Genomic DNA, 69,113 nt, shown 5'->3' with positions numbered 1-69,113 from the left:
CGGGTCCATAGTTATTAGCTAGATGGCTTCTTCTCTCTTTTTGGATCTCAATACAATGTTCTCCCCCTCTCTTGTGGAGATCTATTCGATGTAATCTTCTTTTGCGGTGTGTTTGTTGAGACCGATGAATTGTGGGTTTATGATCAAGTTTGTCTATGAACAATATTTGAATCTTCTCTGAATTCTTTTATGTATGATTGGTTATCTTTGCAAGTCTCTTCGAATTATCAGTTTGGTTTGGCCTACTAGATTGATCTTTCTTGCAATGGGAGAAGTGCTTAGCTTCGGGTTCAATCTTGCGGTGTCCTTTCCCAGTGATAGTAGGGGCAGCAAGGCACGTATTGTATTGTTGCCATCGAGGATAACAAGATGGGGTTTATATCATATTGCATGAATTTATCCCTCCACATCATGTCATCTTGCTTAAAGTGTTACTCTGTTCTTATGAACTTAATACTCTAGATGCATGCTGGATAGCGGTCGATGTGTGGAGTAATAGTAGTAGATGCAGGCAGGAGTCGGTCTACTTGTCTCGGACGTGATGCCTATATACATGATCATACCTATATATTCTCACAACTATGCTCAATTCTATCAATTGCTCAACAGTAATTTGTTCACCCACCGTAATACTTATGCTCTCGAGAGAAGCCACTAGTGAAACCTATGGCCCCTGGGTCTATTTTCCATCATATTTAATCTCCAGACAACAAGCTATTTCTAGCGCCGTCTTTATTTTGCTTTCTTTACTTTGCATCTTTATCATAAAAATACCAAAAATATTATCTTATCATATCTATCAGATCTCACTCTCGTAAGTGACCGTGAAGGGATTGACAACCCCTTTATTGCGTTGGTTGCGAGGATTTCTTTGTTTGTGTAGGTGTGAGGGACTCGTGCGTGGCCTCCTACTGGATTGATATCTTGGTTCTCAAAAACTGAGGGAAATACTTACGCTACTTTGCTGCATCACCCTTTCCTCTTCAAGGGAAAACCAACGCAGTGCTCAAGAGGTAGCATGTCACTAGTATGCCTCTACTTGACTAGCTCGTTGAATCAAAGATGGTTAAGTTTCCTAGCCATAGACATGAGTTCTCATTTGATTAACGGTATCACATCATTAGAGAATGATGTGATTGACTTGACCCATTCCGTTAGCTTAGCACTTGATCGTTTAGTATATTGCTATTGATTTCTTCATGACTTATACATGTTCCTATGACTATGAGATTATGCAACTCCCGAATACAGGAGGAACACTTTGTGTGCTACCAAACGTCACAACGTAACTGGGTGATTATAAAGGTGCTCTACAGGTGTCTCCGATGGTACTTGTTGAGTTGGCATAGATCGAGACTAGGATTTGCCACTCCGATCGTCGGATAGGTGTCTCTGGGCCCTCTCGGTAATGCACATCACTATAAGCCTTGCAAGCAATGTGACTAATGAGTTAGTTGCGGGATGATGCATTACGGAACGAGTAAAGAGACTTGCCGGTAACGAGATTGAGCTAGGTATTGAGATACCGACGATCGAATCTCGCGCAAGTAACATACCGATGACAAAGGGAACAACGTATGTAGTTATGCGGTTTGACCGATAAAGATCTTCGTAGAATATGTAGGGACCAATATGAGCATCCAGGTTCCGCCATTGGTTATTGACCAGAGACGTGTCTCGATCATGTCTACATAGTTCTCGAACCCGTAGGGTCCGCACGCTTAATGTTCGGTGACGATCAGTATTATGAGTTTATGTGTTTTGATGTACCGAAGGTAGTTCGGAGTCCCGGATATTGGAACCATTCCGATGTCCAAATATAGTCGTCCAATATATCGATCTTTATGTCTCGACCATTTCGAGACTCCTCGTCATGTCCGTGATCATATCCGGGACTCCGAACTACCTTCGGTACATCTAAACACATAAATTCATAATACCGATCATCACTGAACGTTAAGCGTGCGGACCCTATGGGTTCGAGAACTATGTAGACATGACCGAGACACGTCTCCGGTCAATAACCAATAGCGGAACCTGGATGCTCATATCAGTCCCTACATATTCTACGAAGATCTTTATCGGTCAAACCGCATAACTACATACGGTGTTCCCTTTGTCATCGGTATGTTACTTGCCCGAGATTCGATCGTCGGTATCACCATACCTAGTTCAATCTCGTTACCGGCAAGTCTCTTTACTCGTTCCGTAATGCATCGTCCCGCAACTAACTCATTAGTCACATTGCTTGCAAGGCTTATAGTGATGTGCATTACCGAGAGGGCCCAGAGACACCTCTCCGACAATAGGAGTGACAAATCCTAGTCTCGATCTATGCCAACTCAACAAGTACCATCGGAGACACCTGTAGAGCACCTTTATAATCACCCAGTTACATTGTGATGTTTGGTAGCACACAAAGTGTTCCTCCGGTAATAGTGAGTTGCATAATCTCATAGTCATAGGAACATGTATAAGTCATGGAGAAAGCAATAGCAGTAAACTAAAACGATCAAGTGCTAAGCTAACGGAATGGGTCAAGTCAATCACATCATTCTCCTAATGATGTGATCCCGTTTATCAAATGACAACTCATGTCTATGGTTAGGAAACTTGACCATCTTTGATCAACGAGCTAGTCAAGTAGAGGCATACTAGTGACACTCTGTTTGTCTATGTATTCACACATGTATTATGTTTCCGGTTAATACAATTCTAGCATGAATAATAACCATTTATCATGAAATAAGGAAATAAATAATAACTTTATTATTGCCTCTAGGGCATATTTCCTTCACCACGATCATCCTGAGCAAGGTAGTTGAGAATGCTTTCTAATGATAATTGGGCTGGGATTTTAGCTAAATGCTTACAGAGACTAGATGACCAGGTTTCACGGCGAGCAAGCAGGGTCCTTGATGGGATTGCTGCAGAGAACATTGGCTTGCCGGCAGTTGCGGTGTTCTGTGCTCCTGTCATGTTGTGATTCACACGTCACGTTCTCTTATATGAACGAGCATTTGGCTCTCCCATGTCCGAACTGATCAAAAGGTAAATAAGCTTTTTGCTAGCATCATGGTATATGATCCACTTTTTGGGCTAATCTCATTATGTTTTGTTGTGTCAGATTTGACATATAGGATGTGCGCATGGGGATTGTGGATGCTAGAATCAAGTATGAAGTGATATGAAGATGTGCTCATGTCTTGAAGGATGTCATGCAAAATGTCCTTCTTCTGTATGAAGAAACGGTCCACATCATTGACAGCAGCTATATAAGAGCATTGATTTTCTTCTTCTTCTTCCTCTTTAGAGGCTCGGTAGGAAGTTCGGATTTTTTTATTGACCATTTTACATAAACATATAATTGTGTACTTCCATTATAGATTCATACAATCTATATGCAGGTCGCAATCCTTTTGAGCGATTTAATCCCTTGCTAAATATTTTGACAAATCAATTGTTGCTTCATTTTAAGGTACCGGAGACAATGTTGGGATAAGTTTGACTAGATTATTCAATTGAATGGAGAATTGATTCCATTAAATTAGCAGCTTCAACATGTGAGCTGCTAAATAGATATCTGTATGTTATTTTGATATTTTTTAGATTTTGAAAAGTTTGCTCTTTGTTAAATCCACTTAGAATTATTATCAGGTAAGCGTAGTTTGTGACATGGATTATTTTGGTGCAAGTCATTTTACAGAAGTCTTCCTTGCAGCTGCATCACCAAGATTTTCAAACTTACAACAACGCTGCACTATTTTGGAGTCATTCTTAAAATGTAGTTTCCCGTGCTTCATGCAACATGCGATACTCATAGAGGTAATAAACTAATAATTGGGTATAGTATAGAAAATCTTTTAATGAAGGCATGGTATATTATGTTGTAAGTGGAGCAGTACTGTAGCTGACAATTTTACCCTTTGTAACTTTTGTAGTCCATTAATTTTTACAACTCACTGACCTGTTCCTATAATGGTATGTAAGAGTAATATAGTCTCTAAACTCCAGAGCATTGAATTGTACAGATTTAATAGTACAATTTTACATGAAATGGCTTTTTAACTACCATATTCTACTCATAAAGTCATAATGACGACTTAAAAAATCTGAATAATCGTTTCTTCTGTTTTGGGTATGTAAGATGTGGACTAAAAGTGTTGCCCTTTGATACAGATGTGGATGTTGCAATATCATCACTATTATGCTTGGTTTTGGAAGAGTGTACCCAACAGGATGCGCCTGACTGTAAATTTGGCCCTCCTTGCCCGCTCCCCCGCTCCCTCTGCCTAGGTGTTAAGGCATATCTCTCTAGATGTAGTTTTGGTGATTGATGACAACATGCTTGCGGACTAATCGTGTGCTTTGAGCATTTCAGAGATTCATCATTTGGCACGAGACGATTTCTTTCCCCTCGGAGTGTCATTCAAGACGGTATAGCTCTTTCGTTTCTTTTGGTGGATTAGTTTCGTAGGAGTCACCGTACTATCAAGAGGGGGTCCGCTTTGGTAAGGCTAGGGTGAATCAACACGTACACATCCTCTTTACACCCTCTGAGCCTTTCCGCTTCATTGGAGTTTTCTTTCCTCTCTCTTTGGGTTGAGTCTGGTCCCAGCGGTAGTACCGCGGTACCCAGCGGTAGTACCGCTTAGGGGTCACAAGCGGCAGTACCGCTCCGCAGCGGTAGTACCGCTGGTGGGTCCTCAGCAGTAGTACCACTACGGTACCAGGCCCCTACCGCGTCGACTCGAGGGGTCTTTTTTCGTGTCGGATTGTGCGGTACTTCGCAGCGGCAGTAGGGCGGCAGTACCGCTCTTAAGCGGTAGTACCGCCCTACCACCGCGGCAGTACCGCCCATGTCCGTATCTCCCTTGCCCTCCAATCTCCACGGTAGTACTGCCGTGGGTGCGGTAGTACCGCTGGTCTCAGCGGTAGTACCGCTGCCTTATGCGGTAGTACCGCCCTCTGCGGGGCTGTTGTGGGGGGTAACGATTGGATTGTTCCCCCCACTATATAAAGAGGTCTTCTTCCCCATAGTTGACCCACCTCTTCCCCCAAAAGCTCCATTGTTGCTCCAATCTCCATTTTCGCCCGATCTCTCTCCCTAGCCAATCAAACTTGTTGATTTGCTCGGGATTGGTTGAGAAGGCCCCGATCTACACTTCCACCAAGAGAAATTTGATTCCCCCCACTTATCCCTAGCGGATCTTGTTACTCTTGGGTGTTTGAGCACCCTAGACGGTTGAGGTCACCGCGGAGCCATAGTCCATTGTGGTGAAGCTTTGTGGTGTCGTTGGGAGCCTCCAATTAAGTTGTGGAGATTGCCCCAACCTTGTTTGTAAAGGTCCGGTCGCCGCCTTCAAGGGCACCAATAGTGGAATCACGGCATCTCGCATTGTGCGAGGGCATGAGGAGAATACGGTGGCCCTAGTGGCTTCTTGGGGAGCATTGTGCCTCCACACCGCTCCAACAGAGACGTACTTCCCCTCAAAAGGAAGGAACTTCGGTAACACATCCTCGTCTTCACCGACTCCACTCTTGGTTATCTCGTTCCTTTACTCTCGCAAGCTTGTGTTAAATCCCTTGCTTGCTTGTGTGCTTGTTGTCATTGCATCATATAGGTTGCTCACTTAGTTGCATATCTAGACAACCTACTTTGATGCAAAGTTTAAATTGGTAAAGAAAAGCTAAAAATTGTTAGTTGCCTATTCAACCCCCCCCCCCTCCTGTCAACTATATCGATCCTTTCAATTGGTATCAGAGCCTCGTCTCTTTATTAAGGACTTTACCGTCCGAAGAGTATGGTTGACGTCATAGACGGTGTGGAGGAGCACTCCGGTGTGAATCCGGTCTCGTCTACGGGAGATGGGGGAACCGCGGTCTCTCGTGAGGAATTAAATGTGGCATTGGACACATTGAAACCCTCCATGACTACCGAGGTCGAAAGCATGTTTAATAAATACTTAGAAGGGCTTAAAATTTCCACCGCACCGTTGAAAGTGGGTGATCCCGCCAATAAGGTGACGGATGCTACCTCCGACAAAGGGGAAGCTACTAGCGAGAAAGCTCCTTCTTCTAGTGGTAAAAATGGCACCGGCATCTTTGCCCATGTGGAACCTCCACCTGTCTATGGTGGACCGCTCCCTTCCACTCATTTGAATCATGCCGGCCCGGCTCCTAAGATTGAGAAGAATGTAGATTTTGATTCTTGGGTATATCGTTTTAAGCGTCATTTAAATCATGTGAACACTAACCTTTGGAGAATCATTGAAGAAGGTTTTTATCCGCATGACCGAAGTAACTTCACTCCTAGAGAAGATGTGGATCATCAATTCAATGAGAATGCTCTCTTCATCATCCAAGAAGAAATCCCACCCGAAGACCTTCCTCATCTCCGGCCCTACACTGTGGCCAAAGATGCTTGGCTCCAAGTTGTTTCCCTCTATCGGGGAAGCGCAAGCATTCAACACTCCAACTATGAAGTGGTGCAAGATGAAGCCGATGAGTTTGCCATGAAAGAAGATGAAGAACCTCGTGAGCTTTTTCGGAGAGTAACCAAACTCGCGGTCTCTCTCCAAGATCATGGAAGTAAGGACACGGATGACAATTGGATCAAGCGCAAATTCCTCAAGGCAATGATGCCCTACCACAAAGCCATGTCCTCCGTCATTCGTCAAAGGCCGGACTTCCACACCTTGTCCTCAAGTGAAGTGTTGGATGAGTTCGTTGCTATGAGCATCTTGGACAAGACCGCCGACAATGCGGTTCTTCGCTCTCAAAGAGTAAAGAGGCCCAACCTTGCTCTAAAGGCCAAGGTTAGTATGGAGGAAGAGGATGAAGAGGAAGAAGAGGAGGGCAACCTCGAAGATACGAAGTATGCCTATCATGAACACATGGCTCTTGCTTCAAGGCAATTTTGGAGCAAGAAGAACACAAGGCCAAACTTCAACAAGAACAATTCAAGTGGCGCAAAGGGCAAGCAACGAGTGAGGACTTGCTTCAATTGTGGCAATGTGAGCCACTTTGTTGCGGAGTGCCCTTACGAGAAGAGGGAAGACAATGGTGGCAAGCTCATCCGAAAGGACAAGGCCAAGTCGTTCCCCCACAAGAGCAACTTCACCAAGAAGACTCCTCCCAAGGCATTAGTCGTACAAGAAGAGTACAACGAGGATGATGACGATGATGAAGATGGTGAGTCGGTTGCCATGGCCTCCGTTGCCATTGCGATGACTCCACGGATGTCTCTCTTCGACTCACCCAATGAGAACATCACCGCCAAGTGCCTCATGGCTAAAGCCACCAACAAGGTAACCCCCAACATCAAAACTACCATCATTAATCATCCTTCTTCGACGGATAGCATTGATGAACATGAGGGGACAAATGTGGAGGAAAATGAGTTTGAGACCTTTATGGGTAAATCCAAGAAGCACTTCGTTGCTCTCTTGGAACAACTTGGTCAAGCCAATGACATGATCGAGGCTCACGAAGATACCATCTCTAAGATGGAGGGGCATAGTCATGACTATGCCGATGAGATTTCGGATCTTTCCAATGCTCTTGACGAAGAGCGTGGTCTTCGTTTGGATCTTGAGGAGTCATACAACGATGATCATGCTAAGTTAAAGAAAGATCTTGATCATGCTCTTGTTGTGTCTCGTGTGCTAAACTCCGAGAAGGCAAAACTTGGGGTTGATCTTGCTAGACTCAAAGAGGAGTTTGACATTCTCTACAAGGCTCACAAAGTCTTGAAGGGTGTTGCTAGCCTCAAGGAGTCTCATGATCAACTCCAAGTAAAGCTATCTAAGGAGAAAGCCACCTTTCCTCATATGGTATTAATTGATAATGCAAATGCTACTAACCCTTGTTGTGAGCATGTGCATCTTGTTGAGGAGAATGCTAAGAAAGGAACGACTTGAGAAAGGCCTTGTGTCATGCATACAAGGTGAGAAGAACCTCAACGACCTTTTGAGCAACCAAAAGGAAGTTGTGGCCAAGGAGGGGATTGGGTTCGCACCCAAGCCCAAGAACAAGAAGAAGAATGACAAGACCAAACGACCTCCTCCTCTCAAGCAAACTTTTGTGAAGGAGGGAGAGGGTGCTTCCAAGGAGAAGAAGAACAATGCGAAGGGTGGCGGTGTCAAGAAGCGCAATGCCACCCCATCCAACAAAGCCGACGACTTTAATCCTTCTTATGTGTTATGCCGTGCTAGTGATGGGCATGTTTATGCCAAATTTGTTGGTACTCCTCATGAGTACATTGAATGGTCTATTTGGGTTCCTAAGATCCTTGTTAATAACATCAAAGGACCCATTACAAAATGGGTACCTAAAACCAAGCATTGATCTCTTGTAGGTGTTTGCTTCCGGTGGGGGGTCATGGTTGCTCGATAGTGGAGCTACAAATCATATGACCGGAAGCAAGGACTTGGTGGTGGACATGCACAATATTCCATCTATGCCCACCAATGTCGAGTGGGGTGATGCCTCGTCCTCTAAGGTATTGGGACTCGGCAAAGTAGTCATTTCTCATGATCTCACGATCGAGAAAGTCATGCTTGTTGAGTCCCTTGCATACAATTTACTTTCCGTTTGTCAACTTGCTATCATGGGCTTTGCCACCTTCTTTGATATTGATACCGTGGCCCTCTTGTGGAGCAAGACTCTTAAAGTAGCCTTTGTTGGGCATGTCGAGAACGATCTCTATGTGATTAACTTTTTGGAGCGACCCACTAAGACCGCGACATGCCTAAAGGCTAAAGTTGACGTGGGATGGCTTTGGCATCGCCGTTTAGCCCATGTCAATATGAGATCTTTGCAAAGTCTTCTCAAGGGGGACCATGTCCGTGGACTAACGAACGTTAGTTTTGCTAAAGATCGTGCTTGCAGTGCTTGTATCGAAGGAAAGCTTCATGAGAAGGCTCACCCTCCCACGACTCTCATTTACTCGAAGAGGCCTTTGGAGCTCCTTCATTTGGATCTCTTTGGGCCTCCATCCTTTGATAGTCTTGGGGGTAGAAAGTATTGCTTGGTAATTGTGGATGACTATTCAAGATACACTTGGGTGTATTTCTTCAAGAGGAAGAGTGAGACCCAACAAACCGTCATTGACTTTGCAAATGAAGCCCAACGTCAACACAATGCAAAGATCTTGACAATAAGAAGTGACAACGGCACCGAGTTCAAGAACTACACCTTGGATGAGTTTCTTAGTGATGAGGGGATCAAGCATCAATATGCCGCACCTTACACCCCTCAACAAAACGGTGTTGCGGAGAGGAAGAACCGGACATTGATGGATGCCGCAAGGACCATGATGGCGGAGTTCAAGTCTCCATACAACTTTTGGGCCGAAGCCATCAACACCGCGTGTCATGCATCCAATCGGCTCTACCTCCGCAAGGGCTTGAACAAGACTCCATATGAGATACTCACCGGTAACAAGCCCAACCTCAAGTACTTTCGGGTGTTCGGGTGTAAGTGTTTCATTCTCAAGAAAGGTGTTCGGTTGTCTAAATTTGAGGCTAAAGCATATGAGGGCATATTTGTTGGTTATGCTACAAACTCTCATGCTTACTGTGTCCTCAATAAATCCACGGGACTTATTGAGACGTGTAACGTGGAGTTTGATGAGAATAACGGCTCCCAAGTGGAGCAAAGTGGCACTTGTGATGTAGGTGATGAAATTCCTCCTCAAGCCATAAGAAGAATGGGTGTTGGTTTTATCCTACCCATTGAGGAAACCCTTGTGGCCGAAGGAGAAGGACAATGCTCTACTCAGGTGGAGCCATCACCAACCCAAGGCCCGCACGCTTCCGAAGAACAAAGTGAAGGCCCTCAACCTCATGAACAAGACCAAGGGCAAGATCAAGCTCAAGACGATGGTGACACACCTAGTGATGCCCAAGGTCAAGTTCTTTCCTCCGAGCAAGTTCAAGATCAAGAACAAGCTCAAGATGGCGCTCAAGATGATCAAGTGACCGCTCCTCAACTCACCACCGAGGAGGAATTGGAGCGTCGTGCCGCCAAGATTGCTTCCAAGCTCTCCACCAAGGGCCATCTCATGAAGAATGTGCTTGGAAGCATTCAAAAGGGGGTAAGCACTCGTAGACAATTGGCAAACTATTGTGAACATCACGCGTTTGTCTCTTGTGTGGAACCCCATAAGGTATATGAAGCTCTCGAAGATCCGGATTGGCTCAATGCCATGCATGAAGAACTCAACAACTTCAAGTACAACAAGGTGTGGAGATTAGTGCCAAGGCCAACGGAGAACCACAATGTCATTGGAACCAAGTGGATATTCAAGAACAAGCAAGATGCTCATGGGACCATCATCGGCAACAAGGCACGATTGGTGGCACAAGGCTACTCCCAAGTCGAGGGTATCGACTATGGTGAAACCTTTGCTCCCGTTGCTCGCCTTGAATCTATTCGTTTGTTGATTGCTTATGCTTCTCATCACAACTTTAAGTTGCAACAAATGGATGTGAAGAGTGCTTTTCTTAATGGTCCTATTAATGAGTTGGTTTATGTCAAGCAACCCCCCGGGTTCGAGGATCCCTACTTTCCCGATCATGTGTATCAACTCGATAAGGCACTCTATGGCCTTAAACAAGCCCCTCGTGCATGGTATGACCACCTTACCGAGTTGTTACAAGATCGTGGGTTTGAAGTTGGGCTAATCGACCCCACTCTTTTTACTAAGAAGGTCAAAGGGGAGTTGTTTGTGTGCCAACTATATGTCGATGACATTATCTTTGGTTCCCCTAACAAAGCTTTCAATGAGGAATTTGCCGCACTCATGACCTCAAAGTTCAAGATGTCTTCCATGGGAGAGTTGAAGTTCTTTCTCGGTTTCGAAGTAAAGCAAAGAAGAGAAGGAACCTTCATCAACCAAGCCAAATACACTCAAGACATGCTCAAGAGATTCAAGCTAAGTGATGTTAAGCCGGCGTCCACTCCAATGCCCACCAAGTGCCAACTTGACATCGATCCCAATGGTAAAGCGGTGGATCAAAAGGTATATCGCTCCATGATTGGTTCATTACTTTACCTTTGTGCATCTAGACCGGATATCATGTTGAGTGTGGGAATTTGTGCATGTTTTCAAGCCGCACCTAAGGAAAGCCACTTTGTGGCGGTCAAGCGAATCTTTCGATATTTGGCTCATACCCCAAACTTTGGCTTATGGTACCCAAGAGGAGCAAACTTCAAGCTTGTAGGGTATTCGGACTCCGATTGGGCGGGAGACAAAGTGGATAGGAAGTCCACTTCCGGAGGGTGCCAATTCCTTGGTTGCTCTTTGGTAAGTTGGTCTTCTAAAAAGCGAAGTTATGTGTCTCTCTCGTCCACCGAAGCGGAGTATGTGGCGGCCGGGAGTTGTTGTGCACAACTCTTATGGATGAGGCAAACTTTAAAGGATCACGGTGTCATTTGTGACAAAGTGCCTCTTTGGTGTGACAATGAAAGTGCCATCAAAATTTCTCTCAACTCGGTGCAACACTTCAAGACGAAGCATATTGAGATTCGGTATCACTTCATCCGGGATCATATTAGGCGAGGGGAGATCGAGCTCAACTATGTCAACACTCATGATAACCTTGCAGATATTTTCACGAAGCCGTTGGATGAAGCAAGATTTCGCGAGTTAAGGCATGAGCTAAATATCATTGATTCGAGCAATGTTGCTTGAACACTTGCACTCCCCACCATACTCGACTTGTTATCTTGTTTAGGTGTAGGCATGGACATAGGGGGAGTGTTGTTATCTTAATGAACTCTCCCTCCCCTTATTATGCATAAATTGATCAACTCTTTCACATTATCCATTTTTTATGGTACTTGTGCTTCAAAGACGAGTTTTGGTCATGGGCCCAAGGATAATTCTTCGCGGTGCCATACCAATTGACTCAAACATAGGTGGCCTCGGCCACCTCCCTCTCTTGTAGAGGTGTGTGGTTCTTGTCCTCTTGTTGGTGCTTTTGTTGCTTTGTGTTTGCTCTCTCTTCTTGCCGTTTGTTTTTCTTTTTCTTTTGAGCTAAGCCTTTGTGTCTAGTCTTTGGAGTATTGGCTGGGCGGTACTACCGCTGGTGGTGCGCGGTACTACCGCTTATGTTGACAAGCGGTACTACCGCCCACCCGAGCGGTACTATCGCTGGGGGCGGGATCAGCGGGTTATGTCGGGGCAGGGGGAGGTTTCTCCTCCCCCATACCCATTCGCACCGCCCCTTCGTCCCTCTCCCTCTCTCCAGTGACTCCTCGCCGCGGGAGGGCTCCGGCGGGCCGCCGTCTCCGGGCCATCCCTCTCCATTCCCTTCGGTGGAGTCGATCCCCACCTCGTCCTCTTGCCATGGATGCCGGTATTGCCCTCGTTCCTTCTCTCTTTTTGTCTAGTTCTTAGATCTAGCGTTTTTGGGGCAATAGTGGTTGCATCCCTAAATTTTTGGCTAAATCTCGGCTTGAGTAGTTTGGAGAAGGCGTCTAGACTGTGTGGATTAAGTTTTGGTAGGATTATTTTTTAATTTGGCAGTCCGGTAGTGCCGGATCTGACCACGGCAGTAGGAACCGCCGGTTCCCAGTCTTGCGCGGTACTACCGCTCCCGCTGGGGCGACTACCGCTTGGGCGGTACTGCCGCCTATGGCCAGCGGTACTACCACTGCCTGCCAGATTCCATCATTCCCCTACCTCTGTTTGATCCATGTTGTTTTGTTTGGAGGCTTACGCTTTTTCTTTCGTGTTGGTTTTTCTATTCGTGTGTTTGGTTCCAGGTGGTGAACGTCCTGAGGAGCAAGTCCGTCGTGTCAACCCCGGTCGTGCAACATCAAAGCGCTACCGCACCTCTGAGTCAGTAGGTGCTTCCTCAAGTGCGGCTCCTCCGCCTCAACATCAGAAGAAACTTGCCAACAGGCCCAAGCCAAGGGGCAATACTGTGACTGAGTTGTCTGCTAAGGAGTTCTGGGAAAGGCGTCGCCGCAACCCCTATGAGGAAGACCAAGAACCCAATTTTGTCAACCGCCCGTTCTGGAACCGCTTTCAGTTTGCCATCTACTTTGATGTGATCAAGGCCAAGAAGAATCTCTATGTTGATGTTCGCTCCATCGACACGGATGCCATGGAAAAGGATCCTGAATACTTTGGTGAAGCTCTTCAGATGTGTACTCAGCTCAACATTCTCAGAATCATGCGGTTCAACAAGGACTTTGATGCAGATTTGGTGGCTCAATTCTATGCTACTATCCATCTTGGAACTGATGAAGAAAGGACTCTGACCTGGATGACAAATGGCAAGTTACTGTCTGTCAAGTGGAAGGCCTTCATGGAGTTACTTCATGTGGAAGATCACGGGCTTGAGACTCCTGTCGGCTTTTGCCCTCACCGCAACATCAACTCCACTCACAAGCAAGCCCTCTGGCCCTACTGCACTGTGAAGGTTCACCCTGTGACTAAGAAGGAAACCTATGAGTTGTCTACCTACCTGGACATCCTTCATCGTGTCTTTCGGGAGACCCTCTTTCCTCGCATCGGGAATCTGGATATGGTCCACTCCTATATCGTGGATATGCTTCTCTTCTGCCAGCATGAGAAGGAAGCAAACACTAGCGAGTCCCTGGACATGTCTCATGTTATGTGGTCTGAACTTCTCACTGCCATTTCTGAGCGCAAGTGCCCGATCTATGGTCCGTTTATCATGCTGCTCATTGAGAAGGCCTGGGCACGTGTCCATCCCCAGGTGATGCTGGAAACTGGAGAATTGGTCTCTCATGAGATCAAGCGTCTGAGGAAGAAGGACAGTTGGGGCGTCCCAGCCCCTAAATCCGGGGGTCCATCTACTGCTGCTGACATGGAGACCGAGGATGGGACTGAGGCCGATGATGACGATGAGGATTATGAGCCTTCTGGGACAGAGCCCTCTTGAGCAAAGAAGATCAAGCGCAAGATGAAGAAGCTCTTCTGCATGGAGTCTCGTGGTCAGTACATGACTCATGTGGCTGAGAAGAAGGCCAGGGGGCGTCACAAGGAGCTCATGCGTCAGCTAGGTGCGACCGTTGTCAGTGGGTCTGAGGGCCAGATCACTAAGGAAGAGGAGTGGATTCAGCAGCACTGTCCGTGGACCGATTCCGACACCGAGCAGTTTCCGACTGAGGATGGCAGTGCAAATGACCCTGCTGGGATGTGATGAGAGAGCTCCTCAGTTTGCCTTCACCTGGAGCCGTAGCGTCGCTCTATGCCCTTTTGGTGTCTCGATGCCAAAGGGGGAGAGAGCTTAGGGATTTGCTTTATGGTGTCGACGTTTTCTGTGTTGTGTCGTTGTGTTTTCTCGCGATTTGCCTTGTTTGGTTGTGTGCCAGTGAGACCTAAGTTCCAGATATATGGTGTAAGACATATGCTACCTTATCTTTATCTATGTCTTTCTAGTACTTTCGTATCTTATGAGTTGCTTGTCTATCATGTTATATTACCTGCTCTCATGTATCCTATGCTTAGGTTGTTGGACTATAAAATATAGGGGGTGTTGATCCTAATGTGTGTGTCCTACATTCCAAAGGCACTACCAACTAGGTGCACACATTCAGGGGGAGCCCGTCTATATTTTGTAGTTCTAAGTTTCTTTACTTTCATGATATATCCTTGTGCAAATCCCTGGTTGTCATCAATCCACCAAAAAGGGGGAGATTGTTAAGGCATATCTCTCTAGATGTAGTTTTGGTGATTGATGACAACATGCTTGCGGACTAATCGTGTGCTTTGAGCATTTCAGAGATTCATCATTTGGCACGAGACGATTTCTTTCCCCTCGGAGTGTCATTCAAGACGGTGTAGCTCTTTCGTTTCTTTTGGTGGATTAGTTTCGTAGGAGTCACCGTACTATCAAGAGGAGGTCCGCTTTGGTAAGGCTAGGGTGGAATCAACACGTACACATCCTCTTTACACCCTCTGAGCCTTTCCGCTTCATTGGAGTTTTCTTTCCTCTCTCTTTGGGCTGAGTCTGGTCCCAGCAGTAGTACCGCGGTACCCAGCGGTAGTACCGCTTAGGGGTCACAAGCGGCAGTACCGCTCCGCAGCGGTAGTACCGCTGGTGGGTCCTCAGCAGTAGTACCGCTACGGTACCAGGCCCCTACCGCGTCGACTCGAGGGGTCTTTTTTCGTGTCGGATGTGCGGTACTTCGCAGCGGCAGTAGAGCGGCAGTACCGCACTTAAGCGGTAGTACCGCCCTACCACCGTGGCAGTACCGCCCATGTCCATATGTCCCTTGCCCTCCAATCTCCACGGTAGTACCGCCGTGGGTGCGGTAGTACCGCTGGTCTCAGCGGTAGTACCGCTGCCTTATGCGGTAGTACCGCCCTCTGCGGGGCTGTTGTGGGGGGTAACGGTTGGATTGTTCCCCCCACTATATAAAGAGGTCTTCTTCCCCATAGTTGACCCACCTCTTCCCCCAAAAGCTCCATTGTTGCTCCAATCTCCATTTTCGCCCGATCTCTCTCCCTAGCCAATCAAACTTGTTGATTTGCTCGGGATTGGTTGAGAAGGCCCCGATCTACACTTCCACCAAGAGAAATTTGATTCCCCCCACTTATCCCTAGCGGATCTTGTTACTCTTGGGTGTTTGAGCACCCTAGACGGTTGAGGTCACCGCGGAGCCATAGTCCATTGTGGTGAAGCTTTGTGGTGTCGTTGGGAGCCTCCAATTAAGTTGTGGAGATTGCCCCAACCTTGTTTGTAAAGGTCCGGTCGCCGCCTTCAAGGGCACCAATAGTGGAATCACGGCATCTCGCATTGTGCGAGGGCATGAGGAGAATACGGTGGCCCTAGTGGCTTCTTGGGGAGCATTGTGCCTCCACACCGCTCCAACAGAGACGTACTTCCCCTCAAAAGGAAGGAACTTCGGTAACACATCCTCGTCTTCACCGACTCCACTCTTGGTTATCTCGTTCCTTTACTCTCGCAAGCTTGTGTTAAATCCCTTGCTTGCTTGTGTGCTTGTTGTCATTGCATCATATAGGTTGCTCACTTAGTTGCATATCTAGACAACCTACTTTGATGCAAAGTTTAAATTGGTAAAGAAAAGCTAAAAATTGTTAGTTGCCTATTCAACCCCCCCCCCTCTAGTCAACTATATCGATCCTTTCACTAGGGTTTTCGCGCCGCCGCCGGCGGTTCCCCCCCGCGGAGCCGCCGCCGCGGCCGGAGCCCGCCGTCGCCGCTCGCCTCCCCCGCTCCCCCGCTCCTCCCTCCACCTCCTCCCGTCCCTGTACCCTCCGCGTCGCCTCCCCGGGCGAGGTGACCGGGGGGCCCCGACGCCGCTCCCCTCCCGCGCGCCCCCAAGCTCCTTCCTCCTCCCGCCGCCGCCAGCGCGCGCCGCCGGGCCTTGCCCGCATGGTGCCGGCCGCCGCCGGCCTGCCTGTCCCCGCGCGCGGCCTCCTCTGCTCGGGCGATGGTGGCTGGCGGCGGTGTTCTTCGGCCGGCGATGGTGCGTCCTGGCGGCGGGGTCCGCGGGGCGCGGGCGATTCTGATGCGGTGGCGCGGCCGTTGGCCGCGGGGCGTGCGGTGGTGCGGCTAGCCGCCGGCCTCCGCTCCGCCCAGATCTGGGCTCTTCTGGGCCCCAGCTGGGTTGGGGCGGGCCGGCGTTCCGGCGTGCGGCAGCGTGGCTCCCTGGTGGTGGTGGCGCGGCGTCGAGGGATGCGGGTGGTGGCGGCTTCGTCGGTCGTTGTGCCGCAGCGTGGCGGCAGGGGTTGTCCGGATCCTTTGGGGTCCGGCCGGGCCTGTGCGGGCCTGGTAAGCTCTTGTCGTCACGTCTGGTCGGCTCCGCGTCGGGGGTGGTGGTAGTCCCCTCCCATCGGCTGAGTTGCGGCTGCCCCCGAACCCGTTGGCCCTTCGTCCCTCCTCCAGGTCTCGTGTCGGTGGCTCAGCGAGACGGCGATGATGGTTCAGTGACTGTGGTGGCACATGTTGGTGGACGGTAGTTCTGGTGGAGCACTTCCGATCGTCCGGGGTGGTGGTGGTTGATTGGGTTGGGAGAAATCCCTGGTGGCTCGTCCATCACCGACGCGGTGACGCCTACGGGCGCCGCCGGACCTTCCTGAAGGGCGTCGGATCTGCCCCTTCCCCACTGCCCTCTGCGTACCGGGGGAAACCCTTGGACTTGTCCGGGCAGCAGCGGCGTCGTCGTCGCATTCCTTCCTGAAGGTGCTGCTCGGTACGCGACGTCTCGGAGTGCTAGAAGCGCGGTGATACTTCTCCGGTGGGTGCAGCGGTCACTGGTCATCTTTGTTTCGTCGACCTGCGGTTGTCGGCATTTGTTTCTTTTTCTTATTCTTTTTCTTTTCTTTTGGGCGTGCTTGTGCTGCTTCTGCCCCGGCACCTATTGGTTTTATCGGATGGTTGTTTTGTAATACAAAGCAGGGGAAACCCTTTTTCTCAAATCAGATGCGCCTGACTATGACCAATTGTGCTTACAACACCAGGGAATGATTTTTTGAGACATGCATAGTGGTTGGAGATGCATATAACTGCATGCCTTTCTACTTTGGGCTCGGGCTTGAGCCTCTGATCGTGTGAGAGGCGATGCGTGACTCTATGGGATGGTTTCATCGTGTACTAGGTAGGAAGCGCGGCTTACCGCACCCAGCAGCACTGCTGCCAGGTACAGTCATATCCAATCCGGTAATATAGTCATAGGAGCATTACAAATATAAAAAATAGCAATGATATTGGTTCAATACAGTGTCATACACCAAAACATTATTTATGAATAAGATATAAAATCTAAGATGGGTTTTATATGTGGATAACATATTGGAAAGATGATGAACAGTTTCAGACATAAGCATCCTCAAAAAGAGAATTATGTTTTACAACATTGGTAGTTAGGTGAAGATCTATTAAAAAATGAGCAGATGTGCCAAGTCAAAAAAGAAGAACCGTACAAAGGATATGCTTATATAAGCATTCGAAGGTAGGCTATGTAGACATAACTCGACATCATCAATATAGTAGTTCATAGATTCAGATATAGACCACATATGTTCTCCTTAGACACCACCAGTAAATACATAATGCATGACTTAGTTAGTTTCCTTTTTTTTTTTACAATAAACTCTTGCTTTGCCCAATAGAAACACAAACACTGCTTGAAAGAGTTGGAACTTCTTTTTTCTAACTTGCAATTATTAGTAGACAAAAGATAGTACTCGGTGTACATAAGGACCTTGATCGCCTTTGTGCCTTTCTGTTGCCTTTGACTTGATCAAATGGCTGCAAAAAAGCAGCAAACAACCACATTAGTGGTTACATAAGCGAGCAGACTAATAGTGCTAACTATAGCTAGTGACCAACGTCTAAAGATACTAATCGCAATCACAATTCATTCAGGAGGTTACTTGATAATTAGCACGAACATGTGGCAAGAGGTGGCAACTCACGGCATGGAGCATACAAAATATTAGGAGCTCTTCTTTTCCTGTAGTATGAAAATGACAACACATGTTGTTTAGGCAGCTTCAATAATATCTAAAAGAAATACAATTATGCTGATTACATCAGCAGCAAAGAGTAGTGTTTTGAATCAGATAACGAATCAATTAGGTAGGAAACACGCCTTGGCGCGCGGTGCCTGGCTCAACATATTGTCAAGCGCTTAAACAAAGCATTTGGTCATTTAGTGTTGTCAAATGTGAATTTAAGCAATTGGATCAGCCCAGTACAACAAGTATACATTAAAAACATGGTATTACCTTTGCCCAGGACACTCATGGCATTTTATTAAATCAACGCCAAAGCGCAAGACAATTAGACATACCAAAAGCAAAGCAAGATACATTTGATTAATAGAACAGTTGATTGGCAAGTTCACGATAAAGAGGGGATATAAATTTGGTTTGAAAAGTAAGTCAAGACTATGGATCCTCATTAAGTAGGGACAATAGTTGGGTTGTTACATATCCAAGCAAGCCAGAGCGGCCTATGTAGTTCTACTAAATCATAATGTTCAGTAGTCTCACTCGGTCATCTCATAGTTTCACTCGCATCTCATTGCCTAACTCATCATGTGCCATGTCATATGAACCTGGTCGAAGTGGGTAGACAGCGAGCGACAATATTCCCTTTTTAGCCTTGAATGAGAAAGACAAAATCAGCCAACGGAAGACAATTGGCTCACTTATAACAGAACAATAGACAATAAGGGATATGTTTCAATATATTTCAGCATGGAAACTGGGCAAAAGTTTAATTAATGTGGATGCCAAAGAAAAAGTATTATGTATGCTACCTGACGTGCAACAAGTAGACTCACCAGGAAAGGAATGTAGTAGGGCTCTATGGACCAACATAATCTTTGTTGCTTCATTCGTCCTCTGACCAATTTTTTAAATAGAAAAAAAATGTCAGTGGGAAGCACCTAGCACAAGTTTCTGGTTAAAGCGAAACATCAAATACTAATATAAAGATATTAAACAACCATGTACATAATAAAATGGTTTCCGTGAAAGAAACAACGCGGTGAAAATGTCTATAGTCTACCCTCCATTTGTTGCCTATTCCAGTAAGTAGATGGCCTAAGGCCTGAATAATGAATCTATGTAACTGAAAAGACAGAACATTAAACAGTTTGCATGACAAAAAAACGGCAACATGTGCTGCCGTATTAATCATCTCCATACATTTTTATCTCCAGCATTGGACATAATTTAATTAGTATATATGCAAATTAGTACAGTACCTCCAAACTGAATGTTTGGAAGTTAACAGCATGCCAGAAATAAAAGGGAGCAGAGCATTTCAAGAGTTAGCATAACAGAAATGGCAGCATGTGTTGTATATGTCCAATGTTGTAGGAACTAACCCTATAGCTAAGAAATTAACGGCAATCGGCTAGAATAAAAGGAACCAAGGACCTTGATAATCACCAATCATTAAATCTGGAACTTGATTTACATATGTCTTTAATCTCCATCATGAAACAGAATTTCATTAGTTTATACGCCAACTTCAGTATACATAATACAATATCTCCAAACTGAAGTTACAGGATGGTAGAAACAGAAAGGAGCAGAGCATCTCAACAGTTAGCATAACATAATTGGCAGTACGTGGTGTATATGTTAATCATCACCATGTATACGCTTCAATCAATCATGTAGAAACCCTCTAGCCAAGAAAATAATGGTGATCGATTAACGATTGACCTTGATGAAGACATCGTCGTTGAGATTGAATATGACATTGTCAACGGAAGCAGAAGTGTAGTGGCACCGGGCACTGATCTGCTCCCCTTCCCAATCTGCAGAGCTGCTGTACATATGGAATGGAATTCAGTTCAGGTTTTGATATATATTTTAAAAGCAGGCAATGCAAATGAATGAGCTCCCTTACTTTGACATGGAGTGAACAGAGTGAATGATGAGAATCGATTCAGAGACGCATACCACCTATCGTGGGAATGACCAGAGCCCTGCAGCAGAAAGTAGAAGTATTTTCTTCGGTCAGACTCATTTTCGATGCAAGAACAACCTGAATACGCATGGCACTGCCACCAATCTACTACATGCTGACAGCCTGAGACTGAGACAGAGCGACGATACACGTACCTTGACATTGATGTACCTGTGCGGCCACCGCCGCCTGGCCTCGTGATCTGGTACAGGCTCGCCCACAAAGTGGTCCGTGGTGGGCGCGTCCGCTTTCCTCTCCGTGCTGGGCCAGGCCAGCCTCAGCACAAAAGACCAAAACACTGTCCATACAGTAAGCCTTGATCTTCAGAGTTGGGTCTATAGTTCTATATTTGTCGCAGAAGAGCTCCCATCCATCCTTTCCATTTTACCTGGAAGCAGTAAAGGAGAGAGCCTGTCAATTTTACCACAGCCAGTGAAATTGTTCTCTTGTATGCATTACAAAAACTGAGTCTTGAGGAACATGTAAGGTCACATGGCGGCAGATGTACTTTCTTACGTTGCTTTTAACAACTAAAGCAACACACACTTTTAATTCGATTTATCTTTTCTCATCACTATTTAATTTGATTGAAGCATGTAAATCATTTTAATTTCTTCAATCCAGAAGATATCTTAGTATCTTTCATTAATGTACTCAGAAAATGCCATGGCACTGTTATATTCCAAGGATAACCTCATGATGTTGCTTAATGTAAGATTCTTGAAAATCTTGGCCTCACAACAATAATGCAGGTATATCCAGTTACCAAATCAAGAAAAAACCATACATAATCAAGCATAAATAACAACAGTAAGTGGGGGAAACTTACAAACAGGATCAACACCAATCTTTCCCTCCACCATGAATGCGTTGACAGTCTGTGGCGAGGCGTTGCATTTCCCAGATCAAATAGTTGGATGTGCAAATTTCCCTAAATACCAACAAAAATGTGGTTAGCCAAGGTAGACAGAGGAATAAAGCATTCCATGTGTTGATGAAAGGAACATTATCAGACTGACCCACACAACAACGGTATAAACTTTCTGGTTGCAAATTAGAGTCCATGCCCATGTAACTTCAAACATCAAGGCTGCTGCATTTACTCGATGCACGTCCAGAACTTAAGTCATGGTACATATCAAGGCTCCATCACATAATTCTGCAGAAATATAAAACCTACACAAAGATTAAAAAAGGAGTTCGTTCAAAGTATTAGCACACAACAATTATGATCTATCTCCTTAGAACTAAAATACATGGTTAATCTTAGTTCCTCCTATTTAATACAGAACATGGTGAAAAATTTGGATTTTGTATACTGCAAGCTCATGCTAAAACCAGTTTAATCACCCGTGATATATAGATCAATCACCTAAGCCGCCGCCGCTGATGACAAGGGGACGCTAGTGCCGTGGTCCGAACCCCACGATTATTAACAAATAAGAACTAAAGCTTGCAAACAGTGGTCAGTTTAGGCAGTGTGGAATAAAGAGAACCATCCCATAGCAGGTTATATTACTCACATGGAGAACCACCCCATAGCAGGTTGTCGCCCTTTGAGCGAGCAACTGGAGGAAAAAAGAAAACAGTGGTCAGTTTAGGCAGTGTGGAATCAGTAAGACTTGGATTCAAATTATGTAACAATATATACCTTAGCGTGGCATTGCTCTGAGAAACAACATCAGGAGTGTCGAGAACAGCAACCTGCACATAATTATTAGTCCTTTGCTGGCTGACTCACTGTATATTGAACTAATCTGAGTGTAATTCGTGTAGCAGGCCACCTTACCTTGATGAGATTGGTGTAGGAGTCAAACCCTTTGTCGTCGTCTTGGACGATCTCAGCCGGCAGCAACCCCAAGCTGTGGCCGTGGAAGAAGAGGGAGCCCAGGTCGGCGGCGCGAGGTGAAGGGAGAGGACCACGCCGGGGACTGGATCCGCCGGCCCTTCTCGCCTTCCAGCAAAGGGAGGGCGCCAGCCGGCGGCCGGAGAAGAGGGGCGAAGGAGATCCGACTTGTACGGCGACGGCGTGTTGACCTACGGTCCAGCGACCAGTGCTTCTACTGTTGATGGCGACGGCTACTCGACCAGTGGGTGGTGGTGGAAAGACGAGAATGCCCTCGGTGGGGCACGGGATTTACAGGCGGTGGCACGAGCTTAACCACACGGGCGGTGTTTCTATCGATCCGACGGCTCGCATCGATCATCCCGCGATCGGACGGCCAGGATCACTCCACACGAAGATCCGACGGACAAGATCATTTTGGAAACGCAATCGGACGGTCCAAAATCACATGGCCATTTTGTCTCGGACTCTAACAATGAGATGCTACATAGAAAATTAGGCTGTACTATATACAGGTTTGCCTTCGAATTGTATACCCCTTTACAACTTTCATCTGCATGATTCAGAATATATGTTTTTCTATAATTTGTACTTTTTTATGGTAGAGTCTCCCACAATGCATCTTCTTTTGAAGTTACATTTGTGCGGCACCTAATTATAGATCACTTGTTCTCGCCTTCTGATTGTTTATTCACACCATGTTTTAAGAGACATTATGCAACTCCATAGATGACAATAAGCTTGCCATGAATGGAAGTGGAGCTAAAGATGTATGAGGAGGGGAACTAATTAGAGAAGAAGTATATTTTTCAAGGATTTTGTTTTTTTAATCCCGTTTCTCCATTGATTCCGAGGCAGTTTTGAATTTGGAAGCTTGGTCTGGGTTATGGTGTTCACCTTTTCGGTGGGTTTTGTCGATCAACTTAAATTCTGTGCTTGCTGGCCCATCCTTTTGGCATCACCCAGTGGTCATTTGATGAATCTATACATATGTTTGTAGGAGAACAAGTGTCTGTGGGCGAATAGGCTCTGGGCGAATACGGGTAGTTGAATAAGGCGTTCAGCAGGCTGGAGGGTTCTTATTTTTTTATAGAGATCAAGAATATTGTTCATGTTAAATTTCAGAGGTGATGTAGGTTCCACCATCTTGATGCTGATTTGCCTCTTTGACCTGTTCGGCTGCTACAAGTACACTAATAAATGTATATTGTTCAAGTTACATGCAAAATATAGTAGTGCCTCCATTCCAAATTATAAGATGTTTTGGTAGGCTAAAAAATTTTAGTCTGCCAAAACATCTTATAATTCGGAACGGAGGAAGTATTAGTGTAGTGATTGAGGTTGATGCTAAGGTCCAAGCGTCGTCCGATATGCGGAGGAGAGAATAGAGGAGTGGAGATAGTAAGATTAGTGACGTAGCTTGCAGGTGGGTTGCTCAATGTAGACCTATGTTGCAGTAGAGGTGTGACAAAATTTTGTATGATCGATTTTTGGTCGCATGTTCGGTTTGGAGTAGGTTCTCCCTCTTACGACCACACCCAACTTGCAAGAGTAAATGTGGGCCAATGGGTGGATGGGAGACGACACCACGCCCAACTTGCTTGTGTCGTCTGATGTAGACATTGCATGTGAGTGTCGCAGTTGAACACGTTCAGTTGTGCGGATGAAGAGATGCTAACTATCGAGAATAAATTAAGCTAAAGGGATAATATATATATATATATATATATATATATATATATATATATTTAGCTATATAAATGAAAAAAAATCGCACCACATAAATACTTAAATTACAATAGAAAATTTATCAGTATGCGCGTATATATATTTTCATCAATTCCGTGGCATAAGAAAAAGCTAGGAAGGGGAGGCATCATAACGGATCCATTGGACATCACCCCATTATAGAGCCTCCCACGAGAGAACGATAGGATCAGACGGAGACATGAAAATTTCCCAAGTATGTCACAGTTGCACGGGCATTCAGCAACAAAAAATTGTATTTGTTGCGATCAAAGATGGAGAGACAAACATTGACATTGCACCGCATGATGCATCTTCATTATTCGTAGATAAGAAATCAATATACCATCATCTCTTTGGGTAGCTGAGGACCATTTCGTTTTTAAAGCATACGACATGCCGACATCTCTCATGGTACATGAGGGCCATTTCATCGATTTGCTGAAGTTAAAAAGGTCTCAATGAATGGGGAGGAGGGACGATAAGAGATATGCCACTTTATCTTTTTGCAAGGAGAATATTGAGGTCATGTTGCAACATAATTTATGTGGAACCATGAGAAAATTTAGGCCTTGTTGCAACATATCATTAGCTTCTCTTCATTAGGTACTTAAATATGACATTGGGAATTTAATCCTGCTTTGCTTGGGAATCACAGTGGTCGATAAAAAGGTGGGATGCGGGAGGAGAAATTTTATTGCTTGTTGTAATGTACTTGAGGCATTTTCCGCCTTCTGCCCGTAGCAACGCACGGGCATTGTCCTAGTCTTACGTAGGAACGAAGTACTTGCAGAGGGACGTCGATCATTTGTTGTCGTCCCATAGGCATCTGACGGTGGAACCAAGCGAACACGGCGCATCAGTCGGCCCACGAGGCATGATCGAGCCCAATCCAACACATGAGAGAGGGGGAAAAAAGGCGCAATAACAAGAAAAAGGGATCGAGGACACATAAACGGGCAGAGTCTAAATATTATGGCTCTCTCTTGCGGTCTTTTTTTTTTTGCGAGATCTCTCTCTTGAGTTCTTCCTCGTCAATAGCTTCGAACGACAGGCTCACAAATTCATTGGTGTTGACAACACCAACGATCTGCTCTGCAATGATATTATCTATTTACAGCATGAATGATAGGCTCACAAATTCATTTCATTTACATGCTCAGATCATCAATGATCTGCTCGATATTCCTCTAACATAATTTAATTAAGGCGGTTCGTCTGTTTGACTATTTTTTTTAAAAAGTTCTAGAATGCTAACTTGCAGCGGACGACGACCATGCAGTGGCCGCCGCCAGAGGTCCAGGTCCATGGACGGATATAGGACCGTGTTGACTGGCAAAACACGTCATGACCGCGCTGTCCGGACGGATGCGCGCAATTTAAAACATCTCATCTGCTAAATCTGAAACTTGACCTCGTCCCCTCCTTCTCTGGCGCTCCCGCGGGCGGTTGGGGAGGAACCCTTGCCGCCGGCCGACTCTCCCTTCCCCTCCCCTCCTCCCCCTCTCGCCGCCGCCAGAGGGCGCGGCCGGGCCGGCGGCAGCGGCGGGGACTCCCCCCCCTCGCGGGACATGGCGGCTTGGTGGCGGGTCTACGTGGCGAAGGCTCGAGGCCTTGCTGGCGGCGCGATGGTGGTGGAGTTCCAGCAGTCGTGTGGCGGTCTCCTCCCCCGGGATGGCGACGTCGCGTGTGCTCGGTTGTGAGGCGGCCCTTGGCTTTGGTACGACGGTGGCGCATCATGCTATGGGGGCCGACGGAGGTATGGCGATCGGCGCCCGGAGGTGCCAACTGCGAAAAAGAACCGCTTCAGGAAAGGTTCTAGAACTTTCCCAAACCCGGTGGAGATGAAATCCGGATAATGGGCCGGCCCGTACGTTTAGGATGGGGTTACGCGCGAGCGCGCCATTTTTTCTAGAAGACCTGCGGGCCGAATAGGAGCCGCCCCCGAAAAGCCGCAGGCCCAGCGATATAATAACACCACCAGCGGCCCACGGCCCAGGCGGCCGAACGCGAAACAAAGCGAGCGGAAGCCACCCAAACCCTAGCGCTCGCTTCCCCTCTTCTTTCTTTCTCCCCTCGCCGTCGCCTCCTCCTCCTCTCACCCAAACCCTAATCCCCTCTCCCCCCCGCGAGCCGAGGCCGCGGGCGCGCAGGCAGGCGCGGGTGGGCAATGGCGGGCAAGGAGGACAGCCGGATCTTCGTGGGCGGCCTCTCGTTCCACACCGACGAGCGCAAGCTCGAGGACGCCTTCCGCCGCTTCGGCAAGGTCGTCGACACCCAGGTACCGGACCGTCGTCGCGCCCGCTCCGTGCTTATCCTCAGCGCATGCTTTCGCTTGTTGGTTTTTATTATTTCGTGGGCATGTATGTGTATATAGCTGCTAGATCTGCGGAATTAGAGGGTGTTGAGGGAAGGAGGCCAAGGTCTAGGTGGTGTTTTTCTAATAATTCTCTTATAACCTATATAAGTGATAGGGTCCTGCTACCTTCATCAGTACGTTCTCTGGATCCGAACAAGGCACATGAGCTCAGTGTTTGGTTTCGTGTAGTTAACACTGGCTCAGTTCTCTAGGGTTAATACTTCACAGTAATGGGGCTTCCCACTTTTTTGACACTGTTATAGTGTCAAAAGACGTCTTACGAAGTTACAGAGGTAGTATCTCGAAACGCACAATGTAATATGCTGTCTTCTCAAAATGAATAAGCGCAGGTTCTAATTAGTACTCCCTCTGTAAACTAATATAAGAGCGTTTAGATCACTACTTTAGTATTCTAAACGCTCTTATATTAGTTTACGGAGGGAGTAGAATTTATTGCTAACGAGATTTTGTTATATGGTGTTCCTTAGTTTGTAGCCACATCAGAAATGCTCACAGTATTTTTCTCTCCCTCCCTTTGCTGGCTCTGATGGTTATTTTTCTCAGCCACTTGCTTTGTGAAGCCAAATGAGCTGGCACATTTGTGAAGTTGGATAGAACAGGGATTCTTTTGTTTGTTTGTCGAAAGATCAGCTTTGCAGAGAGCAATCATGAGTGTTTTGTGCGGAGAAAGCAGCTGTTAACTGCTCTTTGAGGGAAAACTTAGGCTTGAAATTGCTTTACCAAGAGGTCGTGCTGGTGCTGTTTGCCACAGTTGGATGCCTGAAGTGAACATCAGGGCCTGTGAAATTTGATCCAGTAATCTGGGAACCCTTGATCTATCTTGCTCTTGGCTGTGTTCTGATACCTTCATTCAGCTTGTGGTCTGATAGAAGAAACAGCATGTTCTTACAGTGGTATTACTTGACAAGAAATGCCTTCACTTTGGCTTTTGCGGTTCCATGCATGCCCTGTGATTTTGATAGTCTACTATGCCAACACCACAGTCAGTAGTCTGCAGTTGTGAAGCGGCTCAACAGACAGTCTGTTGTCTGATGGAAACCTGAAGACATTTTTCAGTCTTTCATGTTTAACTGATTTGATTTGTTGGTGATATACATCAAAATATTTGTTGTCTGTTTTGTGTGGTTGTGTGAAATATTAAGAAACCATGTAACCCATTTTAAAATCCTGTGCCATCTATGCGACTAGAATTCTTCACATATGTTGTCATATTTTTCTATTCTTGAATCTTGATACGAGTGCCATGATTTGTTTGGTATGTCAGTACTCTGTTCGTTGGCCAAAAAATTGTTCTGTTTTCTGCTCCTAGTTTCTAAGAGCATGTTGCATTATCTTTTTTGTAATCATCATGTCCCAATCATTTATCTCATCATATCATATATTCATCTGAATACCTTTTCTTCAGTTGTTTCTTTCGCTTTTTGGTTTGTAGTCATAGCCATTTTTTGTGACAAGTTGGGTGTAAAACATGTTGTAGTGTGCAACCTGATCTTATTGGCTTCAAAATAATTTAAGGGATGTCGTTGCAGCCAATAAATCATGTGGTAGCCGTTGGTAACTTTTGTTATGAAAACCGAGGGAAGGTGAAATCCAGATTTGTTTGTGGTTCGTCACGACATTGGTGCTGTGTAGTGCTCATGGAATGACAGTTGAAGGATAGCTGCTGAAGCAACATTTGATGTCAGCACTTCTCACAACCAACCCCACACATTTGACATGTCATGCTTGTTGGATATTGCCAACTGCTGTCTCCATGTGTTGTTTTGCTATGTTTGAAGATTCTCTCGTGAGCTTATCTACCAGACCAGCATGCCAGTGGTTCAGACATCGGTGATGGGCCTGACCGCCTGAGAATGTTGTTCTTGTTTGGCTTCTGACAGAGTAATTCACTAATTTACGGTGAAAATTTATTAGATGGATCTAACTACTGAACTGGTTTATGCATTTAGTCATAGCATGATATGATATGAGTGGGAGTGTTACAAACCTTGAGGCACACTTGGTTGGTAGCCACTTTCATGCCAATTGAAGTTCCTTGCTTCTCAGTTAGTAGTTGCTGCAATTAGTCTAGTTGATATGAGATGTGCTATAGGATCCAAACACGACAGGATTATCCAGAGCAGTCTAGTTAATATGGGTAACAGCAAAAGATGGTAGCAGCAAGCATTGTTTGGTTGCTCAAATGTTTGTTTGCCCGACTGGTTCTCAGTACAACGAGCTTTGCTCTCTCAGGATATGTTCAGTCAGAAAGGTAGTTACAGTTACACTCGGCTATGTGACGGTTTTGATTTGTTCTGTTGAATTATGAAACTCTGGAATAACCTAATCCCAATGCTGCTCAAAAGGTAATTCTGTCAACCATCCTAAATTTGACTACAACTGATTTTTACGAATGGTTGTCTACCTCACACATTCTTATTTCATGTATATCGTGACTACTTTTTCATTTCCTTGGTTGTGTCGCTGTTCAGTTGGCTTTTAAGCTTATGGTTATTCATTCAAACGAGAAAGCATGTTTCTTTCTATGAGATTTGGCTGCTATAGACCTGCAGCTGTTTGTAGTGATTCGTTTCGTTACCTTGTCAAAGCACGTTTTCCAGCTGCTTTATGCTACACTTTCAAACAAAGTATGACTTGAAATGTTGTGGTAATGAATACATGATATTATTTACTGTTTTTTTTTTGCCCTTTACTAGTCGCTGAATTCAAAGTACCAGTTTCCAGTTTCCAGTTTCTTATATAATCCTATATGCTCCAGTTTCAAACAAATTATGGCTTGAAATGTTGCTGTAATGAATTGTTTACTGATTGTTTTTGCCCTTTACTCATTGCTGAATTCAAAGTGCAAATTTCCAGTTTGTTGTGTGTTTATAAGCTGCTATATGCCACAGTATCAAACAAACTATGACTCTGGGAGTGTTGTGGTAATGAATCCGTGTTATTATTTACTGATTTTTTTGCCCTTTACTCATTGCTGAATTCAAAGGTTTTGCAGCTGCTTTACCATTTGGCTTTGCTCTGTATGTAGGCTGATTCTCGAGTATTTCTTATTGCAGATCATGCTGGAGAGGCACACAAACCGGCACCGTGGCTTTGGCTTCGTGACGTTTTCAGATCCCAGGGCAGTTGAGACTGCTATCAACGACATGCACAACAAAGAGTTAGATGGTCGTACCATTTCAGTGAACAGGGCTGAGCCAAAGATGCAAACAGATGACACACGGTACAGCAGTGGTGGTGGCGGTGGTGACCGTGGGGATTATCGTGGTGGTAAGGGTGATGGTCCACCCCCTGGCAATTGCTTTGAGTGTGGCCGTGCTGGTCACTGGGCTCGTGACTGCCCTAACCCTGGTGGCGGCCGTTCTGGGCGATTTCCTTCCAAGTTCAGTGGTGGCGGTGGCAGGGGAGACCGCTTTTCTGGATCAGACAGGTTTGGCGACCGTTACGTGGATGATCGCTATGATGGTGGCCGTTATGGTGGGTACCGTGAGCCTATTGACAGCAGAGACAGATATGACGGGGGCCGTGATCGTTATGCCAGTGACCGGTACCCCTCTGGTGGTGACCGCTTTGGTGCAGACAGGTATGGTGCAGCTCCAGACCGTTATGCACCAAGTGGTGGTGGAGGTGGCTATGGCAGGGAGCGGGAGAGAAGCTACGAGAGAGATGGAATTCGTGGTGGTGGCGCCTATGACAGGAGTGGCCCAAGGGGCGGTGCAAGCTATGACAGGGACGGCCCAAGGGGCGGCATCGGTGGTGGCTATGACAGGGACGGTCCACGTGGAGGCGGCGCCGACTATGGCAGCGGAGGGCCTGCTCGCTACGAGGGAGGAGGTTACAGGGAGAGGCCTGCGCCGTATGACCGCCCCAGGGGAGGAGGACGCTTCGACGACCGCTATTAGTGACCTGTTGCTGCAGTCGAGCTATGTATTTGCGTTTTAACTCTTTCCAGTTTGGCATGGCCGAATGCTTGATGAGTACTCTGTCGGCACGGTTATCTCTTTTCTGTACTGCAAATGTTACTCCCCGTGGGCACTGGTAGTTTACCCAGCAGACTGTTTCCGTGCTGAGGGTGAATCTGTCATGCCCTGGCTGCTGCCTACCTTTGCTGAATGATGGTTTATGTACTTCTGCATGATATTATCGATCTGAACTTATGAAATCCTGCTGGTCTGCTGTGGTTGGTAAGAAATCCTGCTGCTCTGCTATGGATGAATCTGATGGCACGGTAATATCTATTCTGTACCAGAAATGGTACCACAACTGGAGTTTGTCCAGCAGACTGAGCCTGCTATGACCTGGTTGTTTTGGCTGTCGGCTACTGAATGTGGTTTCTGAACTTGTGCATGATTTCATTGATCTGAATTTATGAAATCCTTCTGAATGACTTCGAGAAGAGTGACCAAAGACTGTTGTCTTTAGACAGAGCATCATGATTTGACGAATGGGCTTTCATACTTGTCTTCATCACGTGTTATTTAGGTCATTTTGTGCTGACTGGGTATGAGTTAGAAATGCAGAATAAGTTTTTGTTTTTGTTTAGTCCCATTCTTTCAGTAGAACTCCTGTGCAAAATGTACTCGAGTGTCAGCACGAAGAATACAAACTTACTCTCTGATTCAACATATTTGAAGTTGTACGTTTGTCCCAAGTCAAACTTGCTTAAGTTTTACTGAGTCACCATGAATATGTTTCATGCCATATACAAAGTATATTTGATGTTGCAGACATTAGTAAAACATAAATGTAAACCTCGGCGGCTCTTTCCCTGTGATTCAGACGCCCCGGCGGCGATGGCTTCCGCGAGCAGCGCGGGCGATTAGGCGGCACGTTTCTGCTCCCCTCCCTCCTTGCGGAGCAGCACATGGTGCGGTGCATGGTGGAGTTGCTTGGACAGGGGGCATGGCGGCTTGATGGCTTCGGCTTGTCGCGTCTCAGGTGCTGCTGCTCCTATCCCCGCGGCGACTTCGGTCGTCCTTGGACGCTCTCGGAGCAAGGTGCGGGGCGACGCCGCTGCAGTTTCGGGGGGCCCTTGCCTCTGAATCTTGTTCTGCGCTCGGACCGACGGGCCTGGCTGGGTTCCTGTTGCTCGGATGTCTTCGACCGCGAAGGACTGCGGTTGTCGGGGCAGCGGCCCCGGATTTGGTGGTGGTGGCTTCGGCCAGGGGGCGTGGTGAATCGAGGAATCCCGCGGCCAGTTTGAAGTTTGACGGCTGGCGCATCTAAGGTTCCAGCAGCCACACGCTGCTGGCCTGGTGGTCGTGCAGGATGGCATCAACAGGTGCGGGCGCTAATGGGTGGTGCTCCCCTCGGTGCTCTGGTGGTGTTTGGTGAGCGGTTGTTCATGGTCGGCCGGTAGTCGAGCTTCATCGGGAGAAGTCCCACCTTCGGCTTTTGTCGGATCCGACCATGGCGACGCCAGCGGGCGTCGTGCTCTTTCTTGGGAGCGTCATCGCTGCGTGATGCTCCTCCCCTCCTCCCGTAGCCTTGGCTCCGAAGGGAAACCTCAGATCCACGGGATCGGGCGATGAAGGCGTTTTCAGGTCTTCTTCCTCCTTGGGGGCATCGTCTCGGAGCCGGCTACAATCGGAGGCCGTGGATTGCGGCATCTTAGCCATGTGGTTTGCTGAGGCGGCCGTTTTGGGGGCGTTGCTTTCTGCTTGGCAACAATGATGGCGTTTAGAGGAGCTTGGGTCGCGCCTTGGGCTTCGGTAGTCGGATCTCCCCGGCATGTCCGAGGTGTTCTTCCGTGGGTTGCTTGGTTGCTTTGAAGTCGGAGCTGCGGTGGAGTGAGTCCAAGGTGGTGGCGATGGCAGGCACGACGATGGCTTCCTCGAGCAGCGCGAGCGGTCAGGGGGCACGTTTTTGCTCCCTTCCTTCCCTGCGGAGTAGTAGCATGGCGCAGTGCCCGGTGGAGTTGCTTGGACAGCAGGCATGCCGGCTTGGTGCGGCTCCCTTGGCGGCATGGCTTTGGCTCGTCGCGTCTCATGCGCTACTGCTAGGTGGCCTCCTGCTCCGATCCCGGCGGCGGCTTCGGCCGTCCTCAGACGCTCTCGGAGCAACGTGCGGGGCGGCGCCGCTGCAGTTTCGGGGGGCCCTTGCCCCTGAATCTTGGGTTGCCCACGCGGACCAACGGGCCTGGTTGGGTTCCTCTTGCTCGGATGTCTTTGGCCGCGGAGGATTGCAGTTGCCGGGGCGGCGGCCCCATATTTGGTGGTGGCGGCTTCGGCCATGGGGGCTGCGCGTGACTGGAGTTGTGGATCGACGGATCCTGTGGCCAGTTTGGAGTTTGACGGCTGGCACATCTAGGTTTCGGCAACGCTGCGGCTGCTGGCCTGGTGGTCGTGCAGGACGTCCTCAGCAGGTGCGGGCGTTGACTGGAGGCGCTCCCCTTGTTGCTCGATGCTCTGGTGGTGTTTGGTGGGTGGTTGTTCGTCGCCGGCCGGTACGGGCTGGTGGTGGTCGAGTTTCATCGGCTTTTGCCGGATCCGGCGACGCCCGCGGGCGTCGTGCTTTTTCTTGGAAGCGTATGTGTGATGCTCCTCCCCTCGTCCTGCGGCCTTGGCTCCGGAAGGAAACCTCAGATCCGCGAGATTAGGCGATGAAGGCGTCTTCAGGCCTTCTTCCTCCTTGGGGGCATCGTCTTGGAGCCGGTTACAACCGGAGACCGGTGGATTGCAGTATCTTCGCCATGTGGTTTGCTGAGGCAGACGTTCTGGGGGCGGTGATTTCTGCTTGGCAACGATGATGGCGTCCGGAGGAGCTTGGGTCGCGGTTCGGGCTTCGGCTATCGGATCTTGCCGGCGTGTCCTAGGTGCTCTTTTCCGTGGGTTGCTTGGTTGCTTTGAAGCCGGAGCCGCGATGGAGCGAGTCCAGGTGGTGCCGACGACATGCACTAGGTGGTCGTTTGCGGCAGGGCACGGTCGGCGCAAAGTCATGTATATTTCCCTTGCGAAGCTCGCCGTCAAAGTCGGAGCCATCGTTATTCGCGTGTGTGGCCTTCCGTTGGCATGTGCCGCCATGGCTTCTCAACAGCTGTTTGCGCGCTGGCTTGGCTTCGAGGCTGGAGCTCTATGATGAAGGCGGAGCCGCCCGTTCGGTTACCGGTGATGATGATGGCGCTTGACGTCTCCTCGGCGTATGTCGATGAAGTCGGAGTCACCCGTTCGGTCACCGGGGATGACGATGACGCTTGACGACTCCTCGGCGGATGTCTTTTCTTCTTTGTAGCTCAGTGTTCCATGTCGGCAGCCAGGTTGCCCATGTTATGTGGGTTGCGTTGCACCGGTCTTAGCCCGGTTTTCCGTCACTTGACCGGGCGATCTCACCCTCTTCTTAATCAATGAAACGGCGAGCCTTTTGCCTCGTTTCAAAAACAAAAAAAGAGAGTAAACCTGGTCAAACTTAAAAAGAAATTTAACATGGAACCTCCAAGAGGGAGTAGTGTGCAATCGAAGGTGGGAGGAAGAGAAGAAAACTCATTTAACTATTGTTGCCGTCGCACGGCAATCATATCCAGTGGGCGCCTCGTCTCGAGAGAGACCTGTCGCCGTCGCCGTCGCCGTCTCCGCATCTGTAGTGCGTGCGTCCTCGCATCGCATGACCTCTCTCTTATCCAAAACCTTCTTCCCCGTCTTCCTTTCTTCACACCCCGCTATACAACAGACAGACAAATAATCCACTCCGCCTTTTGTTATTCCGTGGCAAAAGTGATGTGCGCTCAGGTTTGCAGCCACCAATGTTCACATGAAACGGGGGCGCATTCACGTGCTGCAAGCACATCACGAGCATCTGATAATAAAATCTAAAAACTTAGGGACAAAAAAAAATGCATGGTCGTGATGCACACTCTAGGCCTGCTGGAATTGCTCGAACAAGCAAAATCTTTCGGTTCTTGTCTGGTTTTTCGTTTGTTAACCGGACGACTCTCTTCTTCCTTCATGGTCGACGGATTAGATTTGTTGTGTTACGCATCAGATGAAATGTAACAGATGATTTTTTTCGCACAGGGAATACAATAGTTTATTAAATGAGGGCGGCGAAAAGTTGCAAGGGGAAGAGAAAGTTTTTTTTTTATGAAAAAAAGGGAAGAGAGACTGCAATATCTGGCGAACGTTCGCTGGGAGGGTTTTTGACGTGAACGTTTTGGATGACAAGTTTAGTTGTGTGGGGTTGACAGTTTCTTCATAAACGCATGACAAATTCTAAAAAGAAGAGAACTTTGCGGCAAAAACACGATATTATTTGCCGTCTCCTACCACGCAAAAGTTGTCACAAGAAATCGTTCGCTTGCCATCCCTTCCCAGCCGACGTTCGTCGGTTGACAAAGGGCGGAAGAAAAACAGTGTTACTATTATTGGCTTGTACATAATTTTCGTTTACATATTTTTTGTACAGTTGGAGTAAAGAGGGGGTTGAATTGAAACAAGTGAACTGCCAGTTATCTTGCAAGCAAAGTAAATAATAGTATTTTTTTTATATCTTCTTCAAATAAATCCCTCTCTAGGAAATACAAAAAGAAGTAAAGAAAAAAAGGAAGAAAAAAAACATGCCTCCCTTCCTGTCTTCCTCCCCCCTTTGATCCTCCCTCCCCCAAATCACCACCCAATTCGCCATGGCGCCTCCCTCCCCCCTCCTCCGCGCGCCGCCCCTCTCCGGCTGACCCCCCCCCCCCCCCTACCCCCACCCCACCCCCCTCCACCAAATCCCCCAACGCCAAGGGGAAGGGCGACGCAGGCCCGGCGAAAGGGGATTGATTGATCGACCGATCCGCCCGCCCGCCCGCCGCCGATCTCCCAATCCGGCGCCATGTTCAACAAGATCATCAAGCGCGGGGCGCGCAAGGGGGCGCGCGGCCACGACGCGGCGGCGGCCGAGCCCCGCGGCGCGGCCCCGTCCTCCTCCTCCGGCGGGGCGGCGCCCGTCACCGTCAACCACGCCTCCCGCGCCTCCGCCTCGCCCGTGCCGCCCTCGCCCACCTCGCCGCACGCCGCCGCCGCCGCCGCCCCCTCCCCCGCCCCCGCCGCGCAGCAGCCGTCGCTCCTCGAGCCGCTCCCGCTCCTCCGCGACGTGCCCGCCGGCGACCGCCCGGGGCTGCTCCTCCGCAAGCTGCGCCTCGTCGCCGCGCTCTTCGACTTCTCCGACTCCCTCAAGCACCCCCGCGAGAAGGAGGCCAAGCGCCAGGCGCTGCTGGAGCTCGTCGACTACGTGCAGGCCCCCACCGCCGCCGCCAACGCCAACGCGCCCGCTCGCCTCCCCGACGCCGTCCAGGAGGCCCTCGTCGCCGCCATCTCCGCCAACATATTCCGGCCCCTGCCCCCCGCGCTCTACGAGTCCGCCGCCAACATCGACCCCAATGCCACCCCGGACGACGAGGAGGAGCCCTACCTCGACCCTGCCTGGCCCCACCTCCAGCTCGTCTACGAGCTCCTGCTCCGCTACGTCGTGTCCCCTGACACCGACACCAAGGTCGCCAAGCGCTACGTCGACCATGCCTTCGTGCTCCGCCTCCTCGACCATTTCGACTCCGAGGACCCCCGCGAGCGCGAGTACCTCAAGACCGTGCTCCACCGCATCTACGGCAAGTTCATGGTCCACCGCCCGTTCATCCGCAAGGCCATCAATAATGTGTTCTACCGCTTCATCTTTGAGACCGAGCGCCACAACGGCATTGGCGAGCTCCTTGAGATTCTCGGCAGCATAATTAATGGCTTTGCCCTGCCTATGAAGGAGGAGCACAAGCTGTTCCTCAGCCGCGCGCTCATCCCGCTGCACAAGCCCAAGTCCGTCGGAATCTACCACCAGCAGCTGTCCTATTGCATTGTCCAGTTTGTCGAGAAGGACTACAAACTTGCCGATGCGGTCATCAGGGGTCTCCTCAAGTACTGGCCAGTCATAAATTGCCAGAAGGAGGTGCTGTTTTTGGGGGAGCTCGAGGAAGTGCTTGAGGCCACACAGCCTGCTGAGTTCCAGCGGTGCATGGTGCCGCTGTTTAAGCAGATAGGGCGCTGCCTTAACAGTGCCCATTTCCAGGTATGCTTTTTTTGTTTGTTTGATAATCTCGTATCTGCTTGCTGTTATACTTCTCTAGGGTGCTCCCAAGAATATGGTTATGTAGGCAAATCTGCTCCCATGTATTTCTAGATACGCCTTTGTGAGGAAATGGGACACATGCATTTGGAAATGTATGGATAAGCCACTTAGTGTAGGTGCTAGGAAAAAAACCGTTATTTTGTGTGCGTACGTCATCTGTCTGTTTGTGAAATAAACTAATTTTTAGTTCGTAACGTACGGTATCATCCATTTAATCGGACACATACATTTGGAATGTATGGATAAGGCACTTAATGTGGTGCTAGGAAAAAAGCCGTTATTTTGTGTGCGTGCGTCATCTGTCTGTTTGCGAAATAAACTAATCTGTACTTTGTAATGTAGAGTATCATCCAGTTAGATATGGAAAGGCTATCTTCTTCCTACGCACATGTTCTTTGTGCCAAGGATGAACCAGAACTATTTTGGTGGTGTGTGCAAACGAGTTCTTTCGTCAGCATGGTTTTTTCTTGGCCTGTTGCGTATAAGATAAACAAGCAACCCATGACTACAGCACAAAAAAAATTTGACTAAGTATTTGTGAAACAAATTAGCATTTGTAGGACTAAAAGGCTATTGCCAGTGTTTGTGAAAAAATATTAAAATGTGAATAACAACCTACATGTCCAAAAGCTGCCAGCCTATCACTTGTTTTGTTCCTGATTTGCCTTTGATGGTCTCTCGTACCTTTGATTTCTTAGTAAACCATCAACCACCATCATTCGACGACCACTTTCTTGCCTATATCACAAGTGGAAGTCTGGAATCTTGTTCAGATTTCATGAAAATCTATATATGCTCTTAAGTGCGTGGAAGCTAGTTATCCATGTGCCAGAACCATGAGTTGGTTACAAAATCTTATGGGTTTCAGCTCTAGCCTACCCCAACTTGTTTGGGACTAAAGGCTTTGTTGTTGTTGTTGTTGTTGTTGTGTCTATATATACTCTTAAGTCTTATAGTGAATACCGAATAGTGTTTGTTACTTTGTTAGTCAAAGTTCTAGTATTGCAATACTGCACTCGACAAGGATGATGCACTAGGTATTTGTATATCAATTTCCCTAGTTGTATTGTCTGTATATTTTGGCACTTGCCGCATCATTTGATATTATAAAATGGTAGATCCACCTTCAGTTAGCTCAAGTTTAATTAGTAGAGATGACTGTGGGCTGTTAGCGTCAAGTTGTGTATGGATTGACTTGAACGATGCATATAACTAAATATAAAAGAGGTCGACTTTCAATTATTTTACCAGTCCACTATGTGAGACAGATGTGCACAGTATTGCGTTGCGTCGTAGATCAAGCTACACTTTGGTCATTAGATTATGAATACATTTGTTTTGTACATTGATTGATAGCCTGTCTTCAGGATTGCAGTGTTTATACAGGTTAATCAGAACAAACCCTCCTATATCCAAATATAGGATAGAGTAAGACCGGTTTGAATGTAAATCTGCACCATCTAGCTTATCCCGACCAGTTTGTTGGTGAAATTTACAGGTTAATTGGATCTGTGCCGCTTTTATGGATGAGCGGGAAGTATGGATGTGGATAGAGAACGAATACTTTTTCATATTTGGATTTCGTAGATGTCCATGTGAGGGCTTGTCATTAATGTAATGTGCCTTATAGTGCTTGGTTACATTTTAAAAGTTGACCTGCTCTGCATGACTCTTTACTCGTACGCACCTATAAACCGTTGCTTTTATTGGTAATTAGCCTGCATATATTATTCAAGGGCGAATTACTTATAAGAAGTTAAGAACAACTATAAGGCATGCAAGCCATCTTGTATATTACTATTGCTAGACATGTGCTTGTACCATGTAAGTGAATCCTTGAAGCTCAGCTGGCAGAATACCCCCCCCCCCCCCCCCCCCCCCACACACACACACACACACAAAGAAGAAGAGGATGCGAGCTTCAATTTTACCATCTTTTAACAACAATTTCTGCTGAAATTATATCCATTTTAGACTATTGTTCTACTCCAAACTGAGCTCTGCATCATAAGAAGTCTACTATTTGCAACGACGGCGATGAGCATATCTTAAGGATTAATTCAATCTTGCATATTTTTACCAGTGGATTTAACGGTCAAGAACCTAATTATTAGGTCTTATGGTAGAGTGAGATACTAATTGCATGCTGATTTGCAGTTCAGTTTCTAATGATTGTGCGAGTATGGGCATTTTCTTTTATGTTCAGTAATTTTCACCAGAATGCAATGCTAGTGGGTTTTGATGGAGACTTTGTGGGTCAAACTTCAAACTTCTCTCATGTTGGAACTAGTCTGGAATTGGTTTGAACCCAAACACTTTCCTCCCCAAGCGTTGGCTAACTACTAGATACACTAGATTTGGCTAATACATATAGTTTCTTAATTGTGAAATTCCTCATCATTTTATTTTTCAACCCATTTGCAATGTATTGGACGCCTTGTAGCAGGTTTTTCAAAAAAATCGACTGATAGGGAAGTTAAATTGTGTTCATGGTCCCATTGCCAGGACCCCATGAACCGCCAAATTGGAATGCAGTTGCTCCTTTGCCGCTTTGTATGCTTTCATGTCACTTTACTGTGTCTTTTTCATTCCATAACCTATTTGCATTCATCACCCTTGTTTGGCACTAATGTGTTTTCGATCTGCATATGCAAATATATTTTTCTCCTTATGAGCATTGTTTGTGGATGTGTGACTATACTAGTTTAATACTGAATCCATTTCTCTTGGAGTTCTTTTAATTGGAGGAGAGTGAGAAAGCCCATCAAGAAGCTTTACTATTAAGCTATAGATATTACGAGTGTCTGTCACCAGGCCAAAGAAATATATTAGATGTATCATATGTCTGCTTCCTGATAACTCCACATGTAAGCAGGTTTCTTTGCTACATTTAGTCAGTATGTTTTGGGCTTTGACCTATTTGATGATACAGTTGTTTGTACTTTATAACATGCTTTCTGATTGCCCTTTCTCCTGTAAAAAGAGATCCTGGTTAGGTGTCAGCAGTTCATGTGCACGAGATAATTAAAACCCTGGTAGCAAGACACCTTCCTTTCCCTGACAAAAGAAAGTCGTGCCACAATTGCAATTTTGCCCAAGAAGTGGCAGTGGTACATTCCCAAATCTGCTGTCTTTGATGGCATTTCGAGCAATATTGATCTGATAAGTTTCATTGGATGATTATATGTGTAAAAGAAAATTGCTCAGAGCAAGGTATTTGTTCTGTGCTCTGTCAGTTGTGCTCCTCAGATTAGCCCCCCATATCCGGGGATGTGGGACTAAGGCATGTCAAATACTCCCTCCGTCCGGGTTTATTGGGCCCGTGAGCAAGCTAGCTGCATCCGTTTTTCTTCCCACTTGACGTGTGCGTCTGATTTCCCTCGCCCCCCTCGGCTGAACTTGCGCCTGATTGGTTGACGTTTCGGCATGCAAAAAGGAGCATGCAATAATTACAGGCTAATATGGCTAGCGCTGGAGGGGTGTGATGATTGGCTGAATGCACAAGCGGAGCGGGCAACCGGCTGCTGGCATGCTCCATTAACTGCGAGCTAATGTGATTGGTTGTTGGTGTGCTCGGAAATCACGGGTTATCAGCTTTAATATTCTGCTTTGGTCTTTGAGTTTTGGCTAACGGGCCCAATAAACCCGGACTTGGGGAGTAGTTAGTGCTAGTGGTATTACCCCCTGCTATACATGTTATGATGGTATAGCTACCCCTTCCGAATAGAGAACTAACTGCTCCCTACCATTTCAACATGCCGTTAGTCTGTTTCATGCTACTCTAGTTCACACCATGACATTATCTATTTGTTTGCAGTTTCTTGTTGATTTTGTTTAAGAACCACGTTTGATTACACAAGCATTGTATATTCTGTGATGCATGGCCACTTCATTTATCTGATATTTTTCTTTATTGTTAATGTTTATTTTTTTATGGCAGGTTGCTGAGCGGGCTTTGTTCTTATGGAACAATGATCACATTGTAAGCTTGATTGCCCAAAATCGTGGTGTTATATTTCCAATAATATTTGAAGCACTTGAGAGGAACATACAGAGCCACTGGAATCAAGCTGTTCATGGCCTGACCGCAAATGTGCGCAAGATGTTTTTGGACATGGATAGTGATCTATTTGATGAGTGCCACCAGCAGTACATTGAGAAAGAAGAAAAAGCCAAAGAATTAGAGGAGCAACGGGAATCGGCATGGAGACAATTGGAAGCTGTTGCTGCCAAGGCTTCTGGGGATGACATGGTTTTGGTCAAATAGGTAATATATTCATCCCGCTTTCATTTCTTCGTTAGTGGTTGCATCACTAAGCTATTGTTTTAGTCTTGTAAGTTAAACCTGTATCACTGCTGGTTATGTATGTTCTCCGTTATGATTTTCCCTTTTGTTTTTAAGCATTTCTATGAGATGCATTACCACCTTTTGTACTGCTGAGTCTTTGTTTTTAATTTGGTCATGGCAGAACGCAAAAAGATGGAATATGTTTGTGTATCGAACTTGCAATTGTTTATGGACATTATTTACATTAGTAATTTCAAGCAAACCTTATGTGTACCAGCATCCATATAAGTAGACAAGCATCGTTTCAGAAGACGTTTATGCTTGCTCAGATGGTCGGTGCGCGCACAATCTCGCAAGCATCCACGCGCACCCGTCAACTCACCACCAATGTCGGTTGCGGTGCCGGTGCTGGTGCGTTCATCTTGTCTTTGATGGCTTGGATTGGAATCTCAAGGTCAGTGTTCCTTGGGTGGAAGCTCCCAGTGGTCGTCGCTAGGTCGAAACATGATGGTGGTAGCAGCAGAGGCCAATTCTTCCTATCTATGCGCAACGAGGCCCTGCGATGGCACCACAGTCTTGTTGCTTTGTTCAACTCCTTTCTCTCTTCTGTTATGATTATGAATGAATAATCGAACCTCTGTATTAATCCTTCATTGTTTGCCCTAGTTGGCTACCCGCAATTGGGCTAGTACAAGTAGAAACCCAGTGAGCTAGATGTAATTTCTCTTTTCTTTTCTTCTTCTACCTTTTTTTCTTGTTCTGGGACATTTCAATTCATCATGTTGTATGAGTAACGTCGAGAACGGAGATAAAAAAAAACCCGCTTTAATTTAGTGTTGTGGTTGATGCTGATACCATAGCAATAAAATGGCTCACGGGTAGGAGTTGTTGTAATCAGCTGCAGATGTTGTAGGTTTTGGGGGAAGCAGTGCCTCCCTCCCCCTCACACGATGGATCGAATAACAGTTAGCGCGGTAGGGCGGTGATCTGGCTTCAGAGTTCATCTGCTCCCATTATGAACAGTAAAATCACAAAAATATACTAGAAAAAAGAAAAGAAAAACCTGTTTTTCGGCATGGAAGATGTCTCGGTGCGTGAGATCCGTGCCAATTTTCAGTGTGTTTGGACATCTGAGTAGATCTCAGCAAAAAAAACAAATTAGAGGTCTGTGAAATAGTTAACTCAAACCGATTTACTTTTTTGTCCCGAGAGCTGCTCAGATGTCCGAACGCGCTGAAAATTGGCATGGCCTCACGCACTGAAACATCTTCCATGCAAATTTTTTTTAAAAAAAAAATTAACTGTTTTTTGGGTACTGTTCGTCGGGTGTAGATGATCCTGGACTCAGAAATGGATACCGTTACTGCGGGCGTTATTTATCTCTGGAATAACCGCATCCAAATGCACCATCTCTCGCACTAAGGCCTAGTTCTTTTAGCAGCTTTTAACCGACCCCAAGCGAAATAAGGGGATCGGTTTCTAAAATAAGCTAGGGAGAAGCCACTCTGGCAAAGCATTCTATGATGAATCTCAAAAAAGAAACATTCTTATGAAACTCGGTCTGATTTTGTTTGGGATGGAGATCCACCCAATTTTATCCGTCTGATTCTCAAAAAAAGAAACATTCTTACTACTAGAAGATGTAACTCTTTTGGCTGAGAAATAAAATACCGAAAGGCTTTCCCTTAAAAGAAACTAGAGAGGAGGCAGCTTATGACATAAACCACCAAAAAACTGAGTCTAAATAGTGGCTGCCTTGCTCCATCAAGTCATGCTCTCATCTTCATCTTAACTCTGATTTCTTAACCATTTGGCCGTCGAACCGAAGAAGAACATAGCAAAGAACCAAAAGGAAAAACAGTCGACGTCGAACACATTTCTAGCTCGCATTTACCAAGCGGAACCAATGGCGGCGGGAACATATTATTTCGGTTGTGCACAAATAAACATCCAACAATGCAAGTTAACCATACAAATCACATGTGCGCAGCCCCCAAAGGCTGCACTGCATATACATTGTTACACAAGGTCCTAGCACTACAGCAAATCAAATCTTAAAACCGCCTGTCCTCGAGCTGCCACGGCACTGAAAATCTAGCAGAGCACCCTGCTGTGCTGTTCGAACCGACAGAGATATGTACAGAACCATGCCGCGTCGCGGCGGTGTTGCTTATGAGGGTGCCGATTCAGCCCCGTCATGGAGGGCGCAGCAGACGGTTGCTTTGTGGTGCCCCTGGTACACCCTGATGGCCTCTCCGGTCGACATTGTCCACAGTCTTGCCGTCGTATCAGACGAAGCTGTAAAACAGCAAAGATTTGCTTGGTTTTAAATCGTGAATAGGCAGGAAGATGAGCAGTGCCATGTGAGCGGTTAGCGCGCACCTGTTATCAAATAAGCACCATCTACTGAGAAAACGCAGTCCCAAACCCAGCGCTGGTGACCTGGAAAATCGAATACCCCACATAGTTTTAGTGTACCGATTAAAATTCTACAACTTTTAGTTCTAACTGATAAATTCAGAATTAAAAAGGAGCCCGGAAATTACCGACTAAAGTTTTTTCCAACTTGAAGCCATCCACGTTCCAAATCTTTACAGTGTGGTCAGATGATGCAGTTGCAAGATACCTATAAACAAACCCAAGTGGTACGTTGTTATATAATATACAAAGATGAATCCCTTTTTGAGATGAAAAAAGTGCAATTGGAGCTTTGAAAGGTGAATGCTACCGACTAAAAAGATTTTCATGTGCACCAATGCAGTTTGGCAAATGAATGAATGGGAACTAGAAAGCAGTGTGCAGAAGAAGACATTTATAAGAGTCGGGAAAGCGAAAATTGGTCATTTTTATCATTATATACCTGTTAGGGTCACAAAATTCAGGTGAAAGCAGGCACTTCAGAATGTAGCCATCATGGGCTTGCAGCTTATGGAGGGGCTCAAAGCTGGTGATTGTCTAAACAAGTGGTCTCATCAGCTTGAAAAAAAAATGCAGAAATCATAGAGTGTACAATGGCATGTAGGTCTGCAGACTCACTAACCTGAGTACCCTTAAGCAAGCGCCAAACGTAACATGTCCCACGGTTATTTGCAGCAACAACCATACTCCCATCCCACATGACTGTCAGAGATCTTATAGCTGTATCGACCTCTGGCACCTGAATAAATGGAACAAACACATCAACCGTGTTCTTGCATCTCACTTTAATTATACACTTGCACCTAAAATATGAAATATTTAACTTACCAACTCGCAGCTGCATGAATTAGCTGCCAAATCCCACACACGTATGTTTCCGTTCTGGTCGCCAGATATTAGTTCTTTCTGGAACATTGGGGAGATAATGTGGAAGTAAATGATATAGAATGAACAAAACACCAGGACAAATGTGGCAAATAAGACAACCCTTGCCAGTTTGTAGCAAAAACTATCAAGACCTACGGTACCAAATTAATATCATTAGATATATAATGCAATATATTTTCATACTTATACTCTATCTATTTAAGAGTGTAGTTGTTGATGGTTTTTCCTACATATCTAGTCAAACTATGCATCATTTCACTTCACACAAAAATTACAAGCCTTCTTTTCATAGAGTATTAGCTAGTCAACAAGCTTATGATCAAATGCAATATTCAGTGCTATGCTTGGATAATGAAAATTGGAATTGGTTAAGACCTGCCGGAACATATTCTAACCTGATTTGGGTGTAGGACCACGGTGTTGACAGCTGCGCGACTTTCATATTCTCGTTGACAAGTGGCAGTCCTGAAACCATACATGCACACGAATAAAGATTCGGATCAACAGAACATCATACATCATGGACAGGAAAATCATTAACAAAAACACAGGATATTACTATAAGGGTGAGTATCTAGTTAAAGTTTCAACTTCAAGACCACTATTCCTTCGCACAGAAAAACACTCTTGAGTATCAGCAAACTCTCACATGGGCCATTCAACGAGATTTGGATAGAGCAGATTTATAGAGAAATGAATTGGTAGGATTTTCTAAACAAGCTACATTCAATTGAGTGATTGACACTTAATCCCGATTGATCTAGTTTACCCAAACCACACCGAATCGAGCATACTCTGAGTCTGCATAATAGCCCTTATAGATGGGTTTGCTTTGGATTCTCTGTCTTGATTAAAATAATTATTTGAGAACAGCTTTTGAGAAGAACAGCAGGTGAAGGAAAAAAGAGCTGTAGCCAAGCAACATAATAAGATGTGAAACCTCACCGTAAATCCCAAATTCTCACAGTGCCATCCTCAGAACCTGAGTACATCCAGTTGCCATCACAATGGAACCCCACAGCCATCACATTACTAGTATGCGAATCATAGCTAATTACCTGTTAGGATATTGATGAGTAAATAAGGAACGGAAACATGCTGGCCCAGATTGGTTGCTTTTAGAGAACATGCGACATACCGGTTGTGGGCTATTTGAGTTAACATCAAAAAGGCGGATATGAGAATTGCCAGCAGCAGCTAGGAATCGCTTGTCCGGGGTTATCTCAAGGCGATTTACTTGCTGCAAAAGATGGGCTATCAACAGGCACACGGTGCATATGATTGCAAGTATGTAACTATGTCTTGACGCGAATCAAGCCTAGGCATTGGTCTACAATATTTATTTGTTTGTAGTCCTGTAAGACTGTTTGAACAGAATTATGGAAGGGTATGGTCCATCCACCTTATGTACATCATTACTTTTGTCATAAGGATAATGAAGAACCCAGAGCCAACACTCACCGAGTCTGGATACTGAATAGTGCGGTAACAGCGACCACTCTTGGCTTCCCAAAATCTGATTGTGTGGTCATAACTTGCAGTCGCAAGAATGACAGAAGGTTGAGCCATTCACACACCCGCCCTGCACATACATAAAACACACTCTCAAAAGGAAACCAGAAAGTGGCCAAGCAGCGAAGGAGAGTTGAAGACATTGAGATGGCATAATGTAACCAAGAAATTTGTCCCACCCACATAGGATCATCGACAGTCTTATCAGTACATGAGTTTGGGTCAAAGTACACGCGGAAACTTATCAAACTAGCTTAATAGATAGAGCCGGAACGGTGCCAACAGATAGAAGAGATCTGATTGGCGCCTCGGTTGTTTGATGTTCAACTTTTTAAACCTCTCTGAAGCTGAAACAGTGCATTAGCTACTTTAAAATTTCCTCACGGGAAGGAGGCCGGCATTGTTTCAGGGGCTGCCCCCTTGGAACCTAGGCAAGCACGACACAAAATTTACCGGAGCCACAGGAAGCAAGTCAGGAACACTACTCACACAGGGGCGAAAACGAACTACTTAGAAGTTTTGCATCGCAAAAAGAATGCTGCACGGTGGTAAGTTCTCCAGCCTCCAGGTGTGAGGCTGCCAACCAGGGTTCAATTCAAACCCTGGTTCTCACAAAATGGAAAAAAAAGCCCTAATTTTTTCTAGGATGTTAAAACAGGGTGGTCCACCTAAAAACTAATTCGACAACAAATATGACATGCCATCGTTGTAACTAATTTACCAGTAGCACATCGAAACAGATCAGTATGGCCTTACAGACATAATAAAATTCTCAAATTTGCATAAGAGAAGCCTACATAATAGTACATTCAGATTGTTAAGAGTGGCAAACAATCAGATAAATCATTGTTATGTCACTAATCAGGTGTCCATGCATGCACTGGATAGCAAAATCTATGTGTATGTGTTCACAGGACAGTGTGTTCTTGCACTGATTGTTTCGTCAACGCAATGGACTTGACTCTTCCACCCGATTGATGCAACGGGCAGCAAAGATGAAACCCTAAATCAGAAATTGCGGGAATAGGCAGCTCACCTCAAGTACTCAAATCGGGCTAAAGGCTGGCCGCCGGGCAGGGCTGCCCTGCTGGCTTGCTGCCGGCCGAGTGCCGGAGTCGGGGGAGAGCGGACTGGGCGGCGGGCGCCGGCTTGCAGGGGCGCCAGAGGGGCCCGGTGGTGCCGAGCGCCGGTCGGGCGGGAGGGCTGGGGCGGGGCGGAGAGGCAGGCGGCCACGGGCGACGGCGTCCGGCGAGCCGGCGAGATCGGGAGCCGAGCGGCCGAGGTCGGGGACGAGCAGGCGCTCCCAGTGTCGCTGCGTGCGTTGTTTGTTGGGCTAGGTTGAAGCCGGCTGAGCTGGGCCATTGTTTGTTGGGCCTTCTTTTTCGCTGGGACGGGACGAGTAGGCCGGTCTAAAATCCGGGTGGGAGCGCCCTGTGCTATAGGGCCGGCCCATTTAGGTTTCCTCCAAACCCAATTTGGGAAGGGTGGAAGGTTCTAGAACCTTCTCAGAAGCAGTTTAAGTTTTTCTTTATTTTTTTTGTTCTTATTCTATTTCCCTTTTCACTTTGTAGACAACTTTTGTTCATTGAATTCAAACTTTTTTCATCAATTTCAAAAAATGTTCATCGAATACAAAAAAATTTCATTGAATAGAAAGAATGTTCATCAACATACAAAAAAAATCTTCATCAAATTGAAAATTGTGTTCGCAAAATACAAAAAAAAAATCATTAAATTTAAAAAAATTCATCAAATTCAAAATTTGTTCATAAATACAAAGATGTTTATTAAAATTCAAAAAATAGTCCCTTTTCTGAAATCGTAAATATTTTTCAATTTGGAACAATTGTTCAAACTTTGATTTTTTTAATCCCAAATAATACATGATTCGTAATTTTAGCTACTTGCCCCCCTCCCCCCCTCCTCAACGTGTCGTGAAAAAAAAGATCGTCTGGCCTTCGCTATTAACCTTCAAAAACATCATGGCCTAGGTAACAGGTGTTGCGCTTTATGTGGAGCTCCAAAAAGCCCCAACTACATTCTGTTCCAATGGGCTCTTGCAAAATTCGTGTGGAGTTGTGTACAAGACTGTTTTGGGCAAAATTGGAATCCAAATTCGATGGTAGAGATTCTTGCGCCACTCAAGAACGCTCGCGGGCAGCAACGTCGCTTAGCTTGGAGAACGTCTAGTACTTTAGCTTGGGCGCTATGACCTACTCGTAACAAACTTACCATTGAGGGAACCATTCCGTCCCATCCAACTAACTATATCTTTAAATGTTCTCTATTTATTTCCAGCAATGGCATACTCCAGGGAAGAGGTAGGACAGGACAATGAGGTGGAGGCGGGCATCCTTCTCAAGATCAAGCATCTTCACGCTATTCATAGGAGATCTTGAGGCGGATCTTGTGGGGCCTTAGTTATCTCATCGCTCGTGTTAGAGTCGTGATTTGTATTTCTGCTTTATTATGCCTGGTTTGTAAGAACTTAACGTTGTGCTACCTTACCCTACGTTGGCTTTATTAATTCAAAGACATGCGCCCCTTGTGCCTGTTTTCTAAAAGAAAGAAAAACAATTCAAGATTATGGACACGGAAACAAGAATCTCATTGATCATGTAAAAGAAATTCTCATTGAGGATTTAGAAACAGACAATTCCATTACATAGCTACACTAAGCTGGCAAGCATTTCTTGATGTTGCTCGAACAATTAGCTCTTCGAGGCGCCGGTTAATTGTGTCGCCGCAACAAACCCGCTATGCAATCCATCTTTTACCCCCGCCAAAAACAGACTAACAATAACTACGGAGAGTTAGTTCAGGCGTCGAAGCTGATCTCGGCCTCGTCGTCCTCGTCAACAAAGAGGAAGTGTGAGGCTCCGTCGATCACCATCTTGCCGTCCTCCCTCGCCCTGCTCAAGTGCTCGCAGGGGCTGACATCGAACGTCAGGCTAGCCTTCTCGCCGGCCTCGAGGTGCTGGCTTTGGAACCCAACCAGCTGGCTCGCCGGGCGCCCACCCGTCGCGTTGGGCCACCGGAGGAACATCAGCACCGAGTGCTTTCCGTCCATGGGACCGTGGTTCTCCACCTCGACCACCGCCGGGAACTTGAGCTGTTCGCACCTCTCGGCCCCGACCTCCTCCACGTCGTAGTGGCTCGCGCCGCCGTCCGCTGCTGCCGTCGAGGTCAGGCCGGCGAGCAGGCTCTTCTGATGACCGGCCAGTCCTGAGGCTGCTAGCCGGCGGGAGAACCTGGAGTAGCTGAGGCCGTAGCCGAACTTGTAGACGGTCGGTCCCCGGTAGAAGCGGTAGGTACGGCCGGGGTAGCCGGTGGCCGGGTCGGCGCGCATCCGCATGTCCGTCATGGGCACCCTCATGTACTCCTCGGGGTACCACGTCACCGGCAGCCTGCCGCTGGGGTTGTGCTCCCCGAAGAGCACCTTGGCGATGGCAAGCCCGCCGGCCTGCCCGGGGTATCCGGCCCACACGATGGCACCGATCTTGGGGTTGAATTTCGCGAACGTCACGTCGACCGGACCGCCGGTGAGGAGCACCAGGATCACCGGCCGTTTCGCCGCGCTGGCCACGGCTTCGATGAGGCTCTGCTGCTGCCCGGGGAGCAGCAGGCTCGTCCTGTCCCGCCCTTCCTCCTCCTGCACGTGGCTCGTCCCCATGAACAGGATCACGTGGTCCGTCGACCTCGCCACCGCCACCGCCTTGCCCGTCGCGGCGGACCAACACGCCGTATCGATGCACCCGGGCTCGAACCTCACGTCCTTCACGTACCCGTTGAGCCCCCGGAGCGGCGTGATGGTCTCGCACGGCGGGCCGAAGTAGTTGCCGAGGAGCGCCCCGGGGTCGTTGGCGTTGGGGCCGATGACGGCGACCGACCCGACCGTCCACCGGCGGAGCGGGAGGATGCCGGCGTCGTTCTTGAGCAGGACGATGCCGCTCTCCGCCGCATGGAGCGCCAGGTTCTTGTGGGCGGGAGAGCACACGTCGTTGGCGCCGAAGTGCCCGTACAGCGGGTTGCTCCGGGGGTCGCCGTTGAAGTGCCCGAGCCGCATCCTCACCGAGAAGAGGTTGACGAGCGTCTTGTCCACGTCCCGCTCCGTCATCTTCCCCTGCCGGAGCGCGGCCATGCCGTGCACCTGCGTGTAGTTCCCGCAGTTCATGTCCATCCCGGCCTTGAGCGTGGTGGCCACCGTGTCCTCCGGCGTGGGCCTGAAGTGCTGCCCGTCGTGCACCAGCGCGATCGCGTCGCAGTCGGAGGCCACGTACCCCTTCAACCCCCATTCCCCCCTGAACGTCTTGGTGAGGAGGTTGTAGTCGGCGCAGGCGGGGACGCCATTGACGGAGGTGTAGGCGCACATGACGCAGCTGGCCTGCCCTTCGCTCACGCAGCTCCTGAACGGCGGGTTGAAGGTGTCGGCCAGGTCCTGGGGGCTCACCCTGGCGTTGAAGCTGTAGCGGACGGTGCCGCGCCAGTCGTCCAGGTCGTAGGCGGTGGCGTGCTTGCAGCACGCCGAGGTCTGCAGCGTCGTCGGCGAGGGCCCCTGCAGGCCCCTCACGAAGGCGACGGCGTACTTGCTCACCGTGATCGGGTCCTCGCCGGGGGTCTCGTGGCCGCGCCCCCACCGCGGGTCCCGGTAGATGTTCACGTTCGGCGACCAGATGGTGAGCCCCTCCGCCTGCCCGATGTTGTACAACGCCCGCGCCTCCACGCCGATCGCCTACATACCATCCACGTACGATTATAACCCGATGAATGATTATTACATTCATATAAAAGGAAAAATTTGCACGAATCTCTAGGTAAGATCTCACGGATATAATATCAAGTCTCAGCTCAGGTCGACTAAGATTTAGCAACACTGTTCATATAAATATAGGGAGTACCTAGAACTCATCTAGATGAGACGTAATTTGGTCTCATTCACCTGGAAAACAAGAACGGATACAACCCACGTCAGCACACACGCATCTTATAGCATCACATCCAGTGACTATAAAAAATGAATGAGACCAAATTAAATCTCATCTAGATGAGTTCTAGCAAAACTGATAAATATAATCACCTTGTATTTATTAAATCAATATAATAACCATGTAAAAAAATTCAGACAGAAGATACACTGCTTGTATCGAAGAAGATCTCGCAGACACGAACATGAACTGTACATGAACGGTGTACATACCTGGCCGATGAAGTACCAGATCTTCTCGTCGAAGGAGGCGGTGGTGAGCAGCACCTGCGGGAAGCTGGTCACTTGCTTGACGGCGCCGGTGAAGTGCATGCCCTTGCCCCACATGGACAGCCCGTGCAGCCCCTCCGACCACCACTTGTACGCCGGCACGCCCAGCCGCGGCACCGCCGCCGCCACGTCCCCCAGCTGCGACACCTTCTCCGCCAGCGTCAGCCGCGCCACCAGGTCCGCCGCGCGCTGCTCGACCGGCACCCGCTGGTCGCAGAAGCGGACGTACGGCGCCCCCGGCCAGCACGAGAAGGGCGGCGTGCCACCGGCCGATACCATATGCAGCAACGCCGCCGGAATTATTGTCACCATGAGCACGACCATGCCGGTGGCGCCGCCCATGGCTAGCTTCTTTCTTTCGGGAGAATGGACGACGTGCAGACAGAGAGAAGGGGATGTGAGAATTCAGGAGAATGGCAGTTCCTTTATATAGGCTTTTCCGACTTGCATGTGTGTTTTCACATTGATGGGGTATCTTTAATTACGAATATATGGTATTAATTTTTCTCCTTCAAATATAAAATGCTAGGATCCTGTGTATTTCTACTGGACATTAATTGGAGATTATTTCGATATATACTAGTGTCAATAGTGAGTATATATCCTACGCGCGGATACGTACGCAGCAAAAATATAGTAGGATTTCATTCCTCTTAATGCGAATCCAACTATACATGTATGGCATTAATATTCTGCCTATATATATATATATATATATATATATATATATATATATATATATATATATATATATATATATATATGCAAGTGGGTGAGGTGATGCTAAATGAGATGTTCAAATCTGAACCGGGCCCAAATGTGGCGAGAAACCAGGCCGCACATATATATTACATAGATATATGTGCATATCAGCCATATCTGCAACTCATCTAATTTATTTATTTTTGCGAATCTAAATGTTTTTCCATTATATTAAAAAAATCTAAATATTTTTCATTTCTACACGGGGATACGCAGATTTGAATAGTAGGATTTCATTTCTGTTAATGAGAATCCAACTATATATATGCATGACATTAGTATTCTGCCATTTTATAAGATTCGAGTCTGAACTAGGCCCAAATGTGGCAAGAAACTGGGCCACACATCTACTACATGGTAGGTAGATCTATGCGCATATATTGTTCTTATCGTATTTGCAACCCATCTAGATTTGTCTATATACCCCTCAAAAAAAACAATCTAGATTTGTCTATATCTAAATTACATATATGGGTTTTCTAAAAAAAAAAGATACATATATGGTGTTTCTCAAAAATAGAAAGTTAGATGTATGGTAGATTGTGGGTTGAGTATGTTGGAAATATGAGCAATTTTCTGAATGATTTTATTAACAAAAATACTAGATAAAGTACGACTAGATAAAACAAGTCATGCTATTTGACAAAGAGAAGGTAAACATCATCTTTATATATGAACTATAACTAAACACTTCTAGAGCAGACAGTATAGCAAGTTGCATATATGAAACAGAGTCTAACATATCTAGGGCAAACACTAGATCAAGGAACTATAGCAGGGCCTCTAATAGAAAGAGGAAGAACGCGTACGGGACAGCAGCAGCAGAAGCGCTGGACTTGGGGTCGGTGTCCTCGCCAGCCATGTCGTTGAGGAGGTTGTCGACGTCGGGGAAGAAGTCGTCGTCGGGGAAGTAGTCGTCGGAGTCCGGGGCGTCCGTGACGAAGAAGTCAGTAGTCGCGCGAAGCGCTCCCCAAAAACCTTATCACCCTTCTTCCGTACAGGACTCAAAGAGGTGCGGTTTTGGAGGCCTACTGTCCCGACCTGCGGTGCACGTCGCAAGCCGGGATGGGGAAGAACGTAGCAGCAGCGCAGTGCTCAGGAACTTGTGGCGAGAGGAAGGAGAAGTTCTGGTGCGTCTCTCTGAGAGGAGCGACCTCCCTTTTATAGGCGCAAGAGAAGGAGGCGAGAGGCTGCGCCGGGAGCTGAAGAGAACGAGGGAGACGAAACGAACAGGCAGCAGGCGAAGAGGTGCGTCGTTCGTATTCAATCTCCACTACAACAAAAACTTTTCAGCTTCCGCGTGACCTTTCGTATACCCGTCGTGCGTGGCAAAAATTTAGACATCGGCTCGTTCCCGCAACCCGCGGCGCGTCGTGACGAGGCGAGGCGGGCGGCGGAGGAGGAGCGCGCGTGGATGTCCCTCTTGTTCTCATCCTCATACATGTGGAGAAAGAGCCTCCCTTATAAAGAGCTCCAACTCCCTCTAAACTAGCAATGTGGGACTAAACTTTAGTTTCACCTCTTGCCTTGCACGAATGGGCTGCGTGGGCCTCTAGGATTTATTAGGAATTTCTGAAACTGCTATTGGGCTAGGCCCAAAATAGACAAAATTCTAGCAATCCCCCACCAGATCCCAGAGGCACACAAAATTTGCCTTTGGTTCCAAAACACTGTTTTATATACCGGTACTATAGTGGAGACTGTTAAGTTGAACTTCCACCTAGAACTCTATGCTACACTAGTAAGCAACTTGGACAGTGGACTGGGCCTTGAACTGCAAGTTTTCTGCGAATCTAGCTTCACATAAAGCCTTGACCGATATGTGGCTACCGTGGGTCTTCCCCGGGGGTGGAGCTTATGCGTCATACTCCGAGACCTTTCATGAGTTTACTAGAGAGAACCCTACTCTCATAGATTGCAACGTTTAACAATCAGACTCATATAGGTGCGTTCTTCAAAAGATGTTCTGCAGGACGACATCTCTGCTTCAATGAACCACTTAGAACACATTAAGATATACATCAACCTGCCATGCAGATTAGGAGAGTATTGCATCTTCATGAAGTGGTATTAATAGTAAGGATACTCTCCTCTCAGTTGGCCAACAACTTGTCTTCCACATCTAATTCACGGGATCTCCGATCACATAGACTAGGTTACCACTGTGAACAACTCATATTGTGGGTCTCATACCCATCTCCCTCGATGCATTACCTATCACATTACGTGATAGACCCTTAGTGAAAGGATCTGCCAGATTTTTAGATGTTTGGATATAATCCAATGCAATAACTCCGGAGTTTCTCATTTTCCCGACAGACTTTAACCTTCTCTGAATGTGTCTTGTTGACTTCATGTTTTGCTTTGAACTGCTCACTTTCGTGATTACAGTTTGATTGTCGCAGTTCATAAGGATACCCGGTACAGGTTTCTCAACAACCGGCAAGTCATTCAAGAGCCGACGAAGCCAATCTGCTTCGACCGTAGCTGTATCTAGTGCTGTGAGTTCTGCTTTCATTGTTGACCTCGTTAAGATGGTATGCTTGCAAGACTTCCAAGAAACAGCGCCACCTCCATGAGTGAATACATAACCGCTCGTGGCCTTTATCTCATCAGCATCTGAGATCCAGTTTGAGTCACTATACCCTTCAAGCACCTTTGGGTGCCCGGTGTAGTGAATTCCATAATTCGCAATGCCTTTCAAATAACGCAAAACTCTCTCCAGAGCTTTCCAATGCACATCTCCTGGTTTTGAGACAAACCGACTCAGTTTGCTAACAGCGAAAGAGATGTCAGGTCTTGTAGCACTGGCTAAGTACGCCGGCCCGCTCGAGCCACTCTCCATCACTCGCCTCTGCCTCCTCTGCCCGTCTTTGCGAGCACGGCCCTCCTTCCAGCTCCCTCCCTTTGCTGCTCGCAGCTATGGAGCCGGTGGTGCATGGCCGCCCCTCTTCCCTAGATGTCCACTACCCCATGGTTGATGACCAGAACTCGCTTGTCTGCCTCGTCAACATCACTCCCCCTAGACCTGCCTTCCTGCCATGGCTCAAGCGTGTCCTTCGCCACCACCTGGGTATTACGGCTGTTCGGTTCGTCGGCAGTGCGGTGGGCACCGTCTTCGTGGTGTTCCAACGAGAATCCGAATAGGTGGCTGCTATGAGGGCTAGCCCTATCTGCTTGGACAACCGCCCGATCTGGATCCTTCCGCACAATGCGGGGGACAACGCTTTCTCCTTCTCCTACCGTCATGTGGTGAGCCTGTCCTTGGAAAAGATGCCGCTTGAGCTGTGGAACAGGAGGGGGGTGGCGGCCAGCGTCGCCGGCTTCGCCAACTTGTTCAGGCTCGAGCACGCCTGCCTCCATGACAGTGAGTTCTCATGCATCTTCGTGCTCGTCAAGGTCGAAGCACTGCACCACATCCCACACCACCTCGCCTTCCATCGCATCGATTGCAACGGCATCGACGCTGACGTCATCATCAACGAGATTTGGGATGTGGTCCGCTCGCTTGGTGCCCCCACTGCTCCTCCGCATCCGGCCGGCCAGGTGGGGAGGAGGGTGCCAGCGGCTCCCGCCATCCTAAGATGCCGCGGCGAGGTCATGCTCACCCGCGGTCCTCCTTGAACGTCGCAGATGGAGGGGAGGGCATGGCGGATGGGTCTTGTCCATCACATCATTCTTCTAATCTAGGTTTATTTCTGGTTTTTTTTATATTTATAGGAATTTTTGGCGCCGGGAACAAGTCAGGGGGTCCACGAGGCGACGACAAGGCAGGGGGCACGCCCTAGGGGGGGGGGGGCGCCCTCCACCCTTGTGGATGTCTCGTGGCTTCTCTGGTCCATTTCCGATACTCCGTGGGCTTCTTTTGGTCCATAAAAAATCGTCGTAAAGTTTCAGCTCGTTTGGACTCCGTTTGGTATTCATTTTCAGTAGAACTCAAAAACATGGAAAAAAGAGAAACTGGCACTAGGCTCTAGGTTAATAGATTAGTCCAAAAAATAATATAAAATGGCATATAAATACATATAAAACATCCAAGATGGATAATATAATAGATGGAACAATAAAAAATTATAGATACATTGAAGACGTATCAAGCATCCGGAGAGGTGTCTCAGTCATGTCTACATAGTTCTCGAACCCGTAGGGTGCGGGTCCGCACGCTTAACGTTCGATGACCTCTGCTGTTGGAAACACCTAAAACTGGTTTTTTTGTCTAAAAAAAACCTAAAACTGGTTTTGGGTCATCAAATTATAGGGCTGTGTTGGATACGCTCTAAAACTGGTTTGGGTCGCTCTTAGGATTACAAATTTACGATTCAACATTGAACCGATTATGATGTCTACGGCAAAAGGTTCTAGAATATGAACCTTCGCCGATGTCTAATCAAATGATCACGAAATCAAGCAAACAAGGCCCAGCCAGCACTTGGTGCCTCTATTAATAATAAGATAACACTCGATTACTACTTTCATCATATCAAAAGGGATAACAGTTGGTAAGCACGGGAGTTGATACAGGTGCAGGTTCATCATGTACAAAACCACATACATGGGCATGTCAATTTGCCGCCAAATAGATGGCTTGAAATACTTGCCTAAATAATCTTTTTCATGAACGACGCACGCCATACTAGGGTAGGCAGGATGATGATGTATAAGAGCTGCTGATGCCGGGGGAAGAAACCAGCTGGGGCCCATCACACTTTGTCATCATGAAACCACCACCTCGTTTCCTTCGGCGACCTCCCGTTGCGGCAGTTCCTGACATAGCGATCGTTATCAGATGGGCGTTCCTGCATGCAAACAATATGTACAGTTAGATGACCGTTCATTTAGACTGTAGATAGTGCAGAGGGGGCTGGGTAACCTTAGCTGGTGAACTTGACAACATGGACAAGATGCTGATGCACACGGAACTGACCGTCATTGCTGGTGACCATGAGTCATACAATATATCTGCAGAAAAGTGGATCGTTAGAAAGCTGGTGTCTCGGCACATGAAAATGCACTATTGTAGCAAAGTCAAAACATGGCAGTTGTTAAATAAAACTAGACACGTCGATAGATACTCAAGAACCCACAAAAACAACCTTACATTGAATAGGTTTATAAAATGATGCAAAGAAATAAAAATGGATGAAAGAGCTAACTGTTATGGCTCAACCTTACATTAATAAACAAACTAAGAGGCAAAAGGTACTGGATGTTCACCAAACGTCCAGATATCTATTGGTCTTAGAAAGACATGGCTTGACAATATAGTGAGCTGTCTTATCTCATCTTTAAAAAAAAAAACGCTATATGTGAATTGATCAAAGTTGAGCGGAATAACGGGTAAGTAAATAGACTGGGCCAGGAAGACTTGTGACACATGGTGTGGGAATTCACTGTAGTACATATGGACTTGTTTGTTTGGGCTGCAGCTTCGACCGAAGCATCTATAGACTTGCTGCGGTGGCAATCGAGGAAGTGGCTGTGATGAAGGTTAACTGTTTGGCAGCGTAGCTGCGGAAGCGGTTGTGAGCTGGTGAAAAGGCTGAAATACCGCCAGAGTGCCCAGATCGGTGTGATTTGCCGAATCTTAGTTAATAGCTTGTTTAAATGGTATTTTGACCAACAGTAAATGGTTTTTTTATTATATACTAATGTATAAACTACTACCCCTGTTTATAAATATAAGACGTTTTGGCAGTTTAAATTGAACTGCAAAAACCTCTTATATTTAGGAACAGAGAGTGTATTTCATAATAATATTTCTCTCCTGCTCAAAGATGCATAAATAGAATAAACGAGAGCACAAAAAATTTATTGTCATGTCACTTGTCCATGTAGTTAATAATTGTCCGGCCAGTGAAGGGTGGTCGATGCAAGGACGGCGAGGAGCGGTGGGGGGTGCAGGGATGGCGACACGAGATGCGGGGAGGCAGCAGTCGAGATGGGGGCAGTTGGAAATAATCCAACTTGTTCAACTTGGATTTGAATCAGGAACGTATAGTTTCAATACTATGATTAGCGAGATTATGTGGGTTCTGGTACACGTGTAGTACCTGTCTAGTACTTGTAGGTTTCCTAGTTGAGAGTCCGGTTAGGATCAGTAATTATGATCAAGGTTGTCCGGTCGTTAGTTTAGGAAAGTGTCGTGCATGGCCTGCATCACATAGCAGTGTACAAGAGAGCGGAAGCATTCGTGCAAGAGGAGGCTGGGGCGCTGGCTAGGTTTGCTGCTGGGAGATGACAGGGAATCGGGGCGCTTGGGGGCAATTTATCTATAATTTGTGAAATAAGACAGGGTTACCGCTAAGAGCCACGCAGCTTCGTGCAGGAAGTTACCCCCGGATGTGCTTCGTGCAGGAAGCACTTGTGGCTAGCCAGCGGGCTGCAGTTTGATGTTTTTTTCCAGCTTCCACTTTCTTTCATGAGAAGCTGGTTCCTAAAGCTCAAACAGACGGAGCCTATAGCAAGTTTGTTAAAGCTAAATATAGTTATTTCAGAGAGAAAAAGAAACGGAAGATCCTAGTGACCGTCAAAATTTGGCTACAGCAATGCAAATATATGCATACTTAAATTTCATACTTGACATGGTCAGTGAAACTAGGTTCATGGTTAGCCATAGCTCGGTCATTTGAATGAAACAATGTTTGTCCATTTGTGAGACATGGTAAAATGGGAAAGAGCCTAAGTTACATGGTTTGCCCAAAAACAGATGTTCTTTTACTCTGTTTATTAGGCTATATGTTCTTTTACTAATAATAGAAGACATTTCTCAGGTATACAGAGGTTTAATAGACAACATTATTTATTCATCTGCATGATTCAGTTCATCAGTATATTTGATCTATGCTGGCATTAACACAGGTAGCATTGTACTGGATAATCAATTAGCGATGAACTATCCATCCAGTCCATAAAGGGCACTACCAAGGTACTGGTCGGATGCCAAGCTGCAAAGATGAAAATTATAAGCTAGGAGGTTGTGCTTTTGTCACAGGTAAATTGTCGTGGCTATAAGCATCTTGGGACTTGATGCATATAAAACTAATGTATGATGGTCACAAATCTTATAGGATGTTTATTAATACTTTTGTTTAAGTTACTCAGCAGAAGAATATTAAAAAAAAAATAGTGGATTTAGTTCAGAGACCCATAATTTAATACCATAACCTCCGTCTTAAGAAAATTATGTGTGCTATTAAATTTCCTCTGTATGTATCCAAGCATATTGGTGGACCAGGAATAACGTCATATCAGTACATATTTTTAGCTTTTATACACGTTAATTTAGAAGCAGAGCAAGGCATCCGTCCATGCATGGGTCATATTAGGCCTGGGCATTCGGTATAAACTGAAAATTCGGTTTCTACCATTCTTTTTTTTTAATTCGGTTTGCAAAGATGGAAACCGAAAAAGTCAACACAAAATAGGAAACCGAAAATTTGGTTAACCGACCTTTTCGGTCTGGTAATCGGTTTATACCATATTCGCCAAATAAACCGAAAAGCAAGCCACAACAGCTTGCCAGCTTGGGCCTTGCATACGTGCATGCGGCTTGGCCCATGTTTTTTCTGTCGCGAACGCGCGCGCTCGAGGCTGCCTAGCGCGGGAGCAAGGCTAAAAAAACCTAGCGAGGGGGCAGCTCGTTGTTGGCTGTACGTTCACGCGACCTCGCCTATTGGCCCACCCATAGGTGATAAACCATTAATCCACCCGATAGATGGTCGAAGATAATCTTATCAATCTTGAGTGTTAACACGAAAAGGGTAGTTAATGGACTTCCATATGCCACTCAAGCGTGCAAAAGCATCAAACACAAAAACTAAACACGTATCAAAAGGAGCAACAAGAATTATACCTAGACAGATGTGCCCATTGCTGTAAATGTGCGGATGCATCGGCGCCGGATGCATAAATATAACCTGCACCAAAACATCCATCAGAGCGGTCCAAAATAACGCAAGCTCTACGCGTAAGGTACGAGCTAAAGGAAGTAGAAAGAACAGGGGATCTCTCTCTCTCACCTGTGGAGCCTCCATGGGGTACTGCTCCGGGAAGTCAACCTGCAGCCGGTACGTCTCGCCGGCGTAGAGCGTCCCCTCTGCCCCCGACACCTCGATGACCCACCTGTTGCCGTGCCACCCATCATGATTTTCATATTGCCTTTGTCCGGTATATAAAACAGATTACGAGAATGAAATTGTATTGTAGCCAAGATAAAAGGTCCGCAGCGGATCAATACTACGGCAGACCGAACGGGGGGACTGGATTGGTCGGGCGGGGAGCGGGGGAGAGGGAAGGGTGTAGGGGCAGGCACCGCTGGAGGTTGTCGGAGACCTTGTAGGTGAAGCCGCCGGGAGGGCTGGCCTGCCACTCGCCGAGCTCCTTCTGCAGCCGGAGGCACGCGATCTTGCTCAGCACCTGCGCGCGAACAGCAGGGTTAATTCAGCCGAATCGGGCGCGAGGCGAATCCGGCGGGGCCGGATCGGAAGGGGGATCGACGAGATTGGGCGTGGCCCGGGGGCGGGGCGGGGGTTAGGGTTTGGTACCTTGCGGGAAGGGGAGGAGGAGGCGGAGCTCGTCATGGTGCGCCGCGCGCGGTCTCGCCGAGGCCGGGGAAGGGGGGAAAGGTGCGGTGCGGGGAATACGTGGGGTGGGGTGGGTTGGTGTAGCGGCGAGGTGCGACGCGACGGGGATGCCGATGGCGGAGGAGCTCAAGTGGCCGGCTGAAAAGACTCGCCGCTCAATTCAACGCTTCTTCCTTTTGTGATGAGAAAATATAATAACTCGACGCTTGTGAACTTCCATGCGTTGGGACTTGGGAGACCTGGTAAAGTGGGCCGGCACCACACGCCCGGCCCGGCCCGGCCCACGCATAAACATGTCAGGCATGGTAGGTCCCACCTAGACATGTTTATAAGTGGGTTGTGCCGTGCCAGCACACGGGCCCATGCACGACTCATGTACTAAATGGGCCCGCCCATGGCACGTTTAGTCCTAATGGGTCGCGTGCTATGGATTGTGTTTTTTTGGCTATTTTTGTTTTTGCATATTTTTTCCTATAGATATTAAAGGATCCTGCTGTGTCGGCACATGTGTCTGGCCTCACAGCCGTGCCACGTGCCAGGCACGGCCCACTTAGCCACATGTCGTGTCGGGCCATCACGTACCAGGCATACGAGCTAGTGGGTCGACCCACGTGGCCAAGTTTGGTTGGCATAGGTGACCAATGGTCAGGTCCGGGCCCGACATGACCTGACAGGTGCCTAAGCGGGGCTGGTCAGCACGGTCCATTTATAAACAGGCCACGTCATGCCGGCACGTGGGCTTCACCTACCCTAAAACACATGGGCCTCACCTCGGCGGACAAGCACGACACACATGGTAAATAGGCCAGTCCGACACACGGATCGGCCCGCATGCTTTTCAACCTTTTGAGTTGTTGTTTGGCCAATTTTTTCGTCATTTTTTTGAAAAATAATAGAAATAAAAAAAATAAACGGGTCATGTCGTGCCGTCACGCATATCTCACCTCGTTGAATGAGACGACACACGGCATCCCACGGGCCATGCACAACCCATTTAATCGTGTGATGGGTCGGACACAATACATGTCGGGCATGCATGCTCATGGGTCGGGCAGTGAAAAACGACATGTTTGGCCAACTATAGTTGGTGTAAGGCATATTTCTCCCTAAGTGGTTTTGGTGATTGATGACAATGCATTTGCGGACTAATCGTGTGCATTGAGCATTTCAGATATCTCATGTCTAGGCACAAGATGATTCGGTGCCCCTCGGAGCCTATCGAAGACGGTGTTTCTCTATGTTTCTTTTTGGTTGATTTGAGTCGTAGGAAAGCCGTACTATTAAGAGGGGGTCCGCTTCGGAAAGGTTAGGGTGGAATCAACACGTACACATCTGTTCCTTTGCATCACCTTTCCTTCGCTTCATTGGAGCACCGGTCGTTTTCCCTTGTCGTTGCGAAGATGAAGGCCTCCAAGTGCTATTGTTCTGTGGCGTGCGGTAGTACTGCTCAAGGGAGCAGTAGTACTGCAGTGGCCCACGGTAGTACCGCCCTTGGCAGCGGTAGTACCGCGTCGTGCGGTAGTACAGTGCCCTCTAGCCTAGAACGGTGGCACGCGCGAAAGTAGGGGCGGAAGTAATTTTTTACTTCCGCACCCTACGCGGTAGTACCGCTCCCTGTGAGCTGTAGTACCGTGCCGGATTTTCGCACAGACCGAAACTCAGCGGAAGTAGCCACGGATGTAATTTTATTAGTCCGTGTCTTCCCAGCCCAGAGTGAACCCTGCCTTGCGGTAGTACCGCAAGGGCGCGCGGTAGTACCGCTCCGGCGGTTCTACCGCTCGTTGCTTACGCAACAGGGCCTCGTCTGGCCCCTGCCGCACGAGCGGTAGTACCGCACTGCCTAGCGGTAGTACCGCACGCCCGTGCGGTAGTACCGTGGGTATGTGTGGTAGTACCGCATGTCGCGAGCTGAGTAAGTGGGTAACGGTTGGATCTTTCCTCCCACTATATAAGGGGGGTCTTCTTCCCCAAGTTGACTATCTCTTCCCTCCCTAAGCTCCATTGTTGCTCAAAGCTCCATTTTCGCCCGATCCCTCTCCCTAGCCAATCAAACTTGTTGATTTTCTAGGGATTGGTTGAGAAGGCCCCGATCTACACTTCCACCAAGAGAAATTTGATTCCCCCACTAATCCCTTGCGGATCTTGTTACTCTTGGGTGTTTGAGCACCCTAGACGGTTGAGGTCACCGCGGAGCCATATTCCATTGTGGTGAAGCTTCGTGGTATTGTTGGGAGCCTCCAATTAAGTTGTGGAGATTGCCCCAACCTTGTTTGTAAAGGTTCGGTCGCCGCCTCCAAGGACACCAATAGTGGAATCACGGCATCTCGCATTGTGTGAGGGCGTGAGGAGAATACGGTGGCCCTAGTGGCTTTTTGGGGAGCATTGTGCCTCCACACCGCTCCAACGGAGACGTACTTCCTCTCAAAGGGAAGGAACTTCGGTAACACACCCTCGTCTCCACCGGCTCCACTCTTGGTTATCTCTCACCTTTACTTGTGCAAGCTATATTGTGTTGTATCCCTTGTTTGCTCTTGTACTTGTTGTTGTTGCATCATATAGGTTGCTCACTTAGTTGCATATCTAGACAATCTACTTTGATGCAAAGTTTAATTTGGTAAAGAATAGCTAAAAATTGTTAGTTGCCTATTCACCCCCCTCTAGCTAACTACATCGATCCTTTCAATTGGTATCAGAGCCTCGTCTCTTTATTAAGGACTTTACCGTCCGAAGAGTATGGTTGACACCGTAGACGGCGGGGAGGAGCACCCCGGTGTGATTCCGTCCTCGTCTACGGCCGACGGGGGATCCTTGGTCTCTCGTGAGGAGTTCAATGCGGCTTTGGACACATTGAAAACCTCCATGATGACCGAGGTTGAAGGCATGTTCAACAAGTTTTTAGAAGGCCTTAAATTATCCACCGCACCAATGAAAGTGGGTGATCCCGCTAACAAGGTGACGGATGCTAACTCCGACAAGGGGAAGCTATGAGTGACAAAGTTCCTTCATCTAGTGGTAGAAGTGGAAATGGCATCTTTGCCCATGTTGAACCTCCACTTACTTATGGAGGACCGGTTCCCTCCACTCATTTGAATCATGTTGGTCCTCCTCCTAAGTTTGTGAAAAATGAGGATTTTGCCTCTTGGGTCTATCGCTTTAAACGTCATTTAAATCATAGTAATACTAATCTTTGGAGAATTATTGAGCAAGGTTTCTACCCGCATGACCCAAGCAACTTCACCCCTAGAGAAGCAGCAGATAATCAATTCAACGAGTCCGCTCTCTTCATCATCCAAGATGCAATTCCATCCGAAGATATTGCGCATCTCCGACCTTTCACCGTGGCCAAGGAAGCATGGCAACATGTTGTTTCCATTTACAAGGGAAGCGCAAGCATTCAACGCTCCAACTATGAAGTGGTGCAAGATGAAGCCGATGAGTTTGCGATGAATGAAGATGAAGAACCTCGTGAGCTCTACCGGAGATTAACCACTCTCGTGATCTCACTCCGAGATCATGGGAGCAAGGATACGGATGACAATTGGATCAAGTGCAAGTTTCTCAAGGCCATGATGCCCTACCATAAGGCCATGTCATCCGTCAAAGGCCGGACTTTCATACCTTGTCCTCAAGTGAAGTGTTGGATGAGTTTGTTGCTATGAGAATCTTGGACAAGACCATCAACAATGCGGTGTTGCGCTCTCAACGGGTAAAGAAACCCAACCTTGCTTTGAAGGCCAAGGCTAGTGTGGAAGGAGAGGATGAAGAGGAAGAAGAGGAAGAAGAGGAGAGTAACCCCGAAGATACAAAATATGCTTATCATGAGCACATGGCTCTCGCTTCAAGGCAATTTTGGAGCAAGAAGAACTCAAGGCACAACTTCAGCAAGAACAACTCAAGTGGCGCCAAGGGCAGCAACATGTGAGGACATGCTATAATTGTGGCAATGTGAGCCACTTTGTTGCGGAGTGCCCATATGAGAAGAGGGAATACAATGGTGGCAAGCTCATCTGAAAAGACAAGGCCAAGTCCTTCCCCAACAAGAACAACTTCACCAAGAAGACTCCTTCCAAGGGGTTGGTGGCACAAGAAGAATACAATGAGGATGATGATGAATATGAAGATGGTGAGACGGTTGCCATGGCCTCCGCTGCCATTGCGACAACTCCACGGGTGTCCCTCTTCGACTCGCCCAATGAGAACATCACCGCCAAGTGCCTCATGGCTAAATCCACCAACAAGGTAACCCCCAACATCAAAACTACCATCATTACTAATCCTTCCTTGACGGATTGCGTTGATGAAAATGAGGGGTCGAAGGAGGAAGAAAATGAATTTGAGTCTTTTATGAGTAAGCTCAAGGGGAAACCCAAGAAGCACTTCGTTGCTCTCTTGGAACAACTTGGTGAGGCCAATGACATGATCGAGGCTCACGAAGAAACCATCACTAAGATGGAGGGGCATAGTCGTGACTATGCCGATGAGATATCAGACCTCTCTAATGCGCTTGAGGAAGAGCGTGATCATCATTTGGCTCTTGAGGAGTCACACAATGATGATCATGCTAAATTAAAGAAAGATCTTGATCATGCACTTTGTTTATCTCGTGTGCTCAATTCTGAGAAGGCCAAACTTGGGGTTGATCTTTCTAGACTCAAGGAGGAGTTTGATATACTTGACAAGGCTCACAAGGCCTTGAAGGGTGCTCATGCTAGCCTCAAAGAGTCTCATGATCAACTCCAAGTGAAGCTAACCAAGGAGAAAGCCACATTTCCTCATATGGTTTTAATTGATCATGCAAATGCTACTAACCCGTGTTGTGAGCATGTGCATCTTGTGGAGGAGAACGCAAAGTTGAAGGAGCAACTTGAGAAAGTCCTTGTGTCTTGCATACAAGGTGAGAAGAACCTCAACAACCTTTTGAGCAATCAAAAGGAAGTTGTGGGCAAGGAGGGAATTGGGTTTGCACCCAAGTCCAAGAACAAGAAGAAGAATGACAAGGCCAAACGACCTCCCCTCTCAAGCAAACTTTTGTGAAGGAGGGAGAGGGTTCTCCTAAGGAGAAGAAGAACAATGTGAAGGGTGGTGGTGTCAAGAAGGGCAATGCCACCCCTTCCAACAAAGCCGGTGACTTTAACCCTTCTTATGTGTTATGCCGTGCTAGTGACGGGCATGTTTATGCCAAATTTATTAGTTCTCCTTATGAGTATATTGAATGGTCTATTTGGGTTCCTAAGACTCTTGTTACTAACATCAAAGGGCCCATTACAAAATTTGGTACCTAAAACCAAGCATTGATCTCTTGTAGGTGTTTGCTCCGGTGTGGGATCATGGTTGCTCGATAGTGGAGCCACAAATCATATGACCGGAAGCAAGGACTTGGTGGTGGAAGTGCACAAGATTTCATCTATGCCCACCAATGTCGAGTGGGGTGATGCCTCATCTTGTAAGGTATTGGGTCTTGGCAAGGTTGTCATTTCTCATGATCTCACGATCGAGAAAGTCATGCTTGTTGAGTCCCTTGCATACAATTTACTTTCCATTCATCAACTTGCACTCATGGGCTTTGCCACTTTCTTTGATAATGATACCGTGGCCCTCTTATGGAGCAACACTCTTAAAGTAGCCTTTGTTGGGCAGGTCAAGAACGGTCTTTATGTGATTAACTTTTTGGAGCGACCCACTAAGATCGCGACATGCCTAATGGCTAAAGTTGACGTGGGATGGCTTTGGCATCGCCGTTTAGCCCATGTCAATATGAGATCTTTGCAAAGTATTCTCAAGGGGGACCATGTCCGTGGACTAACAAATGTTAGTTTTGCCAAAGATCGTGCTTGCAGTGCTTGTATCGAAGGAAAGATACATGAGAAGGCTCACCCTCCCACGACTATCATCTACTCGAAGAGGCCCTTGGAGCTCCTTCACTTGGATCTCTTTGGACCTCCATCCTTTGATAGTCTTGGGGGTAGAAAGTATTGCTTGGTGATTGTTGATGATTATTCAAGATACACTTGGGTATATTTCTTCAAGAGGAAGAGTGAGACCCAACAAACCGTCATTGACTTTGCAAATGAAGCTCAACGTCAACACAATGCAAAGATCTTGACGATAAGAAGTGACAACGGCACCGAGTTCAAGAACTACACCTTGGATGAGTTTCTTAGTGATGAGGAAGAACCAGATGTTGATGGATGCAACAAGGACCATGACGGCGGAGTTCAAGTCTCCATACAACTTTTGGGCTGAAGCCATCAACACCGCGTGTCATGCATCCAATCGGCTCTATCTCCGCAAAGGCTTGAACAAGACTCCATATGAGATACTCACCGGCAACAAGCCCAACCTCAAGTACTTTCGGGTGTTCGGGTGTAAGTGTTTCATGAAGGAAATATGCCCTAGAGGCAATAATAAAGTTGTTACTTATATTTCCTTATATCATGATAAATGTTTATTATTCATGCTTGAATTGTATTAACCGGAAACTTGATACATGGCTGAATACATAGACAAAACAAAGTGTCCCTAGTATGCCTCTACTTGACTAGCTCGTTAATCAAAGATGGTTAACTTTCCTAACCATAGACACATGTTGTCATTTGATGAACGGGATCACATCATTAGAGAATGATGTGATGGACAAGACCCATCCGTTAGCTTAGCATTATGATCGTTTAGTTTTATTGCTATTGCTTTCTTCATGACTTATACATATTCCTCTGACTATGAGATTATGCAACTCCCGAATACCGGAGGAACACCTTGTGTGCTATCAAACGTCACAATGTAACTGGGTGATTATAAAGATGCTCTACAGGTGTATTCGAAGGTGTTTGTTGGGTTGGCATAGATCGAGATTAGGATTTGTCACTCCATGTATAGGAGAGGTATCTCTGGGCCCCCTCGGTAATGCACATCACCATAAGCCTTGCAAGCAATGTGACTAATGAGTTAGTCATGGGATGATGTATTACGGAACGAGTAAAGGGACTTGCCGGTAATGAGATTGAACTAGGTATGATGGTACCGGCGATCGAATCTCGGGCAAGTAACATACTGATGACAAAGGGAATGACGTATGTTGTTATGCGGTTTGACCGATAAAGATCTTCGTAGAATATGTAGGAGACAATATGAGCATCCAGGTTCCGCTATTGGTTATTGACCGGCGATGTGTCTCGGTCATGTCTACGTAGTTCTCGAACCCGTAGGGTCCGCACGCTTAATGTTCGATGACGATTTGTATTATGAGTTATGTGTTTTGGTGACCGAAATTTGTTTGGAGTCCCGGATGAGATCACGGACATGACGAGGAGTCTCGAAATGGTCCAGAGGTAAATATTCATATATTGGAAGGTGGTGTTCGTGTCGGATGTGGGGTTCTGGCAAGACCCTTAAGGTTCGAACACTGGGGTGCGCACGAAGATCTACTCCCTACCGAACTACGCCCACAACCTTGCCGCGGATCTAAGCTAGCATGATGAACAACATGAGAGACGCGAGGTTTATACTGGTTCGGGCCACCGTTGTGGTGTAATACCCTAATCCAGTGTGTGGTGTGGTGGATTGCCTTTTGGGCTGATGATGAACAGTACAAGGGAAGAACAGCCTCGCAAGGGGTGTTCTTGTGGTGGTGTGATGAGCTTCACCTAGGCTTTAGATGATATGGGGTCGGCCGTCCTACTGTGGTGGCTAGCTCTATTTATAGAGGCCCTGGTCCTCTTCCCAAATATTGAGCGGGAAGGGAGCCAACAACGGCTATTTTGAAAGGGGACAACTAGTACAAGTTATCCTGACAAAAGCAGTCTTCGCCTGCCAAAGGCTCGGGCGATGACGCCGTCTTGGGCTCCACGGTGACCTCCGTCCTGCCGCTCTGCTGGTCTTGGTCTTGTTGCACCGATAAGGAAACCTTTGCTTGATGCCTCGGTACTCCGCGCCTGCACTTGCCCCCTTTGCACCAAAGAGGAAACGAGGACACTGCGCAGGCTGGCACCCACCTGGCCTTGATCGTCATGGCTTGCGTCATGGGCACCTCACGAGGTACCCATCACCTTGATCTCTCCGCCTCCTCGCGAGCCTGCCTGGTGTGGCCGCCCCTGAGGAGGCCTTGTGTCGTCCGCCCCGCGAGGCTTGGCCCCTCGCGAGGGTCTTGAGCTTGGGTTGATGATGATGGGCCGTACTGGGCTGCTGGTGAGCCACGCTGCAGGCCGCAGGCAGGCAAGTCTGGGGACCCCCGTTCCCAGAACGCTGACAGTAGCCCCCGGGCCCAAGGTGCGCTCGGACTTGTCTTAGCAGCGAAGCCAAAGGGCAAGTGCAGAGAGACGCGGGCCCCAACAGCCTGCGGTCTTGGTCGACGCATGGCGACTTGACTAGACGTGGGCGTCTCCACTTCCCCACGCCGCCTCGGCAACTGCCCGACTGACAAAAGGCTGGTCTGAGTAAGGCCTGCCCTCATTGCTCTCCTTCATCTTGCTCCAGATCCCCTTCCTTGCTCCCTCGCTTCCGAAATCTCCAGATCTGCTCCATTCCTTCCCCTCCAGTGAGCCATGGCGCCACGCAAGGCTAAGGCCGACGCCCTGCCGGCTTGGTACTCGCCGGCCCTGGATGCCCCCAACATGTCGGAGAAGAATCTCGCCGCTACGCGCCTGATGACGGCGGTGGAGGGTAGCGAGATGGGGGTGACCGAACTCCGGGCCAGCTCCGCCGAGCCAGAAGCTAAGGGGAGCACCTTCTACCCCTTCTTCATGAACGCCGTTGTCGCTGGCCTGGTTCCTCCCTTCTCCGAGTTCTTCTACACCGTCCTCCGCCATTGCAGGTTGCAAGCCCTTCATCTCCATCCCAACTCCATTCTCCTTCTGTCGATTTTCGCCTACTACTACGAGGCGCACGTTGGGGTGATGCCGTCTATGGCTC

At 47.4% G+C, this 69,113-nt stretch overlaps 6 protein-coding genes across 10 annotated transcripts; 2 read left to right on the top strand and 4 right to left on the bottom strand.

The window, feature by feature from the left end:
- Positions 1 to 17,869: 17,869 nt before the first annotated feature.
- LOC109762225 (uncharacterized) lies at positions 17,870 to 25,603 on the bottom strand. The gene is made up of 12 exons (XM_073497438.1): positions 25,445 to 25,603; positions 22,228 to 22,557; positions 22,090 to 22,142; positions 21,962 to 22,006; positions 21,458 to 21,597; positions 21,268 to 21,369; positions 20,594 to 20,826; positions 20,379 to 20,457; positions 19,300 to 20,297; positions 19,007 to 19,117; positions 18,386 to 18,465; positions 17,870 to 18,260 (listed from the first exon to the last, which is right to left on the bottom strand). The coding sequence occupies exons 1-5, from the start codon at positions 25,601 to 25,603 to the stop codon at positions 21,588 to 21,590; spliced, it is 597 nt and encodes a 198-aa protein (XP_073353539.1). The 3' UTR covers positions 17,870 to 18,260; positions 18,386 to 18,465; positions 19,007 to 19,117; positions 19,300 to 20,297; positions 20,379 to 20,457; positions 20,594 to 20,826; positions 21,268 to 21,369; positions 21,458 to 21,587.
- Positions 25,604 to 26,031: 428 nt separating this feature from the next.
- LOC109762230 (glycine-rich RNA-binding protein RZ1C) lies at positions 26,032 to 30,572 on the top strand. Of its 2 annotated transcripts, XM_040386435.3 has the most exons (3): positions 26,032 to 26,311; positions 26,954 to 28,755; positions 29,467 to 30,572. In XM_040386435.3, the coding sequence occupies exon 3, from the start codon at positions 29,470 to 29,472 to the stop codon at positions 30,310 to 30,312; it is 843 nt and encodes a 280-aa protein (XP_040242369.1). In that variant the 5' UTR covers positions 26,032 to 26,311; positions 26,954 to 28,755; positions 29,467 to 29,469; the 3' UTR covers positions 30,313 to 30,572. The 2 variants fall into 2 exon arrangements, with proteins under 2 accessions (XP_040242369.1, XP_020176634.1); XM_020321045.4 differs by lacking the exon at positions 26,954 to 28,755.
- Positions 30,573 to 34,915: 4,343 nt separating this feature from the next.
- LOC109762228 (serine/threonine protein phosphatase 2A 57 kDa regulatory subunit B' beta isoform) lies at positions 34,916 to 41,623 on the top strand. 4 transcript variants are annotated; one of them, XM_045227312.2, is made up of 3 exons: positions 34,916 to 36,442; positions 40,443 to 40,769; positions 41,120 to 41,623. In XM_045227312.2, exons 1-2 carry the CDS (start codon positions 35,219 to 35,221, stop codon positions 40,767 to 40,769), a joined length of 1,551 nt encoding a protein of 516 aa, XP_045083247.1. In that variant the 5' UTR covers positions 34,916 to 35,218; the 3' UTR covers positions 41,120 to 41,623. The 4 variants fall into 4 exon arrangements, with proteins under 4 accessions (XP_045083247.1, XP_045083248.1, XP_040242368.1 ...); XM_045227313.2 differs by having other exon boundaries at positions 34,990 to 36,442; positions 41,068 to 41,623; XM_040386434.3 differs by having other exon boundaries at positions 35,028 to 36,442; positions 41,102 to 41,441.
- A 1,034-nt stretch (positions 41,624 to 42,657) lies between these two features.
- On the bottom strand, positions 42,658 to 46,931 carry LOC109762231 (target of rapamycin complex subunit LST8). The gene is made up of 11 exons (XM_020321047.4): positions 46,645 to 46,931; positions 45,558 to 45,678; positions 45,235 to 45,336; positions 45,042 to 45,154; positions 44,492 to 44,561; positions 44,037 to 44,114; positions 43,831 to 43,947; positions 43,651 to 43,745; positions 43,337 to 43,416; positions 43,173 to 43,232; positions 42,658 to 43,088 (listed from the first exon to the last, which is right to left on the bottom strand). Exons 2-11 carry the CDS (start codon positions 45,663 to 45,665, stop codon positions 42,961 to 42,963), a joined length of 951 nt encoding a protein of 316 aa, XP_020176636.1. The 5' UTR covers positions 45,666 to 45,678; positions 46,645 to 46,931; the 3' UTR covers positions 42,658 to 42,960.
- Positions 46,932 to 48,218: 1,287 nt separating this feature from the next.
- Positions 48,219 to 51,261, bottom strand: LOC109762227 (probable beta-D-xylosidase 7). The gene is made up of 2 exons (XM_020321041.3): positions 50,806 to 51,261; positions 48,219 to 50,340 (listed from the first exon to the last, which is right to left on the bottom strand). Exons 1-2 carry the CDS (start codon positions 51,202 to 51,204, stop codon positions 48,427 to 48,429), a joined length of 2,313 nt encoding a protein of 770 aa, XP_020176630.1. The 5' UTR covers positions 51,205 to 51,261; the 3' UTR covers positions 48,219 to 48,426.
- A 4,804-nt stretch (positions 51,262 to 56,065) lies between these two features.
- Positions 56,066 to 60,373, bottom strand: LOC109762224 (probable ubiquitin-conjugating enzyme E2 18). The gene is made up of 6 exons (XM_020321039.4): positions 60,168 to 60,373; positions 59,936 to 60,039; positions 59,643 to 59,745; positions 59,477 to 59,540; positions 56,495 to 56,583; positions 56,066 to 56,420 (listed from the first exon to the last, which is right to left on the bottom strand). Exons 1-6 carry the CDS (start codon positions 60,201 to 60,203, stop codon positions 56,325 to 56,327), a joined length of 492 nt encoding a protein of 163 aa, XP_020176628.1. The 5' UTR covers positions 60,204 to 60,373; the 3' UTR covers positions 56,066 to 56,324.
- Between the last annotated feature and the right edge of the window lie 8,740 nt (positions 60,374 to 69,113).

The sequence above is a fragment of the Aegilops tauschii genome, chromosome 4 (assembly GCF_002575655.3).
Source record: "Aegilops tauschii subsp. strangulata cultivar AL8/78 chromosome 4, Aet v6.0, whole genome shotgun sequence".
NCBI classification, from domain to species: Eukaryota; Viridiplantae; Streptophyta; class Magnoliopsida; order Poales; family Poaceae; genus Aegilops; species Aegilops tauschii.
The sequence above is the reverse complement of the archived record's forward strand: the minus strand, read 5'-3'. Positions and strand labels throughout refer to the sequence as shown.

Bases quoted from the DNA above. Each gene is read 5' to 3' on its own strand.
- LOC109762228 (XM_045227312.2), top strand. From the start codon at position 35,219: ATGTTCAACAAGATCATCAAGCGCGGGGCGCGCAAGGGGGCGCGCGGC. The intron at 36,443-40,442 runs GTATGCTTTTTT...TTTTTATGGCAG, and splicing joins TTAACAGTGCCCATTTCCAG to GTTGCTGAGCGGGCTTTGTT.
- LOC109762224 (XM_020321039.4), bottom strand. From the start codon at position 60,203: ATGACGAGCTCCGCCTCCTCCTCCCCTTCCCGCAAG. The intron at 59,541-59,642 runs GTGAGAGAGAGA...GTTTTGGTGCAG, and splicing joins ACCCCATGGAGGCTCCACAG to GTTATATTTATGCATCCGGC. The intron at 56,584-59,476 runs GTATAATTCTTG...ACTTTTCTGCAG, and splicing joins CAATGGGCACATCTGTCTAG to ATATATTGTATGACTCATGG.
- LOC109762231 (XM_020321047.4), bottom strand. From the start codon at position 45,665: ATGGCTCAACCTTCTGTCATTCTTGCGACTGCAAGTTATGACCACACA. The intron at 45,155-45,234 runs GTATGTCGCATG...ATATCCTAACAG, and splicing joins ACTCAAATAGCCCACAACCG to GTAATTAGCTATGATTCGCA. The intron at 43,417-43,650 runs GTATATAATGAT...GTTTGTTTATAG, and splicing joins GAATTTTGTGACCCTAACAG to GTATCTTGCAACTGCATCAT.
- LOC109762225 (XM_073497438.1), bottom strand. From the start codon at position 25,603: ATGTCCCGCGAGGGGGGGGAGTCCCCGCCGCTGCCGCCGGCCCGGCCG. The intron at 22,558-25,444 runs GTCAAGTTTCAG...TGCCCCACCGAG, and splicing joins CCAGAGAAGGAGGGGACGAG to GGCATTCTCGTCTTTCCACC. The intron at 22,143-22,227 runs GTAAGGTGGCCT...AATTATGTGCAG, and splicing joins CCTACACCAATCTCATCAAG to GTTGCTGTTCTCGACACTCC.
- LOC109762227 (XM_020321041.3), bottom strand. From the start codon at position 51,204: ATGGGCGGCGCCACCGGCATGGTCGTGCTCATGGTGACAATAATTCCG. The intron at 50,341-50,805 runs GTATGTACACCG...GATGGTATGTAG, and splicing joins TCTGGTACTTCATCGGCCAG to GCGATCGGCGTGGAGGCGCG.
- LOC109762230 (XM_020321045.4), top strand. From the start codon at position 26,201: ATGGCGGGCAAGGAGGACAGCCGGATCTTCGTGGGCGGCCTCTCGTTC. The intron at 26,312-29,466 runs GTACCGGACCGT...TTCTTATTGCAG, and splicing joins GCAAGGTCGTCGACACCCAG to ATCATGCTGGAGAGGCACAC.